The sequence below is a fragment of the Schistocerca piceifrons genome, chromosome 4 (assembly GCF_021461385.2).
Source record: "Schistocerca piceifrons isolate TAMUIC-IGC-003096 chromosome 4, iqSchPice1.1, whole genome shotgun sequence".
Taxonomy (NCBI): Eukaryota; Metazoa; Arthropoda; class Insecta; order Orthoptera; family Acrididae; genus Schistocerca; species Schistocerca piceifrons.
The window spans coordinates 834,428,149-834,500,237 of record NC_060141.1 but is presented as its reverse complement, the minus strand read 5'-3'; positions in this window follow the sequence as shown (position 1 = coordinate 834,500,237).

The following is a 72,089-nucleotide window of genomic DNA, read 5'->3' as shown; positions in this document are numbered from 1 at the left end:
CGTTAGTAAGAAGGTCAGAGGGATACAGTGAACCTGACGTGAAGCATCGGAATCTATAACTAATGTCACAGGAATGGTTAAAAACATAGACAGTAAGAAGAGTCAGTCTTCTTGTACTTAATTCGGCACTGTGCGTTTTGGATTTAATTCCGATGCAATTTCTGAGTTTCATCGTCCATAAGAAGGTCAGAGGGATACAGTAAACCTGAAGTGAGCATCGGAATCTATAACTAGTGCCACAGGATTGGTTCACAACATAGTCAGTAACAAGAGTCAGTCTTCTTGTACTTAAGTCGGCATTGTGCCTTCTCTATTTAATTCCGATTCAATTGCTGTGTTTCATCGTCAATAAGAAGGTCCAAGGGATACAGTAAACCTTGAGTGAAGCATCGGAATCTATAACTAGTGTCACAGGAATGGTTCAAAACATAGACAGTAAGACGAGTCAGTTTTCTTGTACTTAATTCGGCATTGTGCCCTTAGTAATAATTTCCGATGCAATTTCTGTGTTTCATCGTCAATAAGAAGGTCGGGGGGATACAGTAAATCTGAAGTGAAGCATCGGAATCTATAACTAGTGTCACAGGAATGGTTCAAAACGTAGTCCGTAAGATGAGTCAGTCTTCTTGTACTTAAGTCGGCATTGTGCCTTTTGTATTTAATTCCGATGCAATTTCTGTGTCTCATCGTCAATAAGAAGGTCAGAGGGATACAGAAACCTGAAGTGAAGCATCAGAATCTATAACTAGTGTCACAGGAATGGTTCAAAGCATAGTCAGTAAGAAGAGTCAGTCTTCTTGTACTTAAGTCGGCATAGTGCCTTTTGTATTTAATTCCGATGCAATATCTGTGTTTCATCGTCAATAAGAAGGTCCAAGGGATACACTAAACCTGAAGTGAAGCACCGGAATCTATAACTAGTGTCACATGAATGGTTCAAATCATTGTCCGTAAGAAGATTCAATCTTCTTGTGCTTAAGTCGCCATTGGGCCTTTTGTATCTAATTCCGATGCAATTTCTGTGTTTCATCGTCAATAAGTAGGTCCAAGGGATACAGTAAACTTGAAGTGAAACACTGGAATCTATAACTAGTCTCACAGGAATGGTTCAAAACAGAGTCAGTAAGAAGAATCAGTCTTCTTGTACTTAAGTCGGCATTGTGCCTTTTGTATTTAATTCCGATACAATTTCTGTGTTTCATCGTCAATAAGGAGGTCCAAGCGATGCAGTAAACCTGGAGTGAAGCATCGGAATCTATAACTAGTGTCACAGGAAAGGGTCAAAACTTAGTCAGTATGTAGAGTCAGTCTTCTAGTACTTAAGTCGGCATTGTGGCTCTTGTATTTAATTCCGATGCAATTTTTGTGTTACATCGTCAATAAGAAGGTCCAAGGAATACAGTAAACCGGGAGTGAAGCATCGGACTCTATAACTAGTGTCACAGGAATGGTTCAAAGCTTAGTCAGTAAGAAGAGTCAGTCTTCTTGTACTTAAGTCGGCATTGAGCCTTTTGTATTTAATTCCGATGCAATTTCTGTGTTTCATCGTCAATAAGAAGGTCCAAGGGATACAGTAAACCTGGAGTGAAGCATCGGAATCTATAACTAGTGTCACAGGAATGAATCAAAACATAGTCAGTAAGAAGAGTCAGTCTTCTTGTACTTAAGTCGGCATTGAGCCTTTTGTATTTAATTCCGATGGAATTTCTGTGTTTCATCGTCAATAAGAAGGTCCAAGAGATACAGTAAACATGAAGTGAAGCATCAGAGACTATAACTAGTGTCACAGGAATGGTTCAAAACATAGTCAGTAAGAAGAGTCAGTCTTCTTGTACTTAAGTCGGCATTGAGCATTTTGTATTTAATTCCGATGCAATTTCTGTGTTTCTTCGTCAATAAGAAGGTCAGAGGGATACAGTAAACTTGAAGTGAAGCATCGGAATTTATAACTAGTGTCACAGGATTGGTTCAAGACATAGAGAGTAGGAAGAGTCAGTCTTCTTGTACTTAAGTCGGCATTGTGCATTTTCTATTTATTTCCTATGCAATTTCTGTGTTTCATCGTCTATAAGAAGGTCCAAGGGATATAGTAAACCTGGAGTGAAGGATCGGAATCTATAACTAGTGTCACAGGAATGGTTCAAAGCATCGACAGTAAGAAGAGTCAGTCTTCTTGTACTTAATTCGGCATTGTGCCTTTAGTATTTAAATCCGACGCAATTTCTGTGTTTCATCGTCAATAAGAAGGTCAGAGGGATACAGTAAATCTGAAGTGAAGCATCGGAATCTATAACTAGTGTCACAGGAATGGTTCAAAGCATAGTCAGTAAAAAGAGTCAGTCTTCTTGTACTTAAGTCGGCTTTGTGCCTTTTGTATTTAATTCCGATGCAATTTCTGTGTTTCATCGTCAATAAGAAGGTCCAAGGGATACAGTAAACCTGAAGTGAAGCATCAGAATCTATAACTAGTGTCACAGGAATGGTTCAAAACATAGTCAGTAAGAAGAGTCAGTCTTCTTGTACTTATGTCGGCATTGTGCCTCTTGTATTTCATTCCGATGCAATTTCTGTGTTTCATCGTCAATAAGGAGGTCCAAGGGATACAGTTAACCTGTAGTGAAGCATCGGAATCTATAACTAGTGTCACAGGAATGGTTCAAAACATAGTCAGTAAAAAGAGTCAGTCTTCATGTACTTAAGTCGGCTTTGTGCCTTTTGTATTTAATTCCGATGCAATTTCTGTGTTTCATCGTCAATAAGAAGGTCCAAGGGATACAGTAAACCTGAAGTGAAGCATCGGAATCTAAAACTAGTGTCACAGGAATGGTTCAAATTATAGACAGTAGGAATGGTCAGCCTTCTTGTTCTTAATTCGGCATTGTGCATTTTGTATTTAATTCCGATGCTATTTCCGTGTTTCATTGTCAATAAGTAGGTCCAAGGGATCCAGTAAACCTGAAGTGAAGCACCGGAATCTATAACTAGTGTCACAGGAATGGTTCAAAACATAGTCAGTAAGAAGAGTCAGTCTTTTTGTACTTAAGTCGCCATTGTTCCTTTTGTATTAAATTCCGATGCAATTTCTGTGTTTCATCGTAAATAAGAAGGTCAAAGGGATCCAGTAAACCTGGAGTGAAGCATCGGAATCTATCACTAGTGTCACAGGAATGGTTCAAAACATAGACAGTAAGAAGAGTCAGTTCTCTTGTACTTAATTCGGCACTGTGCCTTTTGGATTTAATTCCGATGCAATTTCTGTGTTTCATCGTCAATAAGAAGGTCAGAGGGATACAGTAAACCTGAAGTGAAGCATCGGAATCTATAACTAGTGTCACAGGAATGGTTCACAATATAGTCAGTAACAAGAGTCAGTCTTCTTGTACTTAAGTCGGCATTGTGCATTTTGTATTTAATTCCGATGCAATTTCTGTGTTTCATCGTCAATAAGAAGGTCCAAGGGATACAGTAAACATGAAGTGAAGCATCGAAATCTATAACTAGTGTCTCAGGAATGGTTCAAAACATAGACAGAAGAAGAGTCAGTCTTCTTGTACTTAAGTCGGCATTGTGCCTTCTCTATTTAATTCCGATTCAATTGCTGTGTTTCATCGTCAATAAGAAGGTCCAAGGGATACAGTAAACCTGAAGTGAAGCATAGGAATCTATAACTAGTGTCACAGGAATGGTTAAAAACATAGACAGTAAGAAGAGCCAGTCTTCTTGTACTTGACTCGGCATTGTGCATTTTGTATTTAATTCCGATGAATTTTCTGTGTTTCATCGTCAGTAAGAAGGTCAGAGGGATACAGTGAACCTGACGTGAAGCATCGGAATCTATAACTAATGTCACAGGAATGGTTAAAAACATAGACAGTAAGAAGAGTCAGTCTTCTTGTACTTAATTCGGCACTGTGCCTTTTGGATTTAATTCCGATGCAATTTCTGAGTTTCATCGTCAATAAGAAGGTCAGAGGGATACAGTAAACCTGAAGTGAGCATCGGAATCTATAACTAGTGTCACAGGATTGGTTCACAACATAGTCAGTAACAAGAGTCAGTCTTCTTGTACTTAAGTCGGCATTGTGCCATCTCTATTTAATTCCGATTCAATTGCTGTGTTTCATCGCCAATAAGAAGGTCCAAGGGATACAGTAAACCTTGAGTGAAGCATCGGAATCTATAACTAGTGTCACAGGAATGGTTCAAAACATAGACAGTAAGACGAGTCAGTTTTCTTGTACTTAATTCGGCATTGTGCCCTTAGTAATAATTTCCGATGCAATTTCTGTGTTTCATCGTCAATAAGAAGGTCGGGGGGATACAGTAAATCTGAAGTGAAGCATCGGAATCTATAACTAGTGTCACAGGAATGGTTCATAACGTAGTCCGTAAGAAGAGTCAGTCTTCTTGTACTTAAGTCGGCATTGTGCCTTTTGTATTTAATTCCGATGCAATTTCTGTGTCTCATCGTCAATAAGAAGGTCAGAGGGATACAGTAAACCTGAAGTGAAGCATCAGAATCTATAACTAGTGTCACAGGAATGGTTCAAAGCATAGTCAGTAAGAAGAGTCAGTCTTCTTGTACTTAAGTCGGCATAGTGCCTTTTGTATTTAATTCCGATGCAATATCTGTGTTTCATCGTCAATAAGAAGGTCCAAGGGATACACTAAACCTGAAGTGAAGCACCGGAATCTATAACTAGTGTCACATGAATGGTTCAAATCATTGTCCGTAAGAAGAGTCAATCTTCTTGTACTTAAGTCGCCATTGTGCCTTTTGTATCTAATTCCGATGCAATTTCTGTGTTTCATCGTCAATAAGTAGGTCCAAGGGATACAGTAAACTGGAAGTGAAGCACTGGAATCTATAACTAGTCTCACAGGAATGGTTCAAAACAGAGTCAGTAAGAAGAATCAGTCTTCTTGTACTTAAGTCGGCATTGTGCCTTTTGTATTTAATTCCGATACAATTTCTGTGTTTCATCGTCAATAAGTAGGTCCAAGCGATGCAGTAAACCTGGAGTGAAGCATCGGAATCTATAACTAGTGTCACAGGAAAGGGTCAAAACATAGTCAGTATGTAGAGTCAGTCTTCTAGTACTTAAGTCGGCATTGTGGCTCTTGTATTTAATTCCGATGCAATTTTTGTGTTTCATCGTCAATAAGAAGGTCCAAGGAATACAGTAAACCGGGAGTGAAGCATCGGAATCTATAACTAGTGTCACAGGAATGGTTCAAAGCATAGTCAGTAAGAAGAGTCAGTCTTCTTGTACTTAAGTCGGCATTGAGCCTTTTGTATTTAATTCCGATGCAATTTCTGTGTTTCATCGTCAATAAGAAGGTCCAAGGGATACAGTAAACCTGGAGTGAAGCATCGGAATCTATTACTAGTGTCACAGGAATGAATCAAAACATAGTCAGTAAGAAGAGTCAGTCTTCTTGTACTTAAGTCGGCATTGAGCCTTTTGTATTTAATTCCGATGGAATTTCTGTGTTTCATCGTCAATAAGAAGGTCCAAGAGATACAGTAAACATGAAGTGAAGCATCAGAGACTATAACTAGTGTCACAGGAATGGTTCAAAACATAGTCAGTAAGAAGAGTCAGTCTTCTTGTACTTAAGTCGGCATTGAGCCTTTTGTATTTAATTCCGATGCAATTTCTGTGTTTCTTCGTCAATAAGAAGGTCAGAGGGATACAGTAAACTTGAAGTGAAGCATCGGAATTTATAACTAGTGTCACAGGATTGGTTCAAGACATAGAGAGTAGGAAGAGTCAGTCTTCTTGTACTTAAGTCGGCATTGTGCATTTTCTATTTATTTCCTATGCAATTTCTGTGTTTCATCGTCTATAAGAAGGTCCAAGGGATATAGTAAACCTGGAGTGAAGGATCGGAATCTATAACTAGTGTCACAGGAATGGTTCAAAACATCGACAGTAAGAAGAGTCAGTCTTCTTGTACTTAATTCGGCATTGTGCCTTTAGTATTTAAATCCGACGCAATTTCTGTGTTTCATCGTCAATAAGAAGGTCAGAGGGATACAGTAAATCTGAAGTGAAGCATCGGAATCTATAACTAGTGTCACAGGAATGGTTCAAAACATAGTCAGTAAAAAGCGTCAGTCTTCTTGTACTTAAGTCGGCTTTGTGCCTTTTGTATTTAATTCCGATGCAATTTCTGTGTTTCATCGTCAATAAGAAGGTCCAAGGGATACAGTAAACCTGAAGTGAAGCATCAGAATCTATAACTAGTGTCACAGGAATGGTTCAAAACATAGTCAGTAAGAAGAGTCAGTCTTCTTGTACTTATGTCGGCATTGTGCCTCTTGTATTTCATTCCGATGCAATTTCTGTGTTTCATCGTCAATAAGGAGGTCCAAGGGATACAGTAAACCTGTAGTGAAGCATCGGAATCTATAACTAGTGTCACAGGAATGGTTCAAAACATAGTCAGTAAAAAGAGTCAGTCTTCTTGTACTTAAGTCGGCTTTGTGCCTTTTGTATTTAATTCCGATGCAATTTCTGTGTTTCATCGTCAATAAGAAGGTCCAAGGGATACAGTAAACCTGAAGTGAAGCATCGGAATCTAAAACTAGTGTCACAGGAATGGTTCAAATTATAGACAGTAGGAATGGTCAGCCTCTTGTTCTTAATTCGGCATTGTGCATTTTGTATTTAATTCCGATGCTATTTCCGTGTTTCATTGTCAATAAGTAGGTCCAAGGGATCCAGTAAACCTGAAGTGAAGCACCGGAATCTATAACTAGTGCACAGGAATGGTTCAAAACATAGTCAGTAAGAAGAGTCAGTCTTTTTGTACTTAAGTCGCCATTGTGCCTTTTGTATTAAATTCCGATGCAATTTCTGTGTTTCATCGTAAATAAGAAGGTCAAAGGGATCCAGTAAACCTGGAGTGAAGCATCGGAATCTATAACTAGTGTCACAGGAATGGTTCAATACATAGACAGTAAGAAGAGTCAGTCTTCTTGTACTTAATTCGGCACTGTGCCTTTTGGATTTAATTCCGATGCAATTTCTGTGTTTCATCGTCAATAAGAAGGTCAGAGGGATACAGTAAACCTGAAGTGAAGCATCGGAATCTATAACTAGTGTCACAGGAGTGGTTCACAACATAGTCAGTAACAAGAGTCAGTCTTCTTGTACTTAAATCGGCATTGTGCATTTTGTATTTAATTCCGACGCAATTTCTGTGTTTCATCGTCAATAAGAAGGTCCAAGGGATACAGTAAACATGAAGTGAAGCATCGAAATCTATAACTAGTGTCTCAGGAATGGTTCAATACATAGACAGTAAGAAGAGTCAGTCTTTTTGATCTTAAGTCGCCATTGTGCCTTTTGTATTAAATTCCGATGCAATTTCTGTGTTTCATCGTAAATAAGAAGGTCAAAGGGATCCAGTAAACCTGGAGTGAAGCATCGGAAACTATAACTAGTGTCACAGGAATGGTTCAATACATAGACAGAAGAAGAGTCAGTCTTCTTGTACTTAAGTCGGCATTGTGCCTTTTGTATTTAATTCCGATGCAATTTCTGTGTTTCATCGTCAATAAGAATGTCAGAGGGATACCGTAAACCTGAAGTGAAGCATCGGAATCTAAAACTAGTTTCACAGGAATGGTTCAAATTATAGACAGTAGGAACAGTCAGTCTTCTTGTTGTTATGTCGGCATTGTGCATTTTTTATTTAATTCCGATGCTATTTCCAAGGTTTCATTGTCAATAAAAAGGTCCAAGGGATCCAGTAAACCTGAAGTGAAGCACCGGAATCTATAATTAGTGTCACAGGAATGGTTCAAGACATAGTCAGTAGGAAGAGTCAGTCTTCTTGTACTTAAGACGCCATTGTGCCTTTTGTATTAAATTCCGATTCAATTTCTGTGTTTCATCGTAAATAACAAGGTCAAAGGGATCCAGTAAACCTGCAGTGAAACATCGGAATCTATAACCTGTGTCACAGGAATGGTTCAAAACATAGACATTAAGAAGAGTCAATCTTCTTGTACTTAATTCGGCACTGTGCCTTTTGGATTTAATTCCGATGCAATTTTTGTGTTTCATCGCCAATAAGAAGGTCAGAGGGATACAGTAAATCAGAAGTGAAGCATCGGAATCTATAACTAGTGTCACAGGAATGGTTAAAATCATAGTCAGTAAGAAGAGTCAGTCTTCTTGAACTTATTTCGGCATTGTGCTTTTAGTATTTAAATCCGATGCAATTTCTGTGTTTCATCGCCAATAAGAAGGTCAGAGGGATACAGTTAATCAGAAGTGAAGCATCGGAATCTACAACTAGTGCCACAGGAATGGTTAAAAACATAGTCAGTAAGAAGAGTCAGTCTTCTTGTACTTAAGTCGGCATTGTTCATTTTCTATTTATTTCCTATGCAATTTCTGTGTTTCATCGTCTATAAGAAGGTCCAAGGGATATAGTAAACCTGGAGTGAAGGATCGGAATCCATAACTAGTGTCACAGGAATGGTTCAAAACATCGACAGTAAGAAGAGTCAGTCTTCTTGTACTTAAGTCGGCATTGTGCCTCTTGTATTTCATTCCGATGCAATTTCTGTGTTTCATCGTCAATAAGGAGGTCCAAGGGATACAGTAAACCTGTAGTGAAGCATCGGAATCTATAACTAGCGTCACAGGATTGGTTCAAAACATAGTCAGTAAGAACAGTCAGTCTTCTTGTATTTAAGTCGGCATTGTGCCTTTTGTATTTAATTGCGATGGAATTTTTGTGTTTCATCGTCAATAAGAATGTCCAAGGGATACAGTAAACCGGGAGTGAAGCATCGGAATCTATAACTAGTGTCACAGGAATGGTTCAAAGCATAGTCAGTAAGAAGAGTCAGTCTTCTTGTACTTAAGTCGGCATTGAGCCTTTTGTATTTAATTCCGATGCAATTTCTGTGTTTCATCGTCAATAAGAAGGTCCAAGGGATACAGTAAACCTGGAGTGAAGCATCGGAATCTATTACTAGTGTCACAGGAATGAATCAAAACATAGTCAGTAAGAAGAGTCAGTCTTCTTGTACTTAAGTCGGCATTGAGCCTTTTGTATTTAATTCCGATGGAATTTCTGTGTTTCATCGTCAATAAGAAGGTCCAAGAGATACAGTAAACATGAAGTGAAGCATCAGAGACTATAACTAGTGTCACAGGAATGGTTCAAAACATAGTCAGTAAGAAGAGTCAGTCTTCTTGTACTTAAGTCGGCATTGAGCCTTTTGTATTTAATTCCGATGCAATTTCTGTGTTTCTTCGTCAATAAGAAGGTCAGAGGGATACAGTAAACTTGAAGTGAAGCATCGGAATTTATAACTAGTGTCACAGGATTGGTTCAAGACATAGAGAGTAGGAAGAGTCAGTCTTCTTGTACTTAAGTCGGCATTGTGCATTTTCTATTTATTTCCTATGCAATTTCTGTGTTTCATCGTCTATAAGAAGGTCCAAGGGATATAGTAAACCTGGAGTGAAGGATCGGAATCTATAACTAGTGTCACAGGAATGGTTCAAAACATCGACAGTAAGAAGAGTCAGTCTTCTTGTACTTAATTCGGCATTGTGCCTTTAGTATTTAAATCCGACGCAATTTCTGTGTTTCATCGTCAATAAGAAGGTCAGAGGGATACAGTAAATCTGAAGTGAAGCATCGGAATCTATAACTAGTGTCACAGGAATGGTTCAAAACATAGTCAGTAAAAAGCGTCAGTCTTCTTGTACTTAAGTCGGCTTTGTGCCTTTTGTATTTAATTCCGATGCAATTTCTGTGTTTCATCGTCAATAAGAAGGTCCAAGGGATACAGTAAACCTGAAGTGAAGCATCAGAATCTATAACTAGTGTCACAGGAATGGTTCAAAACATAGTCAGTAAGAAGAGTCAGTCTTCTTGTACTTATGTCGGCATTGTGCCTCTTGTATTTCATTCCGATGCAATTTCTGTGTTTCATCGTCAATAAGGAGGTCCAAGGGATACAGTAAACCTGTAGTGAAGCATCGGAATCTATAACTAGTGTCACAGGAATGGTTCAAAACATAGTCAGTAAAAAGAGTCAGTCTTCTTGTACTTAAGTCGGCTTTGTGCCTTTTGTATTTAATTCCGATGCAATTTCTGTGTTTCATCGTCAATAAGAAGGTCCAAGGGATACAGTAAACCTGAAGTGAAGCATCGGAATCTAAAACTAGTGTCACAGGAATGGTTCAAATTATAGACAGTAGGAATGGTCAGCCTCTTGTTCTTAATTCGGCATTGTGCATTTTGTATTTAATTCCGATGCTATTTCCGTGTTTCATTGTCAATAAGTAGGTCCAAGGGATCCAGTAAACCTGAAGTGAAGCACCGGAATCTATAACTAGTGCACAGGAATGGTTCAAAACATAGTCAGTAAGAAGAGTCAGTCTTTTTGTACTTAAGTCGCCATTGTGCCTTTTGTATTAAATTCCGATGCAATTTCTGTGTTTCATCGTAAATAAGAAGGTCAAAGGGATCCAGTAAACCTGGAGTGAAGCATCGGAATCTATAACTAGTGTCACAGGAATGGTTCAATACATAGACAGTAAGAAGAGTCAGTCTTCTTGTACTTAATTCGGCACTGTGCCTTTTGGATTTAATTCCGATGCAATTTCTGTGTTTCATCGTCAATAAGAAGGTCAGAGGGATACAGTAAACCTGAAGTGAAGCATCGGAATCTATAACTAGTGTCACAGGAGTGGTTCACAACATAGTCAGTAACAAGAGTCAGTCTTCTTGTACTTAAATCGGCATTGTGCATTTTGTATTTAATTCCGACGCAATTTCTGTGTTTCATCGTCAATAAGAAGGTCCAAGGGATACAGTAAACATGAAGTGAAGCATCGAAATCTATAACTAGTGTCTCAGGAATGGTTCAAAACATAGACAGAAGAAGAGTCAGTCTTCTTGTACTTAAGTCGGCATTGTGCCTTCTCTATTTAATTCCGATTCAATTGCTGTGTTTCATCGTCAATAAGAAGGTCCAAGGGATACAGTAAACCTGAAGTGAAGCATAGGAATCTATAACTAGTGTCACAGGAATGGTTAAAAACATAGACAGTAAGAAGAGCCAGTCTTCTTGTACTTGACTCGGCATTGTGCATTTTGTATTTAATTCCGATGAATTTTCTGTGTTTCATCGTCAGTAAGAAGGTCAGAGGGATACAGTGAACCTGACGTGAAGCATCGGAATCTATAACTAATGTCACAGGAATGGTTAAAAACATAGACAGTAAGAAGAGTCAGTCTTCTTGTACTTAATTCGGCACTGTGCCTTTTGGATTTAATTCCGATGCAATTTCTGAGTTTCATCGTCAATAAGAAGGTCAGAGGGATACAGTAAACCTGAAGTGAGCATCGGAATCTATAACTAGTGTCACAGGATTGGTTCACAACATAGTCAGTAACAAGAGTCAGTCTTCTTGTACTTAAGTCGGCATTGTGCCATCTCTATTTAATTCCGATTCAATTGCTGTGTTTCATCGCCAATAAGAAGGTCCAAGGGATACAGTAAACCTTGAGTGAAGCATCGGAATCTATAACTAGTGTCACAGGAATGGTTCAAAACATAGACAGTAAGACGAGTCAGTTTTCTTGTACTTAATTCGGCATTGTGCCCTTAGTAATAATTTCCGATGCAATTTCTGTGTTTCATCGTCAATAAGAAGGTCGGGGGGATACAGTAAATCTGAAGTGAAGCATCGGAATCTATAACTAGTGTCACAGGAATGGTTCATAACGTAGTCCGTAAGAAGAGTCAGTCTTCTTGTACTTAAGTCGGCATTGTGCCTTTTGTATTTAATTCCGATGCAATTTCTGTGTCTCATCGTCAATAAGAAGGTCAGAGGGATACAGTAAACCTGAAGTGAAGCATCAGAATCTATAACTAGTGTCACAGGAATGGTTCAAAGCATAGTCAGTAAGAAGAGTCAGTCTTCTTGTACTTAAGTCGGCATAGTGCCTTTTGTATTTAATTCCGATGCAATATCTGTGTTTCATCGTCAATAAGAAGGTCCAAGGGATACACTAAACCTGAAGTGAAGCACCGGAATCTATAACTAGTGTCACATGAATGGTTCAAATCATTGTCCGTAAGAAGAGTCAATCTTCTTGTACTTAAGTCGCCATTGTGCCTTTTGTATCTAATTCCGATGCAATTTCTGTGTTTCATCGTCAATAAGTAGGTCCAAGGGATACAGTAAACTGGAAGTGAAGCACTGGAATCTATAACTAGTCTCACAGGAATGGTTCAAAACAGAGTCAGTAAGAAGAATCAGTCTTCTTGTACTTAAGTCGGCATTGTGCCTTTTGTATTTAATTCCGATACAATTTCTGTGTTTCATCGTCAATAAGTAGGTCCAAGCGATGCAGTAAACCTGGAGTGAAGCATCGGAATCTATAACTAGTGTCACAGGAAAGGGTCAAAACATAGTCAGTATGTAGAGTCAGTCTTCTAGTACTTAAGTCGGCATTGTGGCTCTTGTATTTAATTCCGATGCAATTTTTGTGTTTCATCGTCAATAAGAAGGTCCAAGGAATACAGTAAACCGGGAGTGAAGCATCGGAATCTATAACTAGTGTCACAGGAATGGTTCAAAGCATAGTCAGTAAGAAGAGTCAGTCTTCTTGTACTTAAGTCGGCATTGAGCCTTTTGTATTTAATTCCGATGCAATTTCTGTGTTTCATCGTCAATAAGAAGGTCCAAGGGATACAGTAAACCTGGAGTGAAGCATCGGAATCTATTACTAGTGTCACAGGAATGAATCAAAACATAGTCAGTAAGAAGAGTCAGTCTTCTTGTACTTAAGTCGGCATTGAGCCTTTTGTATTTAATTCCGATGGAATTTCTGTGTTTCATCGTCAATAAGAAGGTCCAAGAGATACAGTAAACATGAAGTGAAGCATCAGAGACTATAACTAGTGTCACAGGAATGGTTCAAAACATAGTCAGTAAGAAGAGTCAGTCTTCTTGTACTTAAGTCGGCATTGAGCCTTTTGTATTTAATTCCGATGCAATTTCTGTGTTTCTTCGTCAATAAGAAGGTCAGAGGGATACAGTAAACTTGAAGTGAAGCATCGGAATTTATAACTAGTGTCACAGGATTGGTTCAAGACATAGAGAGTAGGAAGAGTCAGTCTTCTTGTACTTAAGTCGGCATTGTGCATTTTCTATTTATTTCCTATGCAATTTCTGTGTTTCATCGTCTATAAGAAGGTCCAAGGGATATAGTAAACCTGGAGTGAAGGATCGGAATCTATAACTAGTGTCACAGGAATGGTTCAAAACATCGACAGTAAGAAGAGTCAGTCTTCTTGTACTTAATTCGGCATTGTGCCTTTAGTATTTAAATCCGACGCAATTTCTGTGTTTCATCGTCAATAAGAAGGTCAGAGGGATACAGTAAATCTGAAGTGAAGCATCGGAATCTATAACTAGTGTCACAGGAATGGTTCAAAACATAGTCAGTAAAAAGCGTCAGTCTTCTTGTACTTAAGTCGGCTTTGTGCCTTTTGTATTTAATTCCGATGCAATTTCTGTGTTTCATCGTCAATAAGAAGGTCCAAGGGATACAGTAAACCTGAAGTGAAGCATCAGAATCTATAACTAGTGTCACAGGAATGGTTCAAAACATAGTCAGTAAGAAGAGTCAGTCTTCTTGTACTTATGTCGGCATTGTGCCTCTTGTATTTCATTCCGATGCAATTTCTGTGTTTCATCGTCAATAAGGAGGTCCAAGGGATACAGTAAACCTGTAGTGAAGCATCGGAATCTATAACTAGTGTCACAGGAATGGTTCAAAACATAGTCAGTAAAAAGAGTCAGTCTTCTTGTACTTAAGTCGGCTTTGTGCCTTTTGTATTTAATTCCGATGCAATTTCTGTGTTTCATCGTCAATAAGAAGGTCCAAGGGATACAGTAAACCTGAAGTGAAGCATCGGAATCTAAAACTAGTGTCACAGGAATGGTTCAAATTATAGACAGTAGGAATGGTCAGCCTCTTGTTCTTAATTCGGCATTGTGCATTTTGTATTTAATTCCGATGCTATTTCCGTGTTTCATTGTCAATAAGTAGGTCCAAGGGATCCAGTAAACCTGAAGTGAAGCACCGGAATCTATAACTAGTGCACAGGAATGGTTCAAAACATAGTCAGTAAGAAGAGTCAGTCTTTTTGTACTTAAGTCGCCATTGTGCCTTTTGTATTAAATTCCGATGCAATTTCTGTGTTTCATCGTAAATAAGAAGGTCAAAGGGATCCAGTAAACCTGGAGTGAAGCATCGGAATCTATAACTAGTGTCACAGGAATGGTTCAATACATAGACAGTAAGAAGAGTCAGTCTTCTTGTACTTAATTCGGCACTGTGCCTTTTGGATTTAATTCCGATGCAATTTCTGTGTTTCATCGTCAATAAGAAGGTCAGAGGGATACAGTAAACCTGAAGTGAAGCATCGGAATCTATAACTAGTGTCACAGGAGTGGTTCACAACATAGTCAGTAACAAGAGTCAGTCTTCTTGTACTTAAATCGGCATTGTGCATTTTGTATTTAATTCCGACGCAATTTCTGTGTTTCATCGTCAATAAGAAGGTCCAAGGGATACAGTAAACATGAAGTGAAGCATCGAAATCTATAACTAGTGTCTCAGGAATGGTTCAATACATAGACAGTAAGAAGAGTCAGTCTTTTTGATCTTAAGTCGCCATTGTGCCTTTTGTATTAAATTCCGATGCAATTTCTGTGTTTCATCGTAAATAAGAAGGTCAAAGGGATCCAGTAAACCTGGAGTGAAGCATCGGAAACTATAACTAGTGTCACAGGAATGGTTCAATACATAGACAGAAGAAGAGTCAGTCTTCTTGTACTTAAGTCGGCATTGTGCCTTTTGTATTTAATTCCGATGCAATTTCTGTGTTTCATCGTCAATAAGAATGTCAGAGGGATACCGTAAACCTGAAGTGAAGCATCGGAATCTAAAACTAGTTTCACAGGAATGGTTCAAATTATAGACAGTAGGAACAGTCAGTCTTCTTGTTGTTATGTCGGCATTGTGCATTTTTTATTTAATTCCGATGCTATTTCCAAGGTTTCATTGTCAATAAAAAGGTCCAAGGGATCCAGTAAACCTGAAGTGAAGCACCGGAATCTATAATTAGTGTCACAGGAATGGTTCAAGACATAGTCAGTAGGAAGAGTCAGTCTTCTTGTACTTAAGACGCCATTGTGCCTTTTGTATTAAATTCCGATTCAATTTCTGTGTTTCATCGTAAATAACAAGGTCAAAGGGATCCAGTAAACCTGCAGTGAAACATCGGAATCTATAACCTGTGTCACAGGAATGGTTCAAAACATAGACATTAAGAAGAGTCAATCTTCTTGTACTTAATTCGGCACTGTGCCTTTTGGATTTAATTCCGATGCAATTTTTGTGTTTCATCGCCAATAAGAAGGTCAGAGGGATACAGTAAATCAGAAGTGAAGCATCGGAATCTATAACTAGTGTCACAGGAATGGTTAAAATCATAGTCAGTAAGAAGAGTCAGTCTTCTTGAACTTATTTCGGCATTGTGCTTTTAGTATTTAAATCCGATGCAATTTCTGTGTTTCATCGCCAATAAGAAGGTCAGAGGGATACAGTTAATCAGAAGTGAAGCATCGGAATCTACAACTAGTGCCACAGGAATGGTTAAAAACATAGTCAGTAAGAAGAGTCAGTCTTCTTGTACTTAAGTCGGCATTGTTCATTTTCTATTTATTTCCTATGCAATTTCTGTGTTTCATCGTCTATAAGAAGGTCCAAGGGATATAGTAAACCTGGAGTGAAGGATCGGAATCCATAACTAGTGTCACAGGAATGGTTCAAAACATCGACAGTAAGAAGAGTCAGTCTTCTTGTACTTAAGTCGGCATTGTGCCTCTTGTATTTCATTCCGATGCAATTTCTGTGTTTCATCGTCAATAAGGAGGTCCAAGGGATACAGTAAACCTGTAGTGAAGCATCGGAATCTATAACTAGCGTCACAGGATTGGTTCAAAACATAGTCAGTAAGAACAGTCAGTCTTCTTGTATTTAAGTCGGCATTGTGCCTTTTGTATTTAATTGCGATGGAATTTTTGTGTTTCATCGTCAATAAGAATGTCCAAGGGATACAGTAAACCGGGAGTGAAGCATCGGAATCTATAACTAGTGTCACAGGAATGGTTCAAAGCATAGTCAGTAAGAAGAGTCAGTCTTCTTGTACTTAAGTCGGCATTGAGCCTTTTGTATTTAATTCCGATGCAATTTCTGTGTTTCATCGTCAATAAGAAGGTCCAAGGGATACAGTAAACCTGGAGTGAAGCATCGGAATCTATTACTAGTGTCACAGGAATGAATCAAAACATAGTCAGTAAGAAGAGTCAGTCTTCTTGTACTTAAGTCGGCATTGAGCCTTTTGTATTTAATTCCGATGGAATTTCTGTGTTTCATCGTCAATAAGAAGGTCCAAGAGATACAGTAAACATGAAGTGAAGCATCAGAGACTATAACTAGTGTCACAGGAATGGTTCAAAACATAGTCAGTAAGAAGAGTCAGTCTTCTTGTACTTAAGTCGGCATTGAGCCTTTTGTATTTAATTCCGATGCAATTTCTGTGTTTCTTCGTCAATAAGAAGGTCAGAGGGATACAGTAAACTTGAAGTGAAGCATCGGAATTTATAACTAGTGTCACAGGATTGGTTCAAGACATAGAGAGTAGGAAGAGTCAGTCTTCTTGTACTTAAGTCGGCATTGTGCATTTTCTATTTATTTCCTATGCAATTTCTGTGTTTCATCGTCTATAAGAAGGTCCAAGGGATATAGTAAACCTGGAGTGAAGGATCGGAATCTATAACTAGTGTCACAGGAATGGTTCAAAACATCGACAGTAAGAAGAGTCAGTCTTCTTGTACTTAATTCGGCATTGTGCCTTTAGTATTTAAATCCGACGCAATTTCTGTGTTTCATCGTCAATAAGAAGGTCAGAGGGATACAGTAAATCTGAAGTGAAGCATCGGAATCTATAACTAGTGTCACAGGAATGGTTCAAAACATAGTCAGTAAAAAGCGTCAGTCTTCTTGTACTTAAGTCGGCTTTGTGCCTTTTGTATTTAATTCCGATGCAATTTCTGTGTTTCATCGTCAATAAGAAGGTCCAAGGGATACAGTAAACCTGAAGTGAAGCATCAGAATCTATAACTAGTGTCACAGGAATGGTTCAAAACATAGTCAGTAAGAAGAGTCAGTCTTCTTGTACTTATGTCGGCATTGTGCCTCTTGTATTTCATTCCGATGCAATTTCTGTGTTTCATCGTCAATAAGGAGGTCCAAGGGATACAGTAAACCTGTAGTGAAGCATCGGAATCTATAACTAGTGTCACAGGAATGGTTCAAAACATAGTCAGTAAAAAGAGTCAGTCTTCTTGTACTTAAGTCGGCTTTGTGCCTTTTGTATTTAATTCCGATGCAATTTCTGTGTTTCATCGTCAATAAGAAGGTCCAAGGGATACAGTAAACCTGAAGTGAAGCATCGGAATCTAAAACTAGTGTCACAGGAATGGTTCAAATTATAGACAGTAGGAATGGTCAGCCTCTTGTTCTTAATTCGGCATTGTGCATTTTGTATTTAATTCCGATGCTATTTCCGTGTTTCATTGTCAATAAGTAGGTCCAAGGGATCCAGTAAACCTGAAGTGAAGCACCGGAATCTATAACTAGTGCACAGGAATGGTTCAAAACATAGTCAGTAAGAAGAGTCAGTCTTTTTGTACTTAAGTCGCCATTGTGCCTTTTGTATTAAATTCCGATGCAATTTCTGTGTTTCATCGTAAATAAGAAGGTCAAAGGGATCCAGTAAACCTGGAGTGAAGCATCGGAATCTATAACTAGTGTCACAGGAATGGTTCAATACATAGACAGTAAGAAGAGTCAGTCTTCTTGTACTTAATTCGGCACTGTGCCTTTTGGATTTAATTCCGATGCAATTTCTGTGTTTCATCGTCAATAAGAAGGTCAGAGGGATACAGTAAACCTGAAGTGAAGCATCGGAATCTATAACTAGTGTCACAGGAGTGGTTCACAACATAGTCAGTAACAAGAGTCAGTCTTCTTGTACTTAAATCGGCATTGTGCATTTTGTATTTAATTCCGACGCAATTTCTGTGTTTCATCGTCAATAAGAAGGTCCAAGGGATACAGTAAACATGAAGTGAAGCATCGAAATCTATAACTAGTGTCTCAGGAATGGTTCAATACATAGACAGTAAGAAGAGTCAGTCTTTTTGATCTTAAGTCGCCATTGTGCCTTTTGTATTAAATTCCGATGCAATTTCTGTGTTTCATCGTAAATAAGAAGGTCAAAGGGATCCAGTAAACCTGGAGTGAAGCATCGGAAACTATAACTAGTGTCACAGGAATGGTTCAATACATAGACAGAAGAAGAGTCAGTCTTCTTGTACTTAAGTCGGCATTGTGCCTTTTGTATTTAATTCCGATGCAATTTCTGTGTTTCATCGTCAATAAGAATGTCAGAGGGATACCGTAAACCTGAAGTGAAGCATCGGAATCTAAAACTAGTTTCACAGGAATGGTTCAAATTATAGACAGTAGGAACAGTCAGTCTTCTTGTTGTTATGTCGGCATTGTGCATTTTTTATTTAATTCCGATGCTATTTCCAAGGTTTCATTGTCAATAAAAAGGTCCAAGGGATCCAGTAAACCTGAAGTGAAGCACCGGAATCTATAATTAGTGTCACAGGAATGGTTCAAGACATAGTCAGTAGGAAGAGTCAGTCTTCTTGTACTTAAGACGCCATTGTGCCTTTTGTATTAAATTCCGATTCAATTTCTGTGTTTCATCGTAAATAACAAGGTCAAAGGGATCCAGTAAACCTGCAGTGAAACATCGGAATCTATAACCTGTGTCACAGGAATGGTTCAAAACATAGACATTAAGAAGAGTCAATCTTCTTGTACTTAATTCGGCACTGTGCCTTTTGGATTTAATTCCGATGCAATTTTTGTGTTTCATCGCCAATAAGAAGGTCAGAGGGATACAGTAAATCAGAAGTGAAGCATCGGAATCTATAACTAGTGTCACAGGAATGGTTAAAATCATAGTCAGTAAGAAGAGTCAGTCTTCTTGAACTTATTTCGGCATTGTGCTTTTAGTATTTAAATCCGATGCAATTTCTGTGTTTCATCGCCAATAAGAAGGTCAGAGGGATACAGTTAATCAGAAGTGAAGCATCGGAATCTACAACTAGTGCCACAGGAATGGTTAAAAACATAGTCAGTAAGAAGAGTCAGTCTTCTTGTACTTAAGTCGGCATTGTTCATTTTCTATTTATTTCCTATGCAATTTCTGTGTTTCATCGTCTATAAGAAGGTCCAAGGGATATAGTAAACCTGGAGTGAAGGATCGGAATCCATAACTAGTGTCACAGGAATGGTTCAAAACATCGACAGTAAGAAGAGTCAGTCTTCTTGTACTTAAGTCGGCATTGTGCCTCTTGTATTTCATTCCGATGCAATTTCTGTGTTTCATCGTCAATAAGGAGGTCCAAGGGATACAGTAAACCTGTAGTGAAGCATCGGAATCTATAACTAGCGTCACAGGATTGGTTCAAAACATAGTCAGTAAGAACAGTCAGTCTTCTTGTATTTAAGTCGGCATTGTGCCTTTTGTATTTAATTGCGATGGAATTTTTGTGTTTCATCGTCAATAAGAATGTCCAAGGGATACAGTAAACCGGGAGTGAAGCATCGGAATCTATAACTAGTGTCACAGGAATGGTTCAAAGCTTAGTCAGTAAGAAGAGTCAGTGTTCTTGTACTTAAGACGGCACTGTGCCTTTTGTATTTAATTCCAATGCAATTTCTTTGTTTCATCGTCAATAAGAATGTCAGAGGGATACTGTAAACCTGAAGTGAAGCATCGGAATCTAAAACTAGTGTCACAGGAATGGTTCAAATTATAGACAGTAGGAAGAGTCAGCCTTCTTGTTCTTAATTCGGCATTGTGCATTTTGTATTTAATTCCGATGCTATTTCCGTATTTCATTGTCAATAAGTAGGTCCAAGGGATCCAGTAAACCTGAAGTGAAGCACCGGAATCTATAACTAGTGTCACAGGAATGGTTCAAAACATAGTCAGTAAGAAGAGTCAGTCTTTTTGTACTTAAGTCGCCATTGTGCCTTTTGTATTAAATTCCGATGCAATTTCTGTGTTTCATCGTAAATAAGAAGGTCAAAGGGATCCAGTAAACCTGGAGTGAAGCATCGGAATCTATAACGAGTGTCACAGGAATGGTTCAAAACATAGACAGTAAGAAGAGTCAGTCCTCTTGTACTTAATTCGGCACTGTGCCTTTTGGATTTAATACCGATGCAATTTCTGTGTTTCATCGTCAATAAGAAGGTCAGAGGGATACAGTAAACCTGAAGTGAAGCATCGGAATCTATAACTAGTGTCACAGGAATGGTTCACAATATAGTCAGTAACAAGAGTCAGTCCTCTTGTACTTAAGTCGGCATTGTGCATTTTGTATTTAATTCCGATGCAATTTCTGTGTTTCATCGTCAATAAGAAGGTCCAAGGGATACAGTAAACATGAAGTGAAGCATCGAAATCTATAACTAGTGTCTCAGGAATGGTTCAAAACATAGACAGAAGAAGAGTCAGTCTTCTTGTACTTAAGTCGGCATTGTGCCTTCTCTATTTAATTCCGATTCAATTGCTGTGTTTCATCGTCAATAAGAAGGTCCAAGGGATACCGTAAACCTGAAGTGAAGCATAGGAATCTATAACAAGTGTCACAGGAATGGTTCAAAACATAGTCAGTAAGAAGGGTCAGTCTTCTTGTACTTAAATCGGCATTGTGCCTTTTGTATTTAATTTTGATGCAATTTCTGTGTTTCAGCGTCAATAAGAAGGTCCAAGGGATACAGTAAATCTGGAGTGAAGCATCGGAATCTATAACTAGTGTCATAGGAATGGTTCAAAACATCGGCAGTAAGAAGAGTCAGTCTTCTTGTACTTAATTCGGCATTGTGCTTTTAGTATTTAAATCCGATGCAATTTCTGTGTTTCATCGCCAATAAGAAGGTCAGAGGGATACAGTAAAACAGAAGTGAAACATCGGAATCTATAACTAGTGTCACAGGAATGGTTAAAAACATAGACAGTAAGAAGAGCCAGTCTTCTTGTACTTGACTCGGCATTGTGCATTTTGTATTTAATTCCGATGAATCTTCTGTGTTTCATCGTCAATAAGAAGGTCAGAGGGATACAGTGAACCTGACGTGAAGCATCGGAATCTATAACTAATGTCACAGGAATGGTTAAAAACATAGACAGTAAGAAGAGTCAGTCTTCTTGTACTTAATTCGGCACTGTGCCTTTTGGATTTAATTCCGATGCAATTTCTGAGTTTCATCGTCAAAAAGAAGGTCAGAGGGATACAGTAAACCTGAAGTGAGCATCGGAATCTATAACTAGTGTCACAGGATTGGTTCACAACATAGTCAGTAACAAGAGTCAGTCTTCTTGTACTTAAGTCGGCATTGTGCATTCTCTATTTAATTCCGATTCAATTGCTGTGTTTCATCGTCAATAAGAAGGTCCAAGGGATACAGTAAACCTCGAGTGAAGCATCGGAATCTATAACTAGTGTCACAGGAATGGTTCAAAACATAGACAGTAAGACGAGTCAGTTTTCTTGTACTTAATTCGGCATTGTGGCCTTAGTAATAATTTCCGATGCAATTTCTGTGTTTCATCGTCAATAAGAAGGTCGGGGGGATACAGTAAATCTGAACTGAAGCATCGGAATATATAGCTAGTGTCACAGGAATGGTTCAAAACGTAGTCCGTAAGAAGAGTCAGTCTTCTTGTACTTAAGTCGGCATTGTGCCTTTTGTATTTAATTCCGATGCAATTTCTGTGTCTCATCGTCAATAAGAAGGTCAGAGGGATACAGTAAACCTGAAGTGAAGCATCAGAATCTATAACTAGTGTCACAGGAATGGTTCAAAGCATAGTCAGTAAGAAGAGTCAGTCTTCTTGTACTTAAGTCGGCATAGTGCCTTTTGTATTTAATTCCGATGCAATATCTGTGTTTCATCGTCAATAGGAAGGTCCAAGGGATACAGTAAACCTGAAGTGAAGCACCGGAATCTATAACTAGTGTCACATGAATGGTTCAAATCATTGTCCGTAAGAAGAGTCAATCTTCTTGTACTTAAGTCGCCATTGTGCCTTTTGTATCTAATTCCGATGCAATTTCTGTGTTTCATCGTCAATAAGTAGGCCCAAGGGATACAGTAAACTTGAAGTGAAGCACTGGAATCTATAACTAGTCTCACAGGAATGGTTCAAAACAGAGTCAGTAAGAAGAGTTAGTGTTCTTGTACTTAAGTCGGCATTGTGCCTTTTGTATTTAATTCCGATACAATTTCTGTGTTTCATCGTCAATAAGGAGGTCCAAGCGATGCAGTAAACCTGGAGTGAAGCATCGGAATCTATAACTAGTGTCACAGGAAAGGGTCAAAATATAGTCAGTATGTAGAGTCAGTCTTCTAGTACTTAAGTCGGCATTGTGGCTCTTGTATTTAATTCCGATGCAATTTTTGTGTTTCATCGTCAATAAGAAGGTCCAAGGGATACAGTAAACCGGGAGTGAAGCATCGGAATCTATAACTAGTGTCACAGGAATGGTTCAAGGCATAGTCAGTAAGAAGAGTCAGTCTTCTTGTACTTAAGTCGGCATTGAGCCTTTTGTATTTAATTCCGATGCAATTTCTGTGTTTCATCGTCAATAAGAAGGTCCAAGGTATACAGTAAACCTGGAGTGAAGCATCGGAATCTATAACTAGTGTCACAGGAATGAATCAAAACATAGTCAGTAAGAAGAGTCAGTCTTCTTGTACTTAAGTCGGCATTGAGCCTTTTGTATTTAATTCCGATGGAATTGCTGTGTTTCATCGTCAATAAGAAGGTCCAAGAGATACAGTAAACATGAAGTGAAGCATCGGAGACTATAACTAGTGTCACAGGAATGGTTCAAAACATAGTCAGTAAGAAGAGTCAGTCTTCTTGTACTTAAGTCGGCATTGAGCCTTTTGTATTTAATTCCGATGCAATTTCTGTGTTTCTTCGTCAATAAGAAGGTCAGAGGGATACAGTAAACTTGAAGTGAAGCATCGGAATTTATAACTAGTGTCACAGGATTGGTGCAAGACATAGAGAGTAGGAAGTGTCAGTCTTCTTGTACTTAAGTCGGCATTTTGCATTTTCTATTTATTTCCTATGCAATTTCTGTGTTTCATCGTCTATAAGAAGGTCCAAGGGATATAGTAAACCTGGAGTGAAGGATCGGAATCTATATCTAGTGTCACAGGAATGGTTCAAAACATCGACAGTAAGAAGAGTCAGTCTTCTTGTACTTAATTCGGCATTGTGCCTTTAGTATTTAAATCCGACGCAATTTCTGTGTTTTATCGTCAATAAGAAGGTCAGAGGGATACAGTAAATCTGAAGTGAAGCATCGGAATCTATAACTAGTGTCACAGGAATGGTTCAAAACATAGTCAGTAAAAAGAGTCAGTCTTCTTGTACTTAAGACGGCTTTGTGCCTTTTGTATTTAATTCCGATGCAATTTCTGTGTTTCATCGTCAATAAGAAGGTCCAAGGGATACAGCAAACCTGAAGTGAAGCATCAGAATCTATAACTAGTGTCACAGGAATGGTTCAAAACATAGTCAGTAAGAAGAGTCAGTCTTCTTGTACTTATGTCGGCATTGTGCCTCTTGTATTTCATTCCGATGCAATTTCTGTGTTTCATCGTCAATAAGGAGGTCCAAGGGATACAGTAAACCTGTTGTGAAGCATCGGAATCTATAACTAGCGTCACAGGAATGGTTCAAAACATAGTCAGTAAGAAGAGTCAGTCTTCTTGTATTTATGTCGGCATTGTGCCTTTTGTATTTAATTGCTATGCAATTTTTGTGTTTCATCGTCAATAAGAAGGTCCAAGGGATACAGTAAACCGGGAGTGAAGCATCGGAATCTATAACTAGTGTCACAGGAATGGTTCAAACATAGACAGAAGAAGAGTCAGTCTTCTTGTACTTAAGTCGGCATTGTGCCTTTTGTATTAAATTCGGATGCAATTTCTGTGTTTCATCGTAAATAAGAAGGTCAAAGGGATCCAGTAAACCTGGAGTGAAGCATCGGAATCTATAACTAGTGTCACAGGAATGGTTCAATACATAGACAGTAAGAAGAGTCAGTCTTCTTGTACTTAATTCGGCACTGTGCCTTTTGGATTTAATTCCGATGCAATTTCTGTGTTTCATCGTCAATAAGAAGGTCAGAGGGATACAGTAAGCCTGAAGTGAAGCATCGGAATCTATAACTAGTGTCACAGGAGTGGTTCACAACATAGTCAGTAACAAGAGTCAGTCTTCTTGTACTTAAATCGGCATTGTGCATTTTGTATTTAATTCCGACGCAATTTCTGTGTTTCATCGTCAATAAGAAGGTCCAAGGGATACAGTAAACATGAAGTGAAGCATCGAAATCTATAACTAGTGTCTCAGGAATGGTTCAAACATAGACAGAAGAAGAGTCAGTCTTCTTGTACTTAAGTCGGCATTGTGCCTTCTCTATTTAATTCCGATTCAATTGCTGTGTATCATCGTCAATAAGAAGGTGAAAGGGATACAGTAAACCTGAAGTGAAGCATAGGAATCTATAACTAGTGTCACAGGAATGGTTCAAAACATAGTCAGTAAGAAGGGTCAGTCTTCTTGTACTTAAGTCGGCATTGTGCCTTTAGTATTTAATTGTGATGCAATTTCTGTGTTTCAGAGTCAATAAGAATGTTCAAGGGATACAGTAAATCTGGAGTGAAGCATCGGAATCTATAACTAGTGTCATAGGAATGGTTCAAAACATCGGCAGTAAGAAGAGTTAGTCTTCTTGTACTTAATTCGGCATTGTGGTTTTAGTATTTAAATCCGATGCAATTTCTGTGTTTCATCGCCAATAAGTAGGTCAGAGGGATACAGTAAAACAGAAGTGAAGCATCGGAATCTATAACTAGTGTCACAGGAATGGTTAAAAACATAGACAGTAAGAAGAGCCAGTCTTCTTGCACTTGAGTCGGCATTGTGCATTTTGTATTTAATTCCGATGCAATTTCTGTGTTTCATCGTCAATAAGAAGGTCCAAGGGATACAGTAAACCTAGAGTGAAGCATCGGAATCTATAACTAGTGTGACAGGAATGGTTCAAAGCATAGACAGTAGGAAGAGTCAGTCTTCTTGTACTTAAGTCGGCATTGTGCCTTTAGTATTTAATTCCGATGCAATTTCTGTGTCTCATCGTCCATAAGAAGGTCAGAGGGATACAGTAAACCTGAAGTGAAGCATCGGAATCTATAACTAGTGTCACAGGAATGGTTCAAAACATAGACAGTAGGAAGAGTCAGTATTATTGTACTTAAGTCGGCATTGTGCCTTTTGTATTTAATTCCGATGCAATTTCTGTGTTTCATCGTCAATAAGAAGGTCTGAGGGATACAGTAAACCTGAAGTTAAGCATCGGAATCTATAACTAGTGTCACAGGAATGGTTCAAACATAGACAGTGAGAAGAGTCAGTCTTCTTGTACTTAAGTCGGCATTGTGCCTTTTGTATTTAATTCCGTTGCAATTTCTGTGTTTCATCGTCAATAAGAAGGTCCAAGGGATACAGTAAACCTGATGTGAAGCATCGGAATCTAAAACTAGTGTCACAGGAATGGTTCAAAACATAGACAGTAAGAAGAGTCAATCTTCTTGTACTTAATTCGGCACTGTGCCTTTTGGATTTAATTCCGATGCAATTTCTGTGTTTCATCGTCAATAAGACAGTCAGAGGGTTACAGTAAACCTGAAGTGAAGCATCGGAATCTGTAACTAGTGTCACAGGAATGGTTCAAAACATAAACAGTAAGAAGAGTCAGTCTTCTTATACTTAATTCGGCATTGTGCTTTTAGTATTTAAATCCGATGCAATTTCTGTGTTTCATCGCCAATAAGAAGGTCAGAGGGATACAGTAAATCAGAAGTGAAGCATCGGAATCTATAACTAGTGTCACAGGAATGGTTAAAATCATAGTCAGTAAGAAGAGTCAGTCTTCTTGAACATATTTCGGCATTGTGCTTTTAGTATTTAAATACGATGCAATTTCTGTGTTTCATCGCCAATAAGAAGGTCAGAGGGATACAGTAAATCAGAAGTGAAGCATCGGAATCTATAACTAGTGTCACAGGAATGGTTAAAAACATAGTCAGTAAGAAGAGTCAGTCTTCTTGTACTTAAGTCGGCATTGTGCCATTTGTATTTAATTCTGATGCAATTTCTGTGTTTCATCGTCAATAAGAAGGTCAGAGGGATACAGTAAACCTGAAGTGAAAATCGGAATCTATAACTAGTGTCACAGGAATGGTACAAAACATAACAGTAGGAAGAGTCAGTCTTCTTGTACTTAAGTCGGCATTGTGCCTTCTCTATAAGAAGGTCCAAGGGATACAGTAAACCTGAAGTGAAGCATAGGAATCTATAACTAGTGTCACAGGAATGTTTCAAAGCATAGTCAGTATGAAGGGTCAGTCTTCTTGTACTTAAGTCGGCATTGTGCCTTTTGTATTTAATTCTGATGCAATTTCTGTGTTTCAGCGTCAATAAGAAGGTCCAAGTGATACAGTAAACCTGGAGTGAAGCATCGGAATCTATAACTAGTGTCATAGGAATTATTCAAAGCATCGGCAATAAGAAGAGTCAGTCTTCTTGCACTTAATTCGGCATTGTGCTTTTAGTATTTAAATCCGATGCAATTTCTGTGTTTCATCGCCAATAAGAAGGTCAAAGGGATACAGTAAATCAGAAGTGAAGCATCGGAATCTATAACTTGTGTCACAGGAATGGTTAAAAGCATAGTCAGTAAGAAGAGTCAGTCTTCTTGTACTTAAGTCGGCATTGTGCCATTTGTATTTAATTCTGATGCAATTTCTGTGTTTCATCGTCAATAAGAAAGTCCAATGGATACAGTAAACCTGGAGTGAAGCATCGGAATCTATAACTAGTGACACAGAGATGGTTCAAAACATAGACAGTAAGAAGAGTCAGTATTCTTGTACTTAAGTCGGCATTGTGCCTTTTGTATTTACATCCGATGCAATTTCTGTGTTTCATCGTCAATAAGAAGGTCCAAGGGATACCGTAAACCTGAAGTGAAGCATAGGAATCTATAACAAGTGTCACAGGAATGGTTCAAAACATAGTCAGTAAGAAGGGTCAGTCTTCTTGTACTTAAGTCGGCATTGTGCCTTTTGTATTTAATTTTGATGCAATTTCTGTGTTTCAGCGTCAATAAGAAGGTCCAAGGGATACAGTAAATCTGGAGTGAAGCATCGGAATCTATAACTAGTGTCATAGGAATGGTTCAAAACATCGGCAGTAAGAAGAGTCAGTCTTCTTGTACTTAATTCGGCATTGTGCTTTTAGTATTTAAATCCGATGCAATTTCTGTGTTTCATCGCCAATAAGAAGGTCAGAGGGATACAGTAAAACAGAAGTGAAGCATCGGAATCTATAACTAGTGTCACAGGAATAGTTAAAAACATAGACAGTAAGAAGAGTCAGTCTTCTTGTACTTAATTCGGCACTGTGCCTTTTGGATTTAATTCCGATGCAATTTCTGAGTTTCATCGTCAAAAAGAAGGTCAGAGGGATACAGTAAACCAGAAGTGAGCATCGGAATCTATAACTAGTGTAACAGGATTGGTTCACAACATAGTCAGTAACAAGAGTCAGTCTTCTTGTACTTAAGTCGGCATTGTGCATTCTCTATTTAATTCCGATTCAATTGCCGTGTTTCATCGTCAATAAGAAGGTCCAAGGGATACAGTAAACCTCGAGTGAAGCATCGGAATCTATAACTAGTGTCACAGGAATGGTTCAAAACATAGACAGTAAGACGAGTCAGTTTTCTTGTACTTAATTCGGCATTGTGGCCTTAGTAATAATTTCCGATGCAATTTCTGTGTTTCATCGTCAGTAAGAAGGTCGGGGGGATACAGTAAATCTGAAGTGAAGCATCGGAATCTATAACTAGTGTCACAGGAATGGTTCAAAGCGTAGTCCGTAAGAAGAGTCAGTCTTCTTGTACTTAAGTCGGCATTGTGCCTTTTGTATTTAATTCCGATGCAATTTCTGTGTCTCATCGTCAATAAGAAGGTCAGAGGGATACAGTAAACCTGAAGTGAAGCATCAGAATCTATAACTAGTGTCACAGGAATGGTTCAAAGCATAGTCAGTAAGAAGAGTCAGTCTTCTTGTACTTAAGTCGGCATAGTGCCTTTTGTATTTAATTCCGATGCAATATCTGTGTTTCATCGTCAATAGGAAGGTCCAAGGGATACAGTAAACCTGAAGTGAAGCACCGGAATCTATAACTAGTGTCACATGAATGGTTCAAATCATTGTCCGTAAGAAGAGTCAATCTTCTTGTACTTAAGTCGCCATTGTGCCTTTTGTATCTAATTCCGATGCAATTTCTGTGTTTCATCGTCAATAAGTAGGTCCAAGGGATACAGTAAACTTGAAGTGAAGCACTGGAATCTATAACTAGTCTCACAGGAATGGTTCAAAACAGAGTCAGTAAGAAGAGTTAGTGTTCTTGTACTTAAGTCGGCATTGTGCCTTTTGTATTTAATTCCGATACAATTTCTGTGTTTCATCGTCAATAAGGAGGTCCAAGCGATGCAGTAAACCTGGAGTGAAGCATCGGAATCTATAACTAGTGTCACAGGAAAGGGTCAAAATATAGTCAGTATGTAGAGTCAGTCTTCTAGTACTTAAGTCGGCATTGTGGCTCTTGTATTTAATTCCGATGCAATTTTTGTGTTTCATCGTCAATAAGAAGGTCCAAGGGATACAGTAAACCGGGAGTGAAGCATCGGAATCTATAACTAGTGTCACAGGAATGGTTCAAAGCATAGTCAGTAAGAAGAGTCAGTCTTCTTGTACTTAAGTCGGCATTGAGCCTTTTGTATTTAATTCCGATGCAATTTCTGTGTTTCATCGTCAATAAGAAGGTCCAAGGTATACAGTGAACCTGGAGTGAAGCATCGGAATCTATAACTAGTGTCACAGGAATGAATCAAAACATAGTCAGTAAGAAGAGTCAGTCTTCTTGTACTTAAGTCGGCATTGAGCCTTTTGTATTTAATTCCGATGGAATTGCTGTGTTTCATCGTCAATAAGAAGGTCCAAGAGATACAGTAAACATGAAGTGAAGCATCGGAGACTATAACTAGTGTCACAGGAATGGTTCAAAACATAGTCAGTAAGAAGAGTCAGTCTTCTTGTACTTAAGTCGGCATTGAGCCTTTTGTATTTAATTCCGATGCAATTTCTGTGTTTCTTCGTCAATAAGAAGGTCAGAGGGATACAGTAAACTTGAAGTGAAGCATCGGAATTTATAACTAGTGTCACAGGATTGGTGCAAGACATAGAGAGTAGGAAGAGTCAGTCTTCTTGTACTTAAGTCGGCATTTTGCATTTTCTATTTATTTCCTATGCAATTTCTGTGTTTCATCGTCTATAAGAAGGTCCAAGGGATATAGTAAACCTGGAGTGAAGGATCGGAATCTATATCTAGTGTCACAGGAATGGTTCAAAGCATCGACAGTAAGAAGAGTCAGTCTTCTTGTACTTAATTCGGCATTGTGCCTTTAGTATTTAAATCCGACGCAATTTCTGTGTTTCATCGTCAATAAGAAGGTCAGAGGGATACAGTAAATCTGAAGTGAAGCATCGGAATCTATAACTAGTGTCACAGGAATGGTTCAAAACATAGTCAGTAAAAAGAGTCAGTCTTCTTGTACTTAAGACGGCTTTGTGCCTTTTGTATTTAATTCCGATGCAATTTCTGTGTTTCATCGTCAATAAGAAGGTCCAAGGGATACAGCAAACCTGAAGTGAAGCATCAGAATCTATAACTAGTGTCACAGGATTGGTTCAAAACATAGTCAGTAAGAAGAGTCAGTCTTCTTGTACTTATGTCGGCATTGTGCCTCTTGTATTTCATTCCGATGCAATTTCTGTGTTTCATCGTCAATAAGGAGGTCCAAGGGATACAGTAAACCTGTTGTGAAGCATCGGAATCTATAACTAGCGTCACAGGAATGGTTCAAAACATAGTCAGTAAGAAGAGTCAGTCTTCTTGTATTTAAGTCGGCATTGTGCCTTTTGTATTTAATTGCTATGCAATTTTTGTGTTTCATCGTCAATAAGAAGGTCCAAGGGATACAGTAAACCGGGAGTGAAGCATCGGAATCTATAACTAGTGTCACAGGAATGGTTCAAAGCTTAGTCAGTAAGAAGAGTTAGTGTTCTTGTACTTAAGACGGCATTGTGCCTTTTGTATTTAATTCCGATGCAATTTATTTGTTTCATCGTCAATAAGAATGTCAGAGGAATACTGTAAACCTGAAGTGAAGCATCGGAATTTAAAACTAGTGTCACAGGAATGGTTCAAATTATAGACAGTAGGAATGTTCAGCCTTCTTGTTCTTAATTCGGCATTGTGCATTTTGTATTTAATTCCGATGCTATTTCCGTGTATCATTGTCAATAAGTAGGTCCAAGGGATCCAGTAAACCTGAAGTGAAGCACCGGAATCTATAACTAGTGCACAGGAATGGTTCAAAACATAGTCAGTAAGAAGAGTCAGTCTTTTTGTACTTAAGTCGCCATTGTGCCTTTTGTATTAAATTCGGATGCAATTTCTGTGTTTCATCGTAAATAAGAAGGTCAAAGGGATCCAGTAAACCTGGAGTGAAGCATCGGAATCTATAACTAGTGTCACAGGAATGGTTCAATACATAGACAGTAAGAAGAGTCAGTCTTCTTGTACTTAATTCGGCACTGTGCCTTTTGGATTTAATTCCGATGCAATTTCTGTGTTTGATCGTCAATAAGAAGGTCAGAGGGATACAGTAAGCCTGAAGTGAAGCATCGGAATCTATAACTAGTGTCACAGGAGTGGTTCACAACATAGTCAGTAACAAGAGTCAGTCTTCTTGTACTTAAATCGGCATTGTGCATTTTGTATTTAATTCCGACGCAATTTCTGTGTTTCATCGTCAATAAGAAGGTCCAAGGGATACAGTAAACATGAAGTGAAGCATCGAAATCTATAACTAGTGTCTCAGGAATGGTTCAAACATAGACAGAAGAAGAGTCAGTCTTCTTGTACTTAAGTCGGCATTGTGCCTTCTCTATTTAATTCCGATTCAATTGCTGTGTATCATCGTCAATAAGAAGGTGAAAGGGATACAGTAAACCTGAAGTGAAGCATAGGAATCTATAACTAGTGTCACAGGAATGGTTCAAAACATAGTCAGTAAGAAGGGTCAGTCTTCTTGTACTTAAGTCGGCATTGTGCCTTTAGTATTTAATTGTGATGCAATTTCTGTGTTTCAGAGTCAATAAGAAGGTTCAAGGGATACAGTAAATCTGGAGTGAAGCATCGGAATCTATAACTAGTGTCATAGGAATGGTTCAAAACATCGGCAGTAAGAAGAGTTAGTCTTCTTGTACTTAATTCGGCATTGTGCTTTTAGTATTTAAATCCGATGCAATTTCTGTGTTTCATCGCCAATAAGTAGGTCAGAGGGATACAGTAAAACAGAAGTGAAGCATCGGAATCTATAACTAGTGTCACAGGAATGGTTAAAAACATAGACAGTAAGAAGAGCCAGTCTTCTTGCACTTGAGTCGGCATTGTGCATTTTGTATTTAATTCCGATGCAATTTCTGTGTTTCATCGTCAATAAGAAGGTCCAAGGGATACAGTAAACCTAGAGTGAAGCATCGGAATCTATAACTAGTGTGACAGGAATGGTTCAAAGCATAGACAGTAGGAAGAGTCAGTCTTCTTGTACTTAAGTCGGCATTGTGCCTTTAGTATTTAATTCCGATGCAATTTCTGTGTCTCATCGTCCATAAGAAGGTCAGAGGGATACAGTAAAACTGAAGTGAAGCATCGGAATCTATAACTAGTGTCACAGGAATGGTTCAAAACATAGACAGTAGGAAGAGTCAGTATTATTGTACTTAAGTCGGCATTGTGCCTTTTGTATTTAATTCCGATGCAATTTCTGTGTTTCATCGTCAATAAGAAGGTCTGAGGGATACAGTAAACCTGAAGTTAAGCATCGGAATCTATAACTAGTGTCACAGGAATGGTTCAAACATAGACAGTGAGAAGAGTCAGTCTTCTTGTACTTAAGTCGGCATTGTGCCTTTTGTATTTAATTCCGTTGCAATTTCTGTGTTTCATCGTCAATAAGAAGGTCCAAGGGATACAGTAAACCTGATGTGAAGCATCGGAATCTATAACTAGTGTAACAGGAATGGTTCAAAACTTAGTCACTAAGAAGAGTCAGTGTTCTTGTACTTAAGTCGGCATTGTGCCTTTTGTATTAATTCCGATGCAATTTCTGTGTATCATCGTCAATAAGAATGTCAGAGGGATACCGTAAACCTGAAGTGAAGCATCGGAATCTAAAACTAGTGTCACAGGAATGGTTCAAAACATAGACAGTAAGAAGAGTCAATCTTCTTGTACTTAATTCGGCACTGTGCCTTTTGGATTTAATTCCGATGCAATTTCTGTGTTTCATCGTCAATAAGACAGTCAGAGGGTTACAGTAAACCTGAAGTGAAGCATCGGAATCTGTAACTAGTGTCACAGGAATGGTTCAAAACATAAACAGTAAGAAGAGTCAGTCTTCTTATACTTAATTCGGCATTGTGCTTTTAGTATTTAAATCCGATGCAATTTCTGTGTTTCATCGCCAATAAGAAGGTCAGAGGGATACAGTAAATCAGAAGTGAAGCATCGGAATCTATAACTAGTGTCACAGGAATGGTTAAAATCATAGTCAGTAAGAAGAGTCAGTCTTCTTGAACTTATTTCGGCATTGTGCTTTTAGTATTTAAATACGATGCAATTTCTGTGTTTCATCGCCAATAAGAAGGTCAGAGGGATACAGTAAATCAGAAGTAAAGCATCGGAATCTATAACTAGTGTCACAGGAATGGTTAAAAACATAGTCAGTAAGAAGAGTCAGTCTTCTTGTACTTAAGTCGGCATTGTGCCATTTGTATTTAATTCTGATGCAATTTCTGTGTTTCATCGTCAATAAGAAGGTCAGAGGGATACAGTAAACCTGAAGTGAAAATCGGAATCTATAACTAGTGTCACAGGATTGGTACAAAACATAACAGTAGGAAGAGTCAGTCTTCTTGTACTTAAGTCGGCATTGTGCCTTCTCTATAAGAAGGTCCAAGGGATACAGTAAACCTGAAGTGAAGCATAGGAATCTATAACTAGTGTCACAGGAATGTTTCAAAGCATAGTCAGTATGAAGGGTCAGTCTTCTTGTACTTAAGTCGGCATTGTGCCTTTTGTATTTAATTCTGATGCAATTTCTGTGTTTCAGCGTCAATAAGAAGGTCCAAGTGATACAGTAAACCTGGAGTGAAGCATCGGAATCTATAACTAGTGTCATAGGAATGATTCAAAACATCGGCAATAAGAAGAGTCAGTCTTCTTGTACTTAATTCGGCATTGTGCTTTTAGTATTTAAATCCGATGCAATTTCTGTGTTTCATCGCCAATAAGAAGGTCAAAGGGATACAGTAAATCAGAAGTGAAGCATCGGAATCTATAACTAGTGTCACAGGAATGGTTAAAAGCATAGTCAGTAAGAAGAGTCAGTCTTCTTGTACTTAAGTCGGCATTGTGCCATTTGTATTTAATTCTGATGCAATTTCTGTGTTTCATCGTCAATAAGAAGGTCCAATGGATACAGTAAACCTGGAGTGAAGCATCGGAATCTATAACTAGTGACACAGAGATGGTTCAAAACATAGACAGTAAGAAGAATCAGTATTCTTGTACTTAAGTCGGCATTGTGCCTTTTGTATTTACATCCGATGCAATTTCTGTGTTTCATCGTCAATAAGAAGGTCCAAGGGATACAGTAAAGCTGAAGTGAAGAATAGGAGTCTATAACTAGTGTCACAGGAATGGTTCAAAGCATAGTCAGTAAGAAGAGTCAGTCTTCTTGTACATAATTCGGCATTGTGCCTGTTGTATTTAATTCTGATGCAATTTGTATGTTTCAGCGTCAATTAGAAGGTCCAAGGGATACAGTAAACCGACATGAAGCATCAGAATCTATAACTAGTGTCACAGGAATGGTTCAAATCATAGACAGTAAGAAGAGTCAGTGTTCTTGTACTTAAGTCGGCATTGTGCCTTTTGTATTTAAATCCGATGCAATTTCTGCGTTTCATCGTCAATAAGAAGGTCAGAGGGATACAGTAAGTCAGAAGTGATGCATCGGAATCTATAACTAGTGTCACAGGAACGGTTCAAAGCATAGTCAGTAAGAAGAGTCAGTCTTCTTGTACTTAAGTCGGCATTGTGCCTTTGTATTTAATTCTGATGCAATTTCTGTGTTTCTGCGTCAATAAGAAGGTCCAAGGGATACAGTAAACCTGGAGTGAAACATCGGAATCTATAACTAGTGTCACAGGAATGGTTCAAAACATAGTCAATAAGAAGTGTCAGTCTTCTTGTACTTAATTCGGCACTGTGCCTTTTGGATTTAATTCCGATGCAATTTCTGTGTTTCATCGTCAATAAGAAGGTCAGAGGGATACAGTAAACCTGAAGTGAAGCATCAGAATCTGTAACTAGTGTCACAGGAATGGTTCTGAACATAGTCAGTAAGAAGAGTCAGCCTTCTTGTACTGAGGTCGGCCTTGTGCCCTTTGTATTTAATTCCGATGCAATTTCTGTGTTTCATCGTCAATAAGAAGGTCCAAGGGATACAGTAAACCTAGAGTGAAGCATCGGAATCTATAACTAGTGTCACAGGAATGGTTCAAAACTTAGACAGTAGGAAGAGTCAGTATTATTGTACTTAAGTCGGCATTGTGCCTTTTGTATTTAATTCCGATGCACTTTCTGTGTTTCATCGTCAATAAGAAGGTCTGAGGGATACAGTAAACCTGACGTTAAGCATCGGAATCTATAACTAGTGTCACAGGAATGGTTCAAAACTTAGACAGTAGGAAGAGTCAGTATTATTGTACTTAAGTCGGCATTGTGCCTTTTGTATTTAATTCCGATGCAATTTCTGTGTTTCATCGTCAATAAGAAGGTCTGAGGGATACAGTAAACCTGAAGTTAAGCATCGGAATCTATAACTAGTGTCACAGGAATGGTTCAAACATAGACAGTAAGAAGAGTCAGTCTTCTTGTACTTAAGTCGGCATTGTGCCTTTTGTATTTAATTCCGTTGCAATATCTGTGTTTCATCGTCAATAAGAAGGTCCAAGGCATACAGTAAACCTGAAGTGAAGCATCGGAATCTATAACTAGTGTCACAGGAATGGCTCAAAACTTAGTAAGAAGAGTCAGTCTTCTTGTACTTAAGTCGGCATTGAGCCTTTTGTATTTAATTCCGATGCAATTTCTGTGTTTCATCGTCAATAAGAATGTCAGAGGGATACCGTAAACCTGAAGTGAAGCATCGGAATCTAAAACTAGTGTCACAGGAATGGTTGAAATTATAGACAGTAGGAAGAGTCAGACTTCTTGTTCTTATGTCGGCATTGTGCATTTTGTATTTAATTCCGATGCTATTTCCGTGTTTCATTGTCAATAAGTAGGTCCATGGGATCCAGTAAACCTGAAGTGAAGCACCGGAATCAATAATTAGTGTCACAGGAATGATTCAAAACATAGTCAGTAAGAAGAGTCAGTCCTCTTGTACTTAAGTCGCCATTGTGCCTTTTGTATTAAATTCCGATGCAATTTCTGTGTTTCATCGTAAATAAGAAGGTCAAAGGGATCCAGTAAACCTGGAGTGAAGCATCGGAATCTATAACTAGTGTCACAGGAATGGTTCAAAACATAGACCGTAAGAAGAGTCAGTCTTCTTGTACTTAATTCGGCACTGTGCCTTTTGGATTTAATTCCGATGCAATTTCTGTGTTTCATCGTCAATAAGAAAGTCAGAGGGTTACAGTAAACCTGAAGTGAAGCATCGGAATCTATAACTAGTGTCACAGGAATGGTTCAAAACATAAACAGTAAGAAGAGTCAGTCTTCGTGTACTTAATTCGGCATTATGCTTTTAGTATTTAAATCCGATGCAATTTCTGTGTTTCATCGCCAATAAGAAGGTCAGAGGGATACAGTAAATCAGAAGTGAAGCATCGGAATCTATAACTAGTGTCACAGGAATGGTTAAAAACATAGTCAGTAAGAAGAGTCAGTCTTCTCTAACTTATTTCGGCATTGTGCTTTTAGTATTTAAATCCGATGCAATTTCTGTGTTTCATCGCCAATAAGAAGGTCAGAGGGATACAGTAAATCAGAAGTGAAGCATCGGAATCTATAACTAGTGTCACAGGAATGGTTAAAAGCATAGTCAGTAAGAAGAGTCAGTCATCTTGCACTTAAGTCGCCATTGTGCCTTTTGTATTTAATTCCGATGTAATTTCTGCGTTTCATCGTCAATAAGAAGGTCCAAGGGATACAGTGAACCTGGAGTGAAGCATCGGAATCTATAACTAGTGTCACATAAATGGTTCAAAACATAGACAGTAAGAAGAGTCAGTCTTCTTGTACTTAATTAGGCATTGTACCTTTTGTATTTAATTCCGATGCAATTTCTGTGTTTCATCGTCAATAAGAAGGTCAGAGGGATACAGTAAACCTGAAGTGAAAATCGGAATCTATAACTAGTGTCACAGGAATGGTACAAAACATAACAGTAGGAAGAGTCAGTCTTCTTGTACTTCAGTCGGCATTGTGCATCCTCTATTTAATTCCGATTCAATTGCTGTGTTTCATCGTCAATAAGAAGGTCCAAGGGATACAGTAAACCTGAAGTGAAGCATAGGAATCTACAACTAGTGTCACAGGAATGTTTCAAAGCATAGTCAGTAAGAAGGGTCAGTCTTCTTGTACTTAAGTCGGCATTGTGCCTTTTGTAATTAATTCTGATGCAATTTCTGTGTTTCAGCGTCAATAAGAACGTCCAAGTGATACAGTAAACCTGGAGTGAAGCATCGGAATCTATAACTAGTGTCATAGGTATGATTCAAAACATCGGCAGTAAGAAGAGTCAGTCTTCTTGTACTTAATTCGGCATTGTGCTTTTAGTATTTAAATCCGATGCAATTTCTGTGTTTCATCGCCGATAACAAGGTCAGAGGGATACAGTAAATCAGAAGTGAAGCATCGGAATCTATAACTAGTGTCACAGGAATGGTTAAAAACATAGTCAGTAAGAAATAGCAGTCTTCTTGTACTTAAGTCGCCATTGTGCCTTTTGTATTTAATTCCGATGTAATTTCTGCGTTTCATCGTCAATAAGAAGGTCCAAGGGATACAGTGAACCTGGAGTGAAGCATCGGAATCTATAAATAGTGTCACATAAATGATTCAAAACATAGACAGTAAGAAGAGTCAGTCTTCTTGTACTTAATTAGGCATTGTGCCTTTTGTATTTAATTCCGATGCAATTTCTGTGTTTCATCGTCAATAAGAAGGTCAGAGGGATACAGTAAACCTGAAGTGAAAATCGAAATCTATAACAAGTGTCACAGGAATGGTACAAAACATAGCAGTAGGAAGAGTCAGTCTTCTTGTACTTAAGTCGGCATTGTGCCTTTTGTAATTAATTCTGATGCAATTTCTGTGTTTCATCGTCAATAAGAAGGTCCAATGGATACAGTAAACCTGGAGTGAAGCATCGGAATCTATAACTAGTGACACAGTGATGGTTCAAAACATAGACAGTAAGAAGAGTCAGTATTCTTGCACTTAAGTCGGCATTGTGCCTTTTGTATTTATTTCCGATGCAATTTCTGTGTTTCATCGTCTATAAAAAGGTCCAAGGGATACAGTAAACATGAAGTGAAGCATCGAAATCTATAACTAGTGTCTCAGGAATGGTTCAAAACATAGACAGAAGAAGAGTCAGTCTTCTTGTACTTAAGTCGGCATTGTGCCTTCTCTATTTAATTCCGATTCAATTGCTGTGTTTCATCGTCAATAAGAAGGTCCAAGGGATACAGTAAACCTGAAGTGAAGCATAGGAATCTATAACAAGTGTCACAGGAATGGTTCAAAACATAGTCAGTAAGAAGGGTCAGTCTTCTTGTACTTAAGTCGGCATTGTGCCTTTTGTATTTAATTTTGATGCAATTTCTGTGTTTCAGCGTCAATAAGAAGGTCCAAGGGATACAGTAAATCTGGAGTGAAGCATCGGAATCTATAACTAGTGTCATAGGAATGGTTCAAAACATCGGCAGTAAGAAGAGTCAGTCTTCTTGTACTTAATTCGGCATTGTGCTTTTAGTATTTAAATCCGATGCAATTTCTGTGTTTCATCGCCAATAAGAAGGTCAGAGGGATACAGTAAAACAGAAGTGAAGCATCGGAATCTATAACTAGTGTCACAGGAATGGTTAAAAACATAGACAGTAAGAAGAGCCAGTCTTCTTGTACTTGACTCGGCATTGTGCATTTTGTATTTAATTCCGATGAATTTTCTGTGTTTCATCGTCAATAAGATGGTCAGAGGGATACAGTGAACCTGACGTGAAGCATCGGAATCTATAACTAATGTCACAGGAATGGTTAAAAACATAGACAGTGAGAAGAGTCAGTCTTCTTGTACTTAATTCGGCACTGTGCCTTTTGGATTTAATTCCGATGCAATTTCTGAGTTTCATCGTCAATAAGAAGGTCAGAGGGATACAGTAAACCTGAAGTGAGCATCGGAATCTATAACTAGTGTCACAGGATTGGTTCACAACATAGTCAGTAACAAGAGTCAGTCTTCTTGTACTTAAGTCGGCATTGTGCCTTCTCTATTTAATTCCGATTCAATTGCTGTGTTTCATCGTCAATAAGAAGGTCCAAGGGATACAGTAAACCTTGAGTGAAGCATCGGAATCTATAACTAGTGTCACAGGAATGGTTCAAAACATAGACAGTAAGACGAGTCAGTTTTCTTGTACTTAATTCGGCATTGTGCCCTTAGTAATAATTTCCGATGCAATTTCTGTGTTTCATCGTCAATAAGAAGGTCGGGGGGATACAGTAAATCTGAAGTGAAGCATCGGAATCTATAACTAGTGTCACAGGAATGGTTCAAAACGTAGTCCGTAAGAAGAGTCAGTCTTCTTGTACTTAAGTCGGCATTGTGCCTTTTGTATTTAATTCCGATGCAATTTCTGTGTCTCATCGTCAATAAGAAGGTCAGAGGGATACAGTAAACTTGAAGTGAAGCATCAGAATCTATAATTTGTGTCACAGGAATTTTTCAAAGCATAGCCAGTAAGAAGAGTCAGTCTTCTTGTAGTTAAGTCGGCATAGTTTCTTTTGTATTTAATTCCGATGCAATATCTGTGTTTCATCGTCAATAAGAAGGTCCAAGGGATACAGTAAACCTGAAGTGAAGCACCGGAATCTATAACTAGTGTCACATGAATGGTTCAAATCATTGTCCGTAAGAAGAGTCAATCTTCTTGTACTTAAGTCGCCATTGTGCCTTTTGTATCTAATTCCGATGCAATTTCTGTGTTTCATCGTCAATAAGTAGGTCCAAGGGATACGGTAAACTTGAAGTGAAGCACTGGAATCTATAACTAGTCTCACAGGAATGGTTCAAAACAGAGTCAGTAAGAAGAATCAGTCTTCTTGTACTTAAGTCGGCATTGTGCCTTTTGTATTTAATTCCGATACAATTTCTGTGTTTCATCGTCAATAAGGAGGTCCAAGCGATGCAGTAAACCTGGAGTGAAGCATCGGAATCTATAACTAGTGTCACAGGAAAGGGTCAAAACATTGTCAGTATGTAGAGTCAGTCTTCTAGTACTTAAGTCGGCATTGTGGCTCTTGTATTTAATTCCGATGCAATTTTTGTGTTTCATCGTCAATAAGAAGGTCCAAGGGATACAGTAAACCGGGAGTGAAGCATCGGAATCTATAACTAGTGTCACAGGAATGGTTCAAAGCATAGTCAGTAAGAAGAGTCAGTCTTCTTGTACTTAAGTCGGCATTGAGCCTTTTGTATTTAATTCCGATGCAATTTCTGTGTTTCATCGTCAATAAGGAGGTCCAAGGGATACAGTAAACCTGGAGTGAAGCATCGGAATCTATAACTAGTGTCACAGGAATGAATCAAAACATAGTCAGTAAGAAGAGTCAGTCTTCTTGTACTTAAGTCGGCATTGAGCCTTTTGTATTTAATTCCGATGGAATTTCTGTGTTTCATCGTCAATAAGAAGGTCCAAGAGATACAGTAAACATGAAGTGAAGCATCAGAGACTATAACTAGTGTCACAGGAATGGTTCAAAACATAGTCAGTAAGAAGAGTCAGTCTTCTTGTACTTAAGTCGGCATTGAGCCTTTTGTATTTAATTCCGATGCAATTTCTGTGTTTCTTCGTCAATAAGAAGGTCAGAGGGATACAGTAAACTTGAAGTGAAGCATCGGAATTTATAACTAGTGTCACAGGATTGGTGCAAGACATAGAGAGTAGGAAGAGTCAGTCTTCTTGTACTTAAGTCGGCATTGTGCATTTTCTATTTATTTCCTATGCAATTTCTGTGTTTCATCGTCTATAAGAAGGTCCAAGGGATATAGTAAACCTGGAGTGAAGGATCGGAATCTATATCTAGTGTCACAGGAATGGTTCAAAACATCGACAGTAAGAAGAGTCAGTCTTCTTGTACTTAATTCGGCATTGTGCCTTTAGTATTTAAATCCGACGCAATTTCTGTGTTTCATCGTCAATAAGAAGGTCAGAGGGATACAGTAAATCTGAAGTGAAGCATCGGAATCTATAACTAGTGTCACAGGAATGGTTCAAAACATAGTCAGTAAAAAGAGTCAGTCTTCTTGTACTTAAGACGGCTTTGTGCCTTTTGTATTTAATTCCGATGCAATTTCTGTGGTTCATCGTCAATAAGAAGGTCCAAGGGATACAGTAAACCTGAAGTGAAGCATCAGAATCTATAACTAGTGTCACAGGAATGGTTCAAAACATAGTCAGTAAGAAGAGTCAGTCTTCTTGTACTTATGTCGGCATTGTGCCTCTTGTATTTCATTCCGATGCAATTTCTGTGTTTCATCGTCAATAAGAAGGTCCAAGTGATACAGTAAACCTGAAGTGAAGCATAGGAATCTATAACTAGTGTCACAGGAATGGTTCAAAACATAGTCAGTAAGAAGGGTCAGTCTTCTTGTACTTAAGTCGGCATTGTGCCTTTTGTATTTAATTGTGATGCAATTTCTGTGTTTCAGATTCAATAAGAAGGTTCAAGGGATACAGTAAATCTGGAGTGAAGCATCGGAATCTATAACTAGTGTCATAGGAATGGTTCAAAACATCGGCAGTAAGAAGAGTTAGTCTTCTTGTACTTAATTCGGCATTGTGCTTTTAGTATTTAAATCCGATGCAATTTCTGTGTTTCATCGCCAATAAGTAGGTCAGAGGGATACAGTAAAACAGAAGTGAAGCATCGGAATCTATAACTAGTGTCACAGGAATGGTTAAAAACATAGACAGTAAGAAGAGCCAGTCTTCTTGCACTTGAGTCGGCATTGTGCATTTTGTGTTTAATTCCGATGCAATTTCTGTGTTTCATCGTCAATAAGAAGGTCCAAGGGATACAGTAAACCTAGAGTGAAGCATCGGAATCTATAACTAGTGTCACAGGAATGGTTCAAAACATAGACAGTAGGAAGAGTCAGTCTTCTTGTACTTAAGTCGGCATTGTGCCTTTTGTATTTAATTCCCATGCAATTTCTGTGTTTCATCGTCAATAAGAAGGTCTGAGGGATACAGTAAACCTGAAGTTAAGCATCGGAATCTATAACTAGTGTCACAGGAATGGTTCAAACATAGACAGTGAGAAGAGTCAGTCTTCTTGTACCTAAGTCGGCATTGTGCCTTTTGTATTTAATTCCGTTGCAATTTCTGTGTTTCATCGTCAATAAGAAGGTCCAAGGGATACAGTAAACCTGATGTGAAGCATCGGAATCTATAACTAGTGTAACAGGAATGGTTCAAAACTTAGTCACTAAGAAGAGTCAGTGTTCTTGTACTTAAGTCGGCATTGTGCCTTTTGTATTTAATTCTGATGCAATTTCTGTGTTTCATCGTCAATAAGAATGTCAGAGGTATACCCTAAACCTGAAGTGAAGCATCGGAATCTAAAACTAGTGTCACAGGAATGGTTCAAAACATAGACAGTAAGAAGAGTCAATCTTCTTGTACTTAATTCGGCACTGTGCCTTTTGGATTTAATTCCGATGCAATTTCTGTATTTCATCGTCAATAAGACAGTCAGAGGGTTACAGTAAACCTGAAGTGAAGCATCGGAATCTGTAACTAGTGTCACAGGAATGGTTCAAATCATAAACAGTAAGAAGAGTCAGTCTTCTTATACTTAATTCGGCATTGTGCTTGTAGTATTTAAATCCGATGCAATTTCTGTGTTTCATCGCCAATAAGAAGGTCAGAGGGATACAGTAAATCAGAAGTGAAGCATCGGAATCTATAACTAGTGTCACAGGAATGGTTAAAATCATAGTCAGTAAGAAGAGTCAGTCTTCTTGAACTTATTTCGGCATTGTGCTTTTAGTATTTAAATCCGATGCAATTTCTGTGTTTCATCGCCAATAAGAAGGTCAGAGGGATACAGTAAATCAGAAGTGAAGCATCGGAATCTATAACTAGTGTCACAGGAATGGTTAAAAACATAGTCAGTAAGAAGAGTCAGTCTTCTTGTACTTAAGTCGGCATTGTGCCATTTGTATTTAATTCTGATGCAATTTCTGTGTTTCATCGTCAATAAGAAGGTCAGAGGGATACAGTAAACCTGAAGTGAAAATCAGAATCTATAACTAGTGTCACAGGAATGGTACAAAACATAACAGTAGGAAGAGTCAGTCTTCTTGTACTTAAGTCGGCATTGTGCCTTCTCTATAAGAAGTTCCAAGGGATACAGTAAACCTGAAGTGAAGCATAGGAATCTATAACTAGTGTCACAGGAATGTTTACAAGCATAGTCAGTATGAAGGGTCAGTCTTCTTGTACTTAAGTCGGCATTGTGCCTTTTGTATTTAATTCTGATGCAATTTCTGTGTTTCAGCGTCAATAAGAAGGTCCAAGTGATACAGTAAACCTGGAGTGAAGCATCGGAATCTATAACTAGTGTCATAGGAATGATTCAAAACATCGGCAGTAAGAAGAGTCAGTCTTCTTGTACTTAATTCGGCATTGTGCTTTTAGTATTTAAATCCGATGCAATTTCTGTGTTTCATCGCCAATAAGAAGGTCAAAGGGATACAGTAAATCAGAAGTGAAGCATCGGAATCTATAACTAGTGTCACAGGAATGGTTAAAAGCATAGTCAGTAAGAAGAGTCAGTCTTCTTGTACTTAAGTCGGCATTGTGCCATTTGTATTTAATTCTGATGCAATTTCTGTGTTTCATCGTCAATAAGAAGGTCCAATGGATACAGTAAACCTGGAGTGAAGCATCGGAATCTATAACTAGTGACACAGAGATGGTTCAAAGCATAGACAGTAAGAAGAGTCAGTATTCTTGTACTTAAGTCGGCATTGTGCCTTTTGTATTTATTTCCGATGCAATTTCTGTGTTTCATCGTCAATAAGAAGGTCCAAGGGATACAGTAAACCTGACGTATAGCACCGGAATCTATAACTAGTGTTACAGGAATGGTTCAAAACATAGACAGTAAGAAGAGTAAGTCTTCTTGTACTTAAGTCGGCATTGTGCCTTCTCTATTTAATTCCGATTCAATTGCTGTGTTTTATCGTCAATAAGAAGGTCCAAGGGATACAGTAAAGCTGAAGTGAAGAATAGGAGTCTATAACTAGTGTCACAGGAATGGTTCAAAGCATAGTCAGTAAGAAGAGTCAGTCTTCTTGTACATAATTCGGCATTGTGCCTGTTGTATTTAATTCTGATGCAATTTCTATGTTTCAGCGTCAATTAGAAGGTCCAAGGGATACAGTAAACCGACATGAAGCATCAGAATCTATAACTAGTGTCACAGGAATGGTTCAAATCATAGACAGTAAGAAGAGTCAGTGTTCTTGTACTTAAGTCGGCATTGTGCCTTTTGTATTTAAATCCGATGCAATTTCTGCGTTTCATCGTCAATAAGAAGGTCAGAGGGATACAGTAAGTCAGAAGTGATGCATCGGAATCTATAACTAGTGTCACATGTACGGTTCAAAGCATAGTCAGTAAGAAGAGTCAGTCTTCTTGTACTTAATTCGGCATTGTGCATTTTGTATTTAATTCCGATGCAATTTCTGTGTTTCATCGTCAATAAGAAGGTCAGAGGGATACAGTAAACCTGAAGTGAATATCGGTATCTATAACTAGTGTCACAGGAATGGTTCAAAACGTAGTCAGTAAGAAGAGTCAGTTTTCTTGTACTTAAGTCGGCATTGTGCCTTTGGATTCAATTCTGATGCAATTTCTGTGTTTCATCGTCAATAAGAAGGTCCAATGGATACAGTAAACCTGGAGTGAAGCATCGGAATCTATAACTAGTGACATAGGGATGGTTCAAAACATAGACAGTAAGAAGAGTCAGTATTCTTGTACTTAAGTCAGCATTGTGCCTTTTGTATTTAATTCTGATGCAATATCTGTGTTTCTGCGTCAATAAGAAGGTCCAAGGGATACAGTAAGCCTGGAGTGAAACATCGGAATCTATAACTAGTGTCACAGGAATGGTTCAAAACATAGTCAATAAGAAGTGTCAGTCTTCTTGTACTTAATTCGGCACTGTGCCTTTTGGATTTAATTCCGATGCAATTTCTGTGTTTCATCGTCAATAAGAAGGTCAGAGGAATACAGTAAACCTGAAGTGAAGCATCAGAATCTATAACTAGTGTCACAGGAATGGTTCAGAACATAGTCAGTAAGAAGAGTCAGCCTTCTTGTACTGAGATCGGCCTTGTGCATTTTGTATTTAATTCCGATGCAATTTCTGTGTTTCATCGTCAATAAGAAGGTCCAAGGGATACAGTAAACCTAGAGTGAAGCATCGGAATCTATAACTAGTGACACAGGAATGGTTCAAAACATAAACAGAAGGAAGAGTCAGTATTATTGTACTTAAGTCGGCATTGTGCCTTTTGTATTTAATTCCGATGCACTTTCTGTGTTTCATCGTCAATAAGAAGGTCTGAGGGATACAGTAAACCTGAAGTTAAGCATCGGAATCTATAACTAGTGTCACAGGAATGGTTCAAAACTTAGACAGTAGGAAGAGTCAGTATTATTGTACTTAAGTCGGCATTGTGCCTTTTGTATTTAATTCCGATGCAATTTCTGTGTTTCATCGTCAATAAGAAAGTCTGAGGGATACAGTAAACCTGAAGTTAAGCATCGGAATCAATAACTAGTGTCACAGGAATGGTTCAAACAAAGACAGTAAGAAGAGTCAGTCTTCTTGTATTTAAGTCGGCATTGTGCCTTTTGTATTTAATTCCGTTGCAATTTCTGTGTTTCATCGTCAATAAGAAGGTCCAAGGGATCCAGAAAAACCTGGAGTGAAGCAACGGAATCCATAACTTGTGTCACAGGAATGGTTCAAAACATAGACAGTAAGAAGAGTCAGTCTTCTTGTACTTAATTCGGCACTGTGCCTTTTGGATTTAATTCCGATGCAATTTCTGAGTTTCATCGTCAATAAGAAGGTCAGAGGGATACAGTAAACCTGAAGTGAAGCATCGGAATCTATAACTAGTGTCACAGGAATGGTTCAAAACATAGACAGTAGGAAGAGTCAGTATTATTGTACTTAAGTCGGCATTGTGCCTTTTGTAATTAATTCCGATGCAATTTCTGTGTTTCATCGTCAATAAGAAGGTCTGAGGGATACAGTAAACCTGAAGTTAAGCATCGGAATCTATAACTAGTGTCACAGGAATGGTTCAAACATAGACAGTAAGAAGAGTCAGTCTTCTTGTACTTAAGTCGGCATTGTGCCTTTTGTATTTAATTCCGTTGCAATATCTGTGTTTCATCGTCAATAAGAAGGTCCAAGGCATACAGTAAACCTGAAGTGAAGCATCGGAATCTATAACTAGTGTCACAGGAATGGCTCAAAACTTAGTAAGAAGAGTCAGTCTTCTTGTACTTAAGTCGGCATTGAGCCTTTTGTATTTAATTCCGATGCAATTTCTGTGTTTCATCGTCAATAAGAATGTCAGAGGGATACCGTAAACCTGAAGTGAAGCATCGGAATCTAAAACTAGTGTCACAGGAATGGTTCAAATTATAGACAGTAGGAAGAGTCAGACTTCTTGTTCTTATGTCGGCATTGTGCATTTTGTATTTAATTCCGATGCTATTTCCGTGTTTCATTGTCAATAAGTAGGTCCATGGGATCCAGTAAACCTGACGTGAAGCACCGGAATCAATAATTAGTGTCACAGGAATGATTCAAAACATAGTCAGTAAGAAGAGTCAGTCCTCTTGTACTTAAGTCGCCATTGTACCTTTTGTATTAAATTCCGATGCAATTTCTGTGTTTCATCGTAAATAAGAAGGTCAAAGGGATCCAGCAAACCTGGAGTGAAGCATCGGAATCTATAACTAGTGTCACAGGAATGGTTCAAAACATAGATCGTAAGAAGAGTCAGTCTTCTTGTACTTAATTCGGCACTGTGCCTTTTGGATTTAATTCCGATGCAATTTCTGTGTTTCATCGTCAATAAGAAAGTCAGAGGGTTACAGTAAACCTGAAGTGAAGCATCGGAATCTATAACTAGTGTCACAGGAATAGTTCAAAACATAAACAGTAAGAAGAGTCAGTCTTCGTGTACTTAATTCGGCATTTTGCTTTTAGTATTTAAATCCGATGCAATTTCTGTGTTTCATCGCCAATAAGAAGGTCAGAGGGATACAGTAAATCAGAAGTGAAGCATCGGAATCTATAACTAGTGTCACAGGAATGGTTAAAAACATAGTCAGTAAGAAGAGTCAGTCTTTTCTAACTTATTTCGGCATTGTGCTTTTAGTATTTAAATCCGATGCAATTTCTGTGTTTCATCGCCAATAAGAAGGTCAGAGGGATACAGTAAATCAGAAGTGAAGCATCGGAATCTATAACTAGTGTCACAGGAATGGTTAAAAACATAGTCAGTAAGAAGAGTCAGTCATCTTGTACTTAAGTCGCCATTGTGCCTTTTGTATTTAATTCCGATGTAATTTCTGCGTTTCATCGTCAATAAGAAGGTCCAAGGGATACAGTGAACCTGGAGTGAAGCATCGGAATCTATAACTAGTGTCACATAAATGGTTCAAAACATAGACAGTAAGAAGAGTCAGTCTTCTTGTACTTAATTAGGCATTGTACCTTTTGTATTTAATTCCGATGCAGTTTATGTGTTTCATCGTCAATAAGAAGGTCAGAGGGATATAGTAAACCTGAAGTGAAAATCGGAATCTATAACTAGTGTCACAGGAATGGTACAAAACATAACAGTAGGAAGAGTCAGTCTTCTTGTACTTCAGTCGGCATTGTGCTTTCTCTATTTAATTCCGATTCAATTGCTGTGTTTCATCGTCAATAAGAAGGTCCAAGGGATACAGTAAACCTGAAGTGAAGCATAGGAATCTACAACTAGTGTCACAGGAATGTTTCAAAAGCATAGTCAGTAAGAAGGGTCAGTCTTCTTGTACTTAAGTCGGCATTGTGCCTTTTGTAATTAATTCTGATGCAATTTCTGTGTTTCAGCGTCAATAAGAACGTCCAAGTGATACAGTAAACCTGGAGTGAAGCATCGGAATCTATAACTAGTGTCATAGGTATGATTCAAAACATCGGCAGTAAGAAGAGTCAGTCTTCTTGTACTTAATTCGGCATTGTGCTTTTAGTATTTAAATCCGATGCAATTTCTGTGTTTCATTGCCGATAACTAGGTCAGAGGGATACAGTAAATCAGAAGTGAAGCATCGGAATCTATAACTTGTGTCACAGGAATGGTTAAAAACATAGTCAGTAAGAAATAGCAGTCTTCTTGTACTTAAGTCGCCATTGTGCCTTTTGTATTTAATTCCGATGTAATTTCTGCGTTTCATCGTCAATAAGAAGGTCCAAGGGATACAGTGAACCTGGAGTGAAGCATCGGAATCTATAACTAGTGTCACATAAAAGGTTCAAAACATAGACAGTAAGAAGAGTCAGTCTTCTTGTACTTAATTAGGCATTGTGCCTTTTGTATTTAATTCCGATGCAATTTCTGTGTTTCATCGTCAATAAGAAGGTCAGAGGGATACAGTAAACCTGAAGTGAAAATCGAAATCTATAACTAGTGTCACAGGAATGGTACAAAACATAGCAGTAGGAAGAGTCAGTCTTCTTGTACTTAAGTCGGCATTGTGCCTTTTGTATTTAATTCTGATGCAATTTCTGTGTTTCATCGTCAATAAGAAGGTCCAATGGATACAGTAAACCTGGAGTGAAGCATCGGAATCTGTAACTAGTGACACAGTGATGGTTCAAAACATAGACAGTAAGAAGAGTCAGTATTCTTGCACTTAAGTCGGCATTGTGCCTTTTGTATTTATTTCCGATGCAATTTCTGTGTTTCATCGTCTATAAAAAGGTCCAAGGAATACAGTAAACCTGAAGTATAGCACCGGAATCTATAACTAGTGTCACAGGAATGGTTCAAAACATAGACAGTAAGAAGAGTAAGTCTTGTTGTACTTAAGTCGGCATTGTGCCTTCTCTATTTAATTCCGATTCAATTGCTGTGTTCCATCGTCAACAAGAAGGTCCAAGGTATACAGTAAACCTGAAGTGAAGCATAGGAATCTATAACTAGTGTCACAGGAGTGGTTCAAAGCATAGTCAGTAAGAAGAGTCAGTCATCTTGTACATAATTCGGCATTGTGCCTGTTGTATTCAATTCTGATGCAATTTCTATGTTTCACCGTCAATTAGAAGGTCCAAGGGATACAGTAAACCGACATGAAGCATCAGAATCTATAACTAGTGTCACAGGAATGGTTCAAAACATAGTCAATAAGAAGTGTCAGTCTTCTTGTACTTAATTCGGCACTGTGCCTTTTGGATTTAATTCCGATGCAATTTTTGTGTTTCATCGTCAATAAGAAGGTCAGAGGGATACAGTAAACCTGAAGTGAAGCATCGAAATCTATAACTAGTATCACAGGAATGGTTCACAACATAGTCAGTAACAAGAGTCAGTCTTCTTGTACTTAAGTGGGCATTGTGCATTTTGTATTTAATTCCGATGCAATTTCTGTGTTTCATCGTCAATAAGAAGGTCAGAGGGATACAGTAAACCTGAAGTGAATATCGGTATCTATAACTAGTGTCACAGGAATGGTTCAAAACGTAGTCAGTAAGAAGAGTCAGTTTTCTTGTACTTAAGTCGGCATTGTGCCTTTGGATTCAATTCTGATGCAATTTCTGTGTTTCATCGTCAATAAGAAGGTCCAATGGATACAGTAAACCTGGAGTGAAGCATCGGAATCTATAACTAGTGACATAGGGATGGTTCAAAACATAGACAGTAAGAAGAGTCAGTATTCTTGTACTTAAGTCAGCATTGTGCCTTTTGTATTTAATTCTGATGCAATATCTGTGTTTCTGCGTCAATAAGAAGGTCCAAGGGATACAGTAAACCTGGAGTGAAACATCGGAATCTATAACTAGTGTCACAGGAATGGTTCAAAACATAGTCAATAAGAAGTGTCAGTCTTCTTGTACTTAATTCGGCACTGTGCCTTTTGGATTTAATTCCGATGCAATTTCTGTGTTTCATCGTCAATAAGAAGGTCAGAGGAATACAGTAAACCTGAAGTGAAGCATCAGAATCTATAACTAGTGTCACAGGAATGGTTCAGAACATAGTCAGTAAGAAGAGTCAGCCTTCTTGTACTGAGATCGGCCTTGTGCATTTTGTATTTAATTCCGATGCAATTTCTGTGTTTCATCGTCAATAAGAAGGTCCAAGGGATACAGTAAACCTAGAGTGAAGCATCGGAATCTATAACTAGTGACACAGGAATGGTTCAAAACATAAACAGAAGGAAGAGTCAGTATTATTGTACTTAAGTCGGCATTGTGCCTTTTGTATTTAATTCCGATGCACTTTCTGTGTTTCATCGTCAATAAGAAGGTCTGAGGGATACAGTAAACCTGAAGTTAAGCATCGGAATCTATAACTAGTGTCACAGGAATGGTTCAAAACTTAGACAGTAGGAAGAGTCAGTATTATTGTACTTAAGTCGGCATTGTGCCTTTTGTATTTAATTCCGATGCAATTTCTGTGTTTCATCGTCAATAAGAAAGTCTGAGGGATACAGTAAACCTGAAGTTAAGCATCGGAATCAATAACTAGTGTCACAGGAATGGTTCAAACAAAGACAGTAAGAAGAGTCAGTCTTCTTGTATTTAAGTCGGCATTGTGCCTTTTGTATTTAATTCCGTTGCAATTTCTGTGTTTCATCGTCAATAAGAAGGTCCAAGGGATCCAGAAAAACCTGGAGTGAAGCAACGGAATCCATAACTTGTGTCACAGGAATGGTTCAAAACATAGACAGTAAGAAGAGTCAGTCTTCTTGTACTTAATTCGGCACTGTGCCTTTTGGATTTAATTCCGATGCAATTTCTGAGTTTCATCGTCAATAAGAAGGTCAGAGGGATACAGTAAACCTGAAGTGAAGCATCGGAATCTATAACTAGTGTCACAGGAATGGTTCAAAACATAGACAGTAGGAAGAGTCAGTATTATTGTACTTAAGTCGGCATTGTGCCTTTTGTAATTAATTCCGATGCAATTTCTGTGTTTCATCGTCAATAAGAAGGTCTGAGGGATACAGTAAACCTGAAGTTAAGCATCGGAATCTATAACTAGTGTCACAGGAATGGTTCAAACATAGACAGTAAGAAGAGTCAGTCTTCTTGTACTTAAGTCGGCATTGTGCCTTTTGTATTTAATTCCGTTGCAATATCTGTGTTTCATCGTCAATAAGAAGGTCCAAGGCATACAGTAAACCTGAAGTGAAGCATCGGAATCTATAACTAGTGTCACAGGAATGGCTCAAAACTTAGTAAGAAGAGTCAGTCTTCTTGTACTTAAGTCGGCATTGAGCCTTTTGTATTTAATTCCGATGCAATTTCTGTGTTTCATCGTCAATAAGAATGTCAGAGGGATACCGTAAACCTGAAGTGAAGCATCGGAATCTAAAACTAGTGTCACAGGAATGGTTCAAATTATAGACAGTAGGAAGAGTCAGACTTCTTGTTCTTATGTCGGCATTGTGCATTTTGTATTTAATTCCGATGCTATTTCCGTGTTTCATTGTCAATAAGTAGGTCCATGGGATCCAGTAAACCTGACGTGAAGCACCGGAATCAATAATTAGTGTCACAGGAATGATTCAAAACATAGTCAGTAAGAAGAGTCAGTCCTCTTGTACTTAAGTCGCCATTGTACCTTTTGTATTAAATTCCGATGCAATTTCTGTGTTTCATCGTAAATAAGAAGGTCAAAGGGATCCAGCAAACCTGGAGTGAAGCATCGGAATCTATAACTAGTGTCACAGGAATGGTTCAAAACATAGATCGTAAGAAGAGTCAGTCTTCTTGTACTTAATTCGGCACTGTGCCTTTTGGATTTAATTCCGATGCAATTTCTGTGTTTCATCGTCAATAAGAAAGTCAGAGGGTTACAGTAAACCTGAAGTGAAGCATCGGAATCTATAACTAGTGTCACAGGAATAGTTCAAAACATAAACAGTAAGAAGAGTCAGTCTTCGTGTACTTAATTCGGCATTTTGCTTTTAGTATTTAAATCCGATGCAATTTCTGTGTTTCATCGCCAATAAGAAGGTCAGAGGGATACAGTAAATCAGAAGTGAAGCATCGGAATCTATAACTAGTGTCACAGGAATGGTTAAAAACATAGTCAGTAAGAAGAGTCAGTCTTTTCTAACTTATTTCGGCATTGTGCTTTTAGTATTTAAATCCGATGCAATTTCTGTGTTTCATCGCCAATAAGAAGGTCAGAGGGATACAGTAAATCAGAAGTGAAGCATCGGAATCTATAACTAGTGTCACAGGAATGGTTAAAAACATAGTCAGTAAGAAGAGTCAGTCATCTTGTACTTAAGTCGCCATTGTGCCTTTTGTATTTAATTCCGATGTAATTTCTGCGTTTCATCGTCAATAAGAAGGTCCAAGGGATACAGTGAACCTGGAGTGAAGCATCGGAATCTATAACTAGTGTCACATAAATGGTTCAAAACATAGACAGTAAAAAGAGTCAGTCTTCTTGTACTTAATTAGGCATTGTACCTTTTGTATTTAATTCCGATGCAGTTTATGTGTTTCATCGTCAATAAGAAGGTCAGAGGGATATAGTAAACCTGAAGTGAAAATCGGAATCTATAACTAGTGTCACAGGAATGGTACAAAACATAACAGTAGGAAGAGTCAGTCTTCTTGTACTTCAGTCGGCATTGTGCTTTCTCTATTTAATTCCGATTCAATTGCTGTGTTTCATCGTCAATAAGAAGGTCCAAGGGATACAGTAAACCTGAAGTGAAGCATAGGAATCTACAACTAGTGTCACAGGAATGTTTCAAAAGCATAGTCAGTAAGAAGGGTCAGTCTTCTTGTACTTAAGTCGGCATTGTGCCTTTTGTAATTAATTCTGATGCAATTTCTGTGTTTCAGCGTCAATAAGAACGTCCAAGTGATACAGTAAACCTGGAGTGAAGCATCGGAATCTATAACTAGTGTCATAGGTATGATTCAAAACATCGGCAGTAAGAAGAGTCAGTCTTCTTGTACTTAATTCGGCATTGTGCTTTTAGTATTTAAATCCGATGCAATTTCTGTGTTTCATTGCCGATAACTAGGTCAGAGGGATACAGTAAATCAGAAGTGAAGCATCGGAATGTATAACTAGTGTCACAGGAATGGTTAAAAACATAGTCAGTAAGAAATAGCAGTCTTCTTGTACTTAAGTCGCCATTGTGCCTTTTGTATTTAATTCCGATGTAATTTCTGCGTTTCATCGTCAATAAGAAGGTCCAAGGGATACAGTGAACCTGGAGTGAAGCATCGGAATCTATAACTAGTGTCACATAAATGGTTCAAAACATAGACAGTAAGAAGAGTCAGTCTTCTTGTACTTAATTAGGCATTGTGCCTTTTGTATTTAATTCCGATGCAATTTCTGTGTTTCATCGTCAATAAGAAGGTCAGAGGGATACAGTAAACCTGAAGTGAAAATCGAAATCTATAACTAGTGTCACAGGAATGGTACAAAACATAGCAGTAGGAAGAGTCAGTCTTCTTGTACTTAAGTCGGCATTGTGCCTTTTGTATTTAATTCTGATGCAATTTCTGTGTTTCATCGTCAATAAGAAGGTCCAATGGATACAGTAAACCTGGAGTGAAGCATCGGAATCTGTAACTAGTGACACAGTGATGGTTCAAAACATAGACAGTAAGAAGAGTCAGTATTCTTGCACTTAAGTCGGCATTGTGCCTTTTGTATTTATTTCCGATGCAATTTCTGTGTTTCATCGTCTATAAAAAGGTCCAAGGAATACAGTAAACCTGAAGTATAGCACCGGAATCTATAACTAGTGTCACAGGAATGGTTCAAAACATAGACAGTAAGAAGAGTAAGTCTTGTTGTACTTAAGTCGGCATTGTGCCTTCTCTATTTAATTCCGATTCAATTGCTGTGTTCCATCGTCAACAAGAAGGTCCAAGGTATACAGTAAACCTGAAGTGAAGCATAGGAATCTATAACTAGTGTCACAGGAGTGGTTCAAAGCATAGTCAGTAAGAAGAGTCAGTCATCTTGTACATAATTCGGCATTGTGCCTGTTGTATTCAATTCTGATGCAATTTCTATGTTTCACCGTCAATTAGAAGGTCCAAGGGATACAGTAAACCGACATGAAGCATCAGAATCTATAACTAGTGTCACAGGAATGGTTCAAAACATAGTCAATAAGAAGTGTCAGTCTTCTTGTACTTAATTCGGCACTGTGCCTTTTGGATTTAATTCCGATGCAATTTTTGTGTTTCATCGTCAATAAGAAGGTCAGAGGGATACAGTAAACCTGAAGTGAAGCATCGAAATCTATAACTAGTATCACAGGAATGGTTCACAACATAGTCAGTAACAAGAGTCAGTCTTCTTGTACTTAAGTGGGCATTGTGCATTTTGTATTTAATTCCGATGCAATTTCTGTGTTTCATCGTCAATAAGAAGGTCCAAGGGATACAGTAAACCTAGAGTGAAGCATCGGAATCTATAACTAGTGTCACAGGAATGGTTCAACACATAAACAGTAGGAAGAGTCAGTATTATTGTACTTAAGTCGGCATTGTGCCTTTTGTATTTAATTCCGATGCACTTTCTGTGTTTCATCGTCAATAAGAAGGTCTGAGGGATACAGTAAACCTGAAGTTAAGCATCGGAATCTATAACTAGTGTCACAGGAATGGTTCAAAACATAGACAGTAGGAAGAGTCAGTATTATTGTACTTAAGTCGGCATTGTGCCTTTTGTATTTAATTCCGATGCAATTTCTGTGTTTCATCGTCAATAAGAAAGTCTGAGGGATACAGTAAACCTGAAGTTAAGCATCGGAATCTATAACTAGTGTCACAGGAATGGTTCAAACAAAGACAGTAAGAAGAGCCAGTCTTCTTGTACTTAAGTCGGCATTGTGCCTTTTCTATTTAATTCCGTTGCAATTTCTGTGTTTCATCGTCAATAAGAAGGTCCAAGGGATCCAGAAAAACCTGGAGTGAAGCATCGGAATCTATAACTTGTGTCACAGGAATGGTTCAAAACATAGACAGTAAGAAGAGTCAGTCTTCTTGTACTTAATTCGGCACTGTGCCTTTTGGATTTAATTCCGATGCAATTTCTGAGTTTCATCGTCAATAAGAAGGTCAGAGGGAAACAGTAAACCTGAAGTGAGCATCGGAATCTATAACTAGTGTCACAGGAATGGTTCAGAACATAGTCAATAACAAGAGTCAGCCTTCTTGTACTTAAGTCGGCATTGTGCATTTTGTATTTAATTCCGATGCAATTTCTGTGTTTCATCGTCAATAAGAAGGTCCAAGGGATACAGTAAACATAGAGTGAAGCATCGGAATCTATAACTAGTGTCACAGGAATGGTACAAACATAGACAGTAGGAAGAGTCAGTCTTCTTGTACTTAAGTCGGCATTGTGCCTTTAGTATTTAATTCCGATGCAATTCCTGTGTCTCATCGTCAATAAGAAGGTCAGAGGGATACAGTAAACCTGAAGTGAAGCATCGGAATCTATAACTAGTGTCACAGGAATGGTTCAAAACATAGACAGTAGGAAGAGTCAGTATTATTGTACTTAAGTCGGCATTGTGCCTTTTGTATTTAATTCCGTTGCAATATCTGTGTTTCATCGTCAATAAGAAGGTCCAAGGGATACAGGAAACCTGAAGTGAAGCGTCGGAATCTATAACTAGTGTCACAGGAATGGCTCAAAACTTAGTCAGTAAGAAGAGTCAGTCTTCTTGTACTTAAGTCGGCATTGTGCCTTTTGTATTCAATTCCGATGCAATTTCTGTGTTTCATCGTCAATAAGAATGTCAGAGGGATGCCGTAAACCTGAAGTGAAGCATCGGAATCTAAAACTAGTGTAACAGGAATGGTTCAAATTATAGACAGTAGGAAGAGTCAGACTTCTTGTTCTTATGTCGGCATTGTGCATTTTGTATTTAATTCCGATGCTATTTCCGTGTTTCATTGTCAATAAGTAGGTCCATGGGATCCAGTAAACCTGAAGTGAAGCACCGGAATCAATAATTAGTGTCACAGGAATGATTCAAAGCATAGTCAGTAAGAAGAGTCAGTCCTCTTGTAATTAAGTCGCCATTGTGCCTTTTGTATTAAATTCCGATGCAATTTCTGTGTTTCATCGTAAATAAGAAAGTCAGAGGGTTACAGTAAACCTGAAGTGAAGCATCGGAATCTATAACTAGTGTCACAGGAATGGTTCAAAGCATAAACAGTAAGAAGAGTCAGTCTTCGTGTACTTAATTCGGTATTATGCTTTTAGTATTTAAATCCGATGCAATTTCTGTGTTTCATCGCCAATAAGAAGGTCAAAGGGATACAGTAAATCAGAAGTGAAGCATCGGAATCTATAACTAGTGTCACAGGAATGATTCAAAACATAGTCAGTAAGAAGAGTCAGTCTTCTTGTACTTAAGTCGGCATTGTGCCATTTGTATTTAATTCTGATGCAATTTCTGTGTTTCATCGTCAATAAGAAGGTCCAATGGATACAGTAAACCTGGAGTGAAGCATCGCAATCTATAACTAGTGACACAGGAATGGTTCAAAACATAGACAGTAAGAAGAGTAAGTCTTCTTGTACTTAAGTCGGCATTGTGCCTTCTCTATTTAATTCCGATTCAATTGCTGTGTTGCATCGTCAATAAGAAGGACCAAGTGATACAGTAAACCTGAAGTGAAGCATAGGAATCTATAACTAGTGTCACAGGAATGGTTCAAAGCATAGTCAGTAAGAAGAGTCAGTCTTCTTGTACATAAGTCGGCAATGTGCCTGTTGTATTTAATTCTGATGCAATTTCTATGTTTCAGCGTCAATTAGAAGGTCCAAGGGATACAGTAAACCGACATGAAGCATCAGAATCTATAACTAGTCTCACAGGAATGGTTCAAATCATAGACAGTAAGAAGAGTCAGTGTTCTTGTACTTAAGTCGGCATTGTGCCTTTTGTATTTAAATCCGATGCAATTTTTGTGTTTCATCGTCAATAAGAAGGTCAGAGGGATACAGTAAATCAGAAGTGAAGCATCGGAATCTATAACTAGTGTCACAGGAATTATTCAAAGCATAGTCAGTAAGAAGAGTCAGTCTTCTTGTACTTAATTCGGCATTGTGCATTTTGTATTTAATTCCGATGCAATTTCTGTGTTTCATCGTCAATAAGAAGGTCAGAGGGATACAGTAAACCTGAAGTGAAAATCGGAATCTATAACTAGTGTCACAGGAATGGTTCACAACACAGTCAGTAACAAGAGTCAGCCTTCTTGTACTTAAGTCGGCATTGTGCATTTTGTATTTAATTCCGATGCAATATCTGTGTTTCATCGTCAATAAGAAGGTCCAAGGGATACAGTAAACATAGAGTGAAGCATCGGAATCTATAACTAGTGTCACAGGAATGGTTCAAAACATAGACAGTAAGAAGAGTAAGTCTTGTTGTACTTAAGTCGGCATTTTGCCTTCTCTATTTAATTCCGATTCAATTGCTGTGTTTCATCGTCAACAAGAAGGTCCAAGGTATACAGTAAACCTGAAGTGAAGCATAGGAATCTATAACTAGTGTCACAGGAATGGTTCAAAACATAGTCAGTAAGAAGAGTCAGTCTTCTTGTACATAATTCGGCATTGTGCCTGTTGTATTTAATTCTGATGCAATTTCTTTGTTTCAGCGTCAATTAGAAGGTCCAAGGGATACAGTAAACCGACATGAAGCATCAGAATCTATAACTGGTGTCACGGGAATGGTTCAAATCATAGACAGTAAGAAGAGTCAGTGTTCTTGTACTTAAGTCGGCATTGTGCCTTTTGTATTTAAATCCGATGCAATTTCTGTGTTTCATCGTCAATAAGAAGGTCAGAGGGATACAGTAAGTCAGAAGTGAAGCATCGGAATCTATAACTAGTGTCACAGGAACGGTTCAAAGCATAGTCAGTAAGAAGAGTCAGTCTTCTTGTACTTAATTCGGCATTGTGCATTTTGTATTTAATACCGATGCAATTTCCGTGTTTCATCGTCAATAAGAAGGTCAGAGGGATACAGTAAACCTGAAGTGAAAATCGGAATCTATAACTAGTGTCACAGGAATGGTTCAAAACGTAGTCAGTAAGAAGAGTCAGTCTTCTTGTACTTAAGTCGGCATTGTGCCTTTGGATTCAATTCTGATGCAATTTCTGTGTTTCATCGTCAATAAGAAGGTCCAATGGATACAGTAAACCTGGAGTGAAGCATCGGAATCTATAACTAGTGACATAGGGATGGTTCAAAACATAGACAGTAAGAAGAGTCAGTATACTTGTACTTAAGTCAGCATTGTGCCTTTTGTATTTAATTCTGATGCAATTTCTGTGTTTCTGCGTCAATAAGAAGGTCCAAGGGATACAGTAAACCTGGAGTGAAACATCGGAATCTATAACTAGTGTCACAGGAATGGTTCAAAACATAGTCAATAAGAAGTGTCAGTCTTCTTGAACTTAATTCGGCACTGTGCCTTTTGGATTTAATTCCGATGCAATTTCTGTGTTTCATCGTCAATAAGAAAGTCAGAGGGATACAGTAAACCTGAAGTGAAGCAACGGAATCGATAACTAGTATCACAGGAATGGTTCACAACATAGTCAGTAACAAGAGTCAGCCTTCTTGTACTTAAGTGGGCATTGTGCATTTTGTATTCAATTCCGATGCAATTTCTGTGTTTCATCGTCAATAAGAAAGTCTGAGGGATACAGAAAACCTGAAGTTAAGCATCGGAATCTATAACTAGTGTCACAGGAATGGTTCAAACAAAGACAGTAAGAAGAGTCAGTCTTCTTGTACTTAAGTCGGCATTGTGCCTTTTGTATTTAATTCCGTTGCAATTTCTGTGTTTCATCGTCAATAAGAAGGTCCAAGGGATCCAGAAAAACCTGGAGTGAAGCATCGGAATCTGTAACTAGTGTCACAGGAATGGTTCAAAACATAGACAGTAAGAAGAGTCAGTCTTCTTGTACTTAATTCGGCACTGTGCCTTTTGGATTTAATTCCGATGCAATTTCTGAGTTCCATCGTCAATAAGAAGGTCAGAGGGAAACAGTAAACCTGAAGTGAGCATCGGAATCTATAACTAGTGTCACAGGAATGGTTCACAACATAGTCAGTAACAAGAGTCAGTCTTCTTGTACTTAAGTCGGCATTGTGCCTTTAGTATTTAATTCCGATGCAATTCCTGTGTCTCATCGTCAATAAGAAGGTCAGAGGGATACAGTAAACCTGAAGTGAAGCATCGGAATCTATAACTAGTGTCACAGGAATGGTTCAAACATAGACAGTAAGAAGAGTCAGTCTTCTTGTACTTAAGTTCGCATTGTGCCTTTTGTATTTAATTCCGTTGCAATATCTGTGTTTCATCGTCAATAAGAAGGTCCAAGGGATACAGGAAACCTGAAGTGAAGCATCGGAATCTATAACTAGTGTCACAGGAATGGCTCAAAACTTAGTCAGTAAGAAGAGTCAGTCTTCTTGTACTTAAGTCGGCATTGTGCCTTTTGTATTTAATTCCGATGCAATTTCTGTGTTTCATCGTCAATAAGAATGTCAGAGTGATACCGTAAACCTGAAGTGAAGCATCGGAATCTAAAACTAGTGTAACAGGAATGGTTCAAATTATAGACAGTAGGAAGAGTCAGCCTTCTTGTTCTTATGTCGGCATTGTGCATTTTGTATTAAATTCCGATGCAATTTCTGTGTTTCATCGTAAATAAGAAGGTCAAAGGGATCCAGTAAACCTGGAGTGAAGCATCGGAATCTATAACTAGTGTCACAGGAATGGTTCAAAACATAGACAGTAAGAAGAGTCAGTCTTCTTGCACTTAATTCGGCACTGTGCCTTTTGGATTTAATTCCGATGCAATTTCTGTGTTTCATCGTCAATAAGAAAGTCAGAGGGTTACAGTAAACCTGAAGTGAAGCATCGGAATCTATAACTAGTGTCACAGGAATGGTTCAAAACATAAACAGTAAGAAGAGTCAGTCTTCGTGTACTTAATTCGGCATTATGCTTTTAGTATTTAAATCCGATGCAATATCTGTGTTTCATCGCCAATAAGAAGGTCAGAGGGATACAATAAATCAGAAGTGAAGCATCGGAATCTATAACTAGTGTCACAGGAATGGTTAAAAACATAGTCAGTAAGAAGAGTCAGTCTTCTTGAACTTATTTCGGCATTGTGCTTTTAGTATTTAAATCCGATGCAATTTCTGTGTTTCATCGCCAATAAGAAGGTCAGAGGGATACAGTAAATCAGAAGTGAAGCATCGGAATCTATAACTAGTGTCACAGGAATGGTTAAAAACATAGTCAGTAAGGAGAGTAAGTCTTCTTGTACTTAAGTCGCCATTGTGCCTTTTGTATTTAATTCCGATGTAATTTCTGCGTTTCATCGTCAATAAGAAGGTCCAAGGGATACAGTGAACCTGGAGTGAAGCATCGGAATCTATAACTAGTGTCACAGGAATGGTTCAAAACATAGACAGTAAGAAGAGTCAGTCTTCTTGTACTTAATTAGGCATTGTGCCTTTTGTATTTAAATCCGATGCAATTTCTGTGTTTCATCGTCAATAAGGAGGTCAGAGGGATACAGTAAACCTGAAGTGAAAATCGGAATCTATAACTAGTGTCACAGGAATGGTACAAAACATAACAGTAGGAAGAGTCAGTCTTCTTGTACTTAATTCGGCATTGTGCTTTTAGTAATTAAATCCGATGCAATTTCTGTGTTTCATCGCCAATAAGAAGGTCAAAGGGATACAGTAAATCAGAAGTGAAGCATCGGAATCTATAACTAGTGTCACAGGAATGGTTAAAATCATAGTCAGTAAGAAGAGTCAGTCTTCTTGTACTTAAGTCGTCATTGTGCCATTTGTATTTAATTCTGATGCAATTTCTGTGTTTCATCGTCAATAAGAAGGTCCAATGGATACAGTAAACCTGGAGTGAAGCATCGGAATCTATAACTAGTGACACAGGGACGGTTCAAAACATAGACAGTAAGAAGAGTCAGTATTCTTGTACTTAAGTAGGCATTGTGCCTTTTGTATTTATTTCCGATGCAATTTCTGTGTTTCATCGTCAATAAGAAGGTCCAAGGGATACAGTAAACCTGAATTATAGCACCGGAATCTATAACTAGTTGTACAGGAATGGTTCAAAACATAGACTGTATGAAGAGTAAGTCTTCTTGTACTTAAGTCGGCATTGTGCCTTATCTATTTAATTCCGATTCAATTGCTGTGTTTCATCGTCAATAAGAAGGTCCAAGGGATACAGTAAACCTGAAGTGAAGCATAGGAATCTATAACTAGTGTCACAGGAATGGTTCAAAGCATAGTCAGTAAGAAGAGTCAGTCTTCTTGTACATAAGTCGGCAATGTGCCTGATGTATTTAATTCTGATGCAATTTCTATGTTTCAGCGTCAATTGGAAGGTCCAAGAGATACAGTAAACCGACATGAAGCATCAGAATCTATAACTAGTCTCACAGGAATGGGTCAAATCATAGACAGTAAGAAGAGTCAGTGTTCTTGTACTTAAGTCGGCATTGTGCCTTTTGTATTTAAATCCGATGCAATTTCTGTGTTTCATCGTCAATAAGAAGGTCAGAGGGTTACAGTAAATCAGAAGTGAAGCATCGGAATCTATAACTAGTGTCACAGGAATGGTTCAAAGCATAGTCAGTAAGAAGAGTCAGTCTTCTTGTACTTAATTCGGCATTGTGCATTTCGTATTTAATTCCGATGCAATTTCTGTGTTTCATCGTCAATAAGAATGTCAGAGGGATACAGTAAACCTGAAGTGAAAATCGGAATCTATAACTAGTGTCACAGGAATGGTTCAAAACGTAATCAGTAAGAAGAGTCAGTCTTCTTGTACTTAAGTCGGCATTGTGCGTTTGGATTCAATTCTGATGCAATTTCTGTGTTTCATCGTCAATAAGAAGGTCCAATGGATACAGTAAACCTGGAGTGAAGCATCGGAATCTATAACTAGTGACATAGGGATGGTTCAAAACATAGGCAGTAAGAAGAGTCAGTAATCTTGTACTTAAGTCGGCATTGTGCCTTTTGTATTTAATTCTGATGCAATTTCTGTGATTCTGCGTCAATAAGAAGGTCCAAGGGATACAGTAAACCTGGAGTGAAACATCGGAATCTATAACTAGTGTCACAGGAATGGTTCAAACATCGACAGTAAGAAGAGTCAGTCTTCTTGTACTTAATTCGGCATTGTGCCTTTAGTATTTAAATCCGATGATATTTCTGTGTTTCATCGCCAATATGAAGGTCAGAGGGATACAGTAAATCAGAAGTGAAGCATCGGAATCTATAACTAGTGTCACAGGAATGGTTCAAAACATAGTCAATAAGAAGTGTCAGTCTTCTTGTACTTAATTCGGCACTGTGCCTTTTGGATTTAATTCCGATGCAATTTTGTGTTTCGTCGTCAATACGAAGGTCACAGGGATACAGTAAACCTGAAGTGAAGCATCGGAATCTATAACTAGTGTCACAGGAATGGTTCACAACACAGTCAGTAACAAGAGTCAGCCTTCTTGTACTTAAGTCGGCATTGTGCATTTTGTATTTAATTCCGATGCAATTTCTGTGTTTCATCGTCAATAAGAAGGTCCAAGGGATACAGTAAACATAGAGTGAAGCATCGGAATCTATAACTAGTGTCACAGGAATGGTTCAAAACATAGACAGTAGGAAGAGTCAGTATTATTGTACTTAAGTCGGCATTGTGCCTTTTGTATTTAATTCCGATGCAATTTCTGTGTTTCATCGTCAATAAGAAGGTCTGAGGGATACAGTAAACCTGACGTTAAGCATCGGATTCTACAACTAGTGTCACAGGAATGGTTCAAAACATAGACAGTAGGAAGAGTCAGTATTATTGTACTTAAGTCGGCATTGTGCCTTTTGTATTTAATTCCGATGCAATTTCTGTGTTTCATCGTCAATAAGAAGGTCTGAGGGATACAGTAAACCTGAAGTTAAGCATCGGAATCTCTAACTAGTGTCACAGGAATGGTTCAAACATAGACAGTAAGAAGAGTCAGTCTTCTTGTACTTAAGTTCGCATTGTGCCTTTTGTATTTAATTCCGTTGCAATATCTGTGTTTCATCGTCAATAAGAAGGTCCAAGGGATACAGGAAACCTGAAGTGAAGCATCGGAATCTATAACTAGTGTCACAGGAATGGCTCAAAACTTAGTCAGTAAGAAGAGTCAGTCTTCTTGTACTTAAGTCGGCATTGTGCCTTTTGTATCAAATTCCGATGAAATTTCTGTGTTTCATCGTAAATAAGAAGGTCCAAGGGATACAGCAAACCTGGAGTGAAGCATTGGAATCTATAACTAGTATCACAGGAATGGATCAAAACATAGACAGTATGAATAGTCAGTCTTCTTGTACTTAATTCGGCACTGTGCCTTTTGGATTTAATTCCGACACAATTTCTGTGTTTCATCGTCAATGAGAAGTTCAGAGGGATACAGTAAACCTGAAGTGAGGCATCGGAATCTGTAACTAGTGTCACAGGAATGGTTCACAACATAGTCAGTAACAAGAGTCAGTCTTCTTGTACTTATGTCGGCATCGTGCCTTTTGTATTTAATTCCGATGCAATTTCTGTCTTTCATCGTCAATAAGAAGGTCCAAGTAATACAGTAAACCTGAAGTGAAGCATCGAAATTTATAACTAGTGTCACAGGAATGGTTCAAAACATAGGCAGTAATAAGAGTCAGTCTTCTTGTACAAAAGTCGGCATTGTGCCTTTTGTATTTAATTCCGATGCAATTTCTGTCTTTCATCGTCAATAGGAAAGTCCAAGGGATACAGTAAACCTGGAGTGAAGAATCGGAATCTATAACAAGTGTCACAGGGATGGTTCTAAACATAGACAGTAAGAAGATTCAGTATTCTTGTACTTAAGTCGGCATTGTGCCTTTTGTATTTAATTCGGATGTAGTTTCTGTGTTTCATCTTCAATAAGAATGTCCAAGGGATACAGTAAACCTGAGGTGAAGCGTCAGAGTCTATAACTGGTGTCACAGGAATGGTTCAAAACATAGTCAGTAAGAAGTGTCAGTCTTCTTGTACTTAAGTCGGCATTGTGCATTTTATTTAATTCCGATACAATTTCTGTGTTTCATCATCAATAAGAAGGTCCAAGGGGTACAGTGAACCTGGAGGGAAGCTTCGGAATCTATAACTAGTGTCACAGGAATGGTTCAAAACATCGACAGTAAGAAGAGTCAGTCTTCTTCTACTTAATTCTGCATTGTGCCTTTAGTATTCAATACCGATGCAATTTCTGTGTTTCATCGTCAATAGGAAGGTCAGAGGGTTACAGCAAATCTGAAGTGAAGCTTCGGAATCTGTAACTAGTGTCACAGGAATGGTTCAAAACACAGTCAGTAAGAAGAGTCAGTGTTCTTGTACTTAAGTCGGCATTGTGCCTTTTGTATTTAATTCCGATGCAATATCTGTGTTTCATCGTCAATAAGAAGGTCCAAGGGATACAGTAATCCTCGAGTGAAGCATCGGAATCTGTAACTAGTGTCACAGGAGTGGTTCAAAACATAGTCAGTAAGAAGAGTCAGACTTCTTGTACTTAAGTCGGCATATTGCCTTTTGTATTTAATTTCGATGCAATTTCTGTGTTTCATCGTCAATAAGAAGGTCCAAGGGATACGGTAAACCTGAAGTGAAGCATCGGAATCTATAACTAGTGTCACAGGAATGGTTCAATACATAGTCAGTAAGAAGAGTCAGTCTTCTTGTACTTAAGTCATCAATGTGCATTTTCTATTTAATTCTGATGCAATTTCTGTGTTTCATCGTCAATAAGAAGGTCCAAGGGATACAGTAAACCGGGAGTGAAGCATCGGAATTTAAAACTAGTGTCACAGGAATGGTTCAAGTCATAGTCAGTAAGAAGAGTTAGTCTTCTTGCACTTAAGTCGGCATTGTGCCTTTTGTATTTAATTCCGATGCAATTTCTGTGTTTCATCGTCAATAAGAAGGTCCAAGGGATACAGTAAACCTGGAGTGAAGCATCGGAATCTATAACTAGTGTCACAGGAATGGTTCAAACGTAGACAGCAGGAAGAGTCAGTCTTCTTGTACTTAAGTCGGCATTGTGTCTTTTGTATTTAATTCCGATGCAATTTCTGTGTTTCAACGTCAATGAGAAGGTCCAAGGGATACAGTAGGCCTGAAGTGAAGCATCGGAATCTATAACTAGTGTCACAGGAATGGTTCAATACATAGTCAGTAAGAAGAGTCAGTCTTGTTGTACTTAAGCCGGCATTGTGCCTTTTGTATTTAATTCCGATGCTATTTCTGTGTTTCATCGTCAATCAGAAAGTCAGAGGGATACCGTAAACCAGAAGTGAAGCATCGGAATCTAAAACTAGTGTCACAGGAATGGTTCAAATCATAGACAGTAGGAAAGTCAGGCTTCTTGTATTGAAGCCGGCATTGTGATTTTTGTATTTCATTCCGATGCTATTTCTGTGTTTCATCGTCAATAAGTAGGTCCAAGGGATACGGTAAACCTGAAGTGAAGCACCGGAATCTATAACTAGTGTCACGGGAATGGTCCAAACATAGTCACTAAGAGGAGTCAGTCTTCTTGTACTTGAGTCGCCATTGTGCCTTTTGTATCAAATTCCGATGCAATTTCTGTGTTTCATCTTAAATAAGAAGGTCCAAGGGATACAGCAAACCTGGAGTGAAGCATTGGAATCTATAACTAGTATCACAGGAATGGATCAAAACATAGACAGTAAGAAGAGTCATTTTTCTTGTACTTAATTCGGCACTGTGCCTTTTGGATTTAATTCCGATGCAATTTCTGTGTTTCATCGTCAATAAGAAGTTCAGAGGGATACAGTAAACCTGAAGTGAAGCATCGGAATCTATAACTAGTGTCACAGGAATGGTTCACAACATAGTCAGTAACAAGAGTCAGTCTTCTTGTACTTATGTCGGCATTGTGCCTTTTGTATTTAATTCCGATGCAATTTCAGTGTTTCATCGTCAATAAGAAGGTCCAAGGGATACAGTTAACCTGAAGTGAAGCATCGAAATCTATAACTAGTGTCATAGGAATGGTTCAAAACATAGGCAGTAATAAGAGTCAGTCTTCTTGTACAAAAGTTGGCATTGTGCCTTTTGTATTTAATTCCGTTGCAATTTCTGTGTTTCATCGTCAATAAGAAAGTCCAAGGGATACAGTAAACCTTTAGTGAAAAATCGGAATTTATAACAAGTGTCACAGGGATGGTTCAAAACATAGACAGTAAGAAGATTCAGTATTCTTGTACATAAGTCAGCATTGTGCCTTTTGTATTTAATTCCGATGTAATTTCTGTGTTTCATCTTCAATAAGAAGGTCCAAGGGATACAGTAAATGTGAGGTGAAGCATCAGAGTCTATAACTAGTGTCACAGGAATGGTTCAAATCATTGTCAGTAAGAAGGGTCACTGTTCTTGCACTTAAGTCGGCATTGTGCCATTTGTAATTAATTCCGATGCAATTTCTGTGTTTCATCGTCAATAAGAAAGTCCAAGGGATACAGTTAACCTGGAGTGAAGCATCGGAATCTATAACTAGTGTCACAGGAAAGGTTCATAACATAGACAGTAAGAAGAGTCAGTCTTCTTGTACTTAAGTCAGCATTGTGCCTTTTGTATTTAATTCCGATGCAATTTCTGTGATTCATCGTCAATAAGGAGGTCCAAGGTATACAGAAAACCTGCAGTGAAACATCGGAATCTATAACTAGTGTCTCAGGAACGGTTCAATCATAGTCAGTAAGAAGAGTCAGTCTTCTTGTACTTAAGTCGGCATTATGCCTTTTGTATTTAATTCCGATGGAATTTCTGTGTTTCATCGTCACTAAGAGGGTCCGAGGGATACAGTAAACCGGAAGTGAAGCATCGGAATCTATAACTAGTGTCACAGGAATGGTTCAAACATAGTCAGTAAGAAGATTCAGTCTTTTTGTACTTAAGTCGGCATTGTGCCTTTTGTATTTAATTCCGATGCAATTTCTGTATTTAATCGTCAATAAGAAGGTCCAAGGGATACAGTAAACCTGGAGTGAAGCATCGGAATCTATAACTTGTGTCACAGGAATGAATCAAAACATAGTCAGTAAGAAGAGTCAGTCTTCTTGTACGTAAGTCCGCATTGTGCGTTTTGTATTTAATTCCGATGCAATTTCTGTGTTTCATCGTCAACAAGAAGCTCCAAGGGATACAGTAAACTTGAAGTGAAGTATAGAAATCTATAACTAGTGTCACAGGAATGGATCAAAGCATTGACAGTAGGAAGAGTCAGTCGCCTTGTACTAAAGTCGGCATTGTGCCTTTTGTATTTAATTCCGATGTAATTTCTGTGTTTCATCGTCAATAAGAATGCCCAAGGGATGCAGTAAACCTGGAGTGAAGCATCGGAACCTATATCTAGTGTCACAGGAATGGTTCAAAACACAGTCAGTAAGAAGAGTCAGTTTTCTTGTACTTAAGTCGTCCTTGGGCCGTTTGTATTTAACTCCGATGCAATTTCTGTGTTTCGGCGTCAATAAGAAGGTCAGAGGGAAACAGTAAACCTGAAGTTAAGCATCGGAATCAATAACTAGTGTCACAGGAATGGTTCAAAACATACTCAGTAAGAAGAGTCAGTCTTCTTGTACTTAAGTCGGCATTGCTCCGTTTGTATTTAATTCCAATGCAATTTCTGTGTTTCATCGTCAATAAGAAGGTCCAAGGGATACAGTAAACCTGGAGTGAAGCATCGGAATCTATAACTAGTGTCACAGGAATGGTTCAAAACATAGACAGTAAGTAGAGTCAGTCCTCTTGTAATTAAGTCGGCATTGTGCATTTTCTTTTTAATTCCGATGCAATTTCTGTGTTTCATCGTCAATAAGAAGGTCCAAGGGATACAGTAAACATGAAGTGAAGCATCGGAACCTATAACTAGTGTCTCAGGAATGGTTAAAATCATAGTCAGTAAGAAGAGTCAGTCTTCTTGCACTTAAGTCGGCATTGTACCTTTTGTATTTAATTCCGATGCAATGTCTGTGTTTCGTCGTCAATAAGAAGGCCCAAGGGATACAGTAAACCTGGAGTGAAGCACCGGAGTCTATAACTAGTGTCACAGGGATGGTTCAAAACATAGACAGTAAGAAGAGTCAGTATTCTTGTAGTTAAGTCGGCATTGTGCCTTTTGTATTTAATTCCGATGCAATTTCTGTGTTTCATCGTCAATAAGAAGGTCCAAGGGATACAGTAAACCTGGAGTGAAGCATCGGAATCTATAACTAGTGTCTCAGCGGTGGTTCAAACATAGACAGTAAGAAGAGTCAAAATTCTTGTACTTAAGTCGACATTGTGCATTTTGTATTTAATTCCGATGCAATTTCTGTGTTTCATCGTCAATAAGAAGGTCAGAGGGATACAGTAAACCTCAAGTTAAGCATCGGAATCTATAACTACTGTCACAGGAATGGTTCAAAACATAGACAGTAAGAAGAGTCAGTATTCTTGAATTTAAGTCGGCATTGTGACTTTTGTATTTAATTCCGATGCAATTTTTGTGTCTCGGCGTCAATAAGTATGTCAGAGGGATACAGTAAACCTGAAGTTAAGCATCGGAATCAATAACTAGTGTCACAGGAATGGTTCAAAACATACTTAGTAAGAAGAGTCAGTCTTCTTGTACTTAAGTCGGCATTGCTGCGTTTGTATTTAATTCCGATGCAATTTCTGTGTTTCATCGTCAATAAGAAGGTCCAAGGGATACAGTAAACCTGGAGTGAAGCATCGGAATCTATAACTAGTGTCACAGGAATGGTTCAAAACATAGACAGTAAGAAGAGTCAGTCTTCCTGTAATTAAGTCGGCTTTGTGAATTTTCTATTCAATTCCGAAGCAATTTCTGTGTTTCATCGTCAATAAGAGGGTCCAAGGGATACAGTAAACCTGAAGTGAAGCTTCGGAACCTATAACTAGTGTCACAGGAATGGTTCAAAACATAGACAGTAAGAAGAGTCAGTATTCTTGTACTTAAGTCAGCATTGTGCCTTTTGTATTTAATTCCGATGCAATTGCTGAGTTTCATCGTCAATACGAAGGTCAGAGGGATACAGTAAACCTGAAGTGAAGCTTCGGATTCTATAACTAGTGTCACAGGAATGGTTCAAAACATAGTCAGTGAGAAGAGTCAGTCTTCTTGTACTCAAGTCGGCATTGTGCCTTTTGTTTTTAATTCCGATGCAATTTCTGTGTTTCATCGTTAATAAGAAGGTCCAAGGGATACAGTAAACCTGGAGTGATGCATCGGAATCCATAACTAGTGTCACAGGAAAGGTTCAAAATATAGTCAGTAAGAAGAGTCAGTCTTCTTGTACTTAAGCCGGCATTGTGCCTTTTGTAATTAATTCTGATGTTATTTCTGTGTTTCATTGTCAATGAGAAGGTCCAAGGGAAACAGTAAACCTGGAGTGAAGCATCGGAATCTATAACTAGTGTCACATGAATGGTTCAAAGCATAGACAGTAAGAAGAGTCAGTCTTCTTGTACTTAAGTCGGCATTGTGCGCTTTGTATTTAATTCAGATGCAATTTCTGTGTTTCATCGTCAATAAGAAGGCCCAATGGATACAGTAAACCAGAAGTGAAGCATCGTAATCTAAAACTGGTCTCACAGGAAACATTCAAAACATAGACAGTAATAAGAGTCAGTCAACTTGTTCTTAAGTCTGCATTGTGCATTCAGTATTTAATTCCGATGCAATCTTTTGTTTCATCGTCAATACGAAGGTCCAAGGGATATAGTAAACCAGAGGTGAAGCACTGGAATCTAAAACTGGTCTCACAGGGTTGGTTCATAACAGACAGTAAGAAGAGTCAGTCTTCGTGTACTTATGACGGCATTGTGCATTTAGTATTTAATTCCGATGCAATTTCTGTGTTTCATCGTTAATAAGAAGGTCCAAGGGATACAGTAAACCTGAAGTCAAGCATCGTAATCTAAAACTGGTCTCACAGGAAACATTCAAAACATAGACTGTAAGAAGAGTCAGTCAACTTGTTCTTAAGTCGGCATTGTGCCTTTTGTATTTTATTCCCATGCAATTTCTGTGTTTCATCGTCAATAAGAAGGTCTAAGGGATACAGTAAACCTGAAGTGAAGCATCGGAATCTATAACTAGTGTCACAGGAATGGTTCAAACATAGACAATAAGAAGAGACAGTCTTCTTGTTTTAAGTCGGCATTGTGCCTTTTGTTTTTAATTCCGATGCAATTTATGTGTTTCATCGTCAATAAGAAGGTCCAAGGGATACAGTAAACCTAAAGTGAAGCATCGGAAACTATAACTAGTGTCACAGGAATGGTTCAAAACATAGTCAGTAAGAAGAGTCAGTCTTCTTGTACTTAAGTCGGCATTGCGCCTATTGTATTTAATTCCCATGCAATTTCTGCGTTTCATCGTCAATAAGAAGGTGAAAGGGATACAGTAAACCTGGAGTGAAACATCGGAATTTACAACTAGTGTCACAGGAAAGGTTCAAACCATAGACAGTAAGAAGAGTCAGTCTTCTTGTACTTAAGTCTTCATTGTGCCTTTTGTATTTAATTCCGATGCAATTTCTGTGTTTCATCGTCAATAAGGGGTCCAAGGGATACAGTAAACCTGGAGGGAAGCATGGGAATCTATAACTAGAGTCACAGGCATGGTTGTAAACATAGTCAGTAAGAAGAGTCAGTCTTCTTGTACTTAAGTCGGCATTGTGCCTTTTGTATTTATTTCCGATGCAATTTCTGTGTTTCATCGTCAATAAGAATGTCCAAGGGATACAGTAAACCTGGAGTGAAGCATCGGAATCTATAACTAGTGTCACAGGAATGAATCAAAGCATAGTCTGTAAGAAGAATCAGTCTTCTTGTACTTAAGTCGGCATTGTGCCTATTGTATTTAATTCCGATGCAATTTCTGTGTTTCATCGTTAATAAGAAGGTTCAAGGGATACAGTAAACCTGGAGTGATGCATCGGAATCCATAACTAGTGTCACAGGAATGGTTCAAAGCATAGTCAGTAAGAAGAGTCAGTCTTCTTGTACTTAAGTCGGCATTGTGCCTTTTGTATTTAATTCTGATGTAATTTCTGTGTTTCATCGTCAATAAGAAGGTCCAAGGGATAAAGTAAACCAGGAGTGAAGCATCGGAATCTATAACTAGTGTCACAGGAATGAATCAAAGCATAGTCTGTAAGAAGAATCGGTCTTCTTGTACTTAAGTCGGCATTGTGCCGTTTGTATTTAATTCCGATGCAATTTCTGTGTTTCATCGTCAACAAGAAGGTCCAAGGGATACAGTAAACCTGGAGTGAAGCATCGGAATCTATAACTAGTGTCACAGGAATGAATCAAACATAGTCAGTAAAAAGAATCAGTCTTCTTGTACTTAAGTCGGCATTGTGCCTTTTGTATTTAATTGCTATGCGATTTCTGTTTATCATCGTCAACAAGAAGGTCCAAGGGATACAGTAAACCTTGAGAGAAACGTCGGAATCTATAACTAGTGTCAGAGGAATGGTTCAAAACATAGACAGTAGGAAAAGTAAGTCTTCTTGTACTTAAGTCGGCATTCTGCCTTTTGTATTTAATTCCGATGCAAATTCTGTGTTTCACCGTCAATAAGAAGGTCAGAGGGATTCAGTAAACCTGAAGTGAAGCATCGGAATCTTTAACTAGTGTCACATGACTGGTTAATAACAAAGATAGTAAGAAGAGTCAGTCTTCTTGTACTTAAGTCGGCATTGTGCCTATTGTATTTAATTCCGATGCATTTTCTGTGTTTCATCGTTAATAAGAAGGTCCAAGGGATACAGTAAACCTGGAGTGATGCATCGGAATCCATAA